We start from the raw sequence: 72,089 nt of genomic DNA on the forward strand, positions 1-72,089 counted from the left end.
ACAGATGGCGCCAAATGATGTAGCGCGATCCGGTCACTCCTACCTGGCACTCGTGTGGCTCCTAAGATGTACCTGAGACGAGAGGAAAGAGGAAGAACTCCCGGGGGGTTTCCCGGCGGGAACGCTCCGATGCTTAAGTTAGTATTGTGTGCAAGAAGCAAAAGAAAAACGAAGGCTAAGAGTGCCGGTTGCGCAGATGATTCGAAGATACCTTGTTCCTTGAGAATAAGTCCCTTATAACTGAATTCCATTGCTTCAGGCCCTCTGACTTCTGATAGGGCAGGTATAACCGCCACTGTCAGTCTGCCACAACCGTCGTTGCAGGGTACGTGCCTGTCAGGTGCGGGACACCTTTCTAAAGGTGGCAGACGCGGCGCTATCTGACGAGGAACATGTCTGCTGTCCACAAATTTGTCGGGTACGATGGTCGAGCAGGAAGCCCTCCTGTGGTATACCGAACTACCCTCCCGCGAATTACCCTGAGTCGGGCTGTCCTTTGAGCGACGGGCTGCCTGTAGCCAGTTATGCCGAGCTAACTGACCCGAGGTGTCTATGCCTCGGGGTGTCCAGAGATGGATCGGTGTGTTCTTGCCTGAGAATGGCTCGAGGTCCATTGGGAGGAGCTCGGGCCTTAAGAGAGGTTAGGGCGCCCCGAACTCGGGATGCCCCGAAGTGCCTTAACCCCGGGGAGGAGGTGCGGGTAAGGCGGCTTCCGGCAAATAGTTTTCCTGCCAAGTTGCCGAGCTGAACTCGGTGGGACTTTCCCTCCAAGTTGTGTTCACGCTCGTTGCGCTGTGATGCTGAGTCACTGTTTCAGCAAGGTCACGCCCACGTGTACCCATACTGCAAGGTCGGGCCAAATCACCCTCCATAAAAACTCTTCTTTTCTACCCAAAAAAAATGAGATATTTCTCAACTACTTATTTATATTTTCTAAAAAGAAATGTTAATGATACTGAAAAAAAATGATAGTCAAAAACACTTTAGCTTTGACCAGTCAAAATCCACTCATTAATTTTGATAAATAACACCTAACTAGTTATCACATTTACGATATTAATTGAATGGTCACAAGTTTTTAAGATATCTGTATCTGGTATTATGGTCGAATCAGCGAAGCTGACAAAATTAGTAAAATAATTCATTCTCTTATTGAATATCATGAATTTGCATCCGCCCGATCAAATACGAAAAGGCAACAATTTAACCAAAATGTAGATGTACACTAACAGATGGAGGATAAATTCCATCACAATCACAAGAATTTGTGTGATGATGATTACAGCAGATCTCAGTTCGAAAATCATCGTCCAGTTCCTTCTCTTTACGTGCAGCCAAATACAACCCAGGACAAAGATGTAAGTGAATAGGATTATTAATTTGCCTATAAAAGATTATGAGTGTGTGTTATGCTAAATCATTATCACCTAAGCATTGTTGAAATTTGTTCAAAATTCAAATGGTGCACATGCAATGATCCTTTTCACGTCCACTCTTTTTTTTTCTTTGTCACAAAGGCAGTGATTACGATTCCACGCTGCATAGTACAAACCCTTTGGGACCACGAGCTTGACTCTTGCACTCGAATTTCATGGTCCTTTTGTGTTACAGCATCACTATCAGCTAATTAGCCAAGACTAGGCTCTAAGTCTCACTAATGAATGGTTTAAGATAACCACTAACAATCTAATTAAGTTGGAAACTCGAATCTAACAACAAAACACTTTGTTATATTTGTTTAAAAGGCTCTTTAGTTGGGGGGGGGGGGGGGGGTTCCTTTATGCTGGTTGGCAAACGTGGAGAATTTTTCCTCTATGTAATGCTGGATACCGTTCACTTTAGTAGTTTTTTTCTTATATATTCTGTTTGAATGGGTTTTTGTAGGGCTGCCGATAGGTGTGCAACTTGGTTGGGCTCTGATTGAGTTTTTGTCAAATTCTGAATAGGCCTTGGCCTTGTGTAGCATACTAATCTGTGCCAACCGGAATGGCATCCCTATCTGCCAATGGGTCTCCATTATGTGTCCCCATTGTAATTGGGCTAAGATCACCTTGGTTGTATGGTTGTGTTTGGTATTATTGTTGTTTGAGTGTTTTTATTAGAAATTTTATGGTCCGTTTGGTTGCTAAGAAAGGAAGAGATGTGGAATGGGATGAAAAGAGATTTTTTTTCTTAACTCTCTGTCGCCTGTGTTTGGTTGCTAAGACCAATTTGTTCAAGGGAGAAGAAATAGAAGTTATCGGTTAATTTGATCTTACGGTGAGATTACAGGCTTTGATACGAGTTGCGACCTTGATAGCAGCAAGGAGGTGATCCTCCTCCTCCATGCGCTTCTGCATCCAAAATTTGGCAATCTCCTGCTTCGTCATGCTCTGAACAGTATTCTCTGCTCGTCTAATCAGGACCCAGTACCTCAGCTATGTTCATGGCGGTGGTGGCAGCGGTGGCAGTGGTGGTGGAGGATGGCTGATCAAATTTTTCTTCAAGATGGTCTCATTCGCTGCTTCCATTTGCTTCATCTTTTGAACTTCGCTCGCTTACTTCTGCGACCCTGTGACTCCAATCTTCTTGTGTTAATTTGTTATGGATTTGGTTAGTTTTGGAAAGAGAATGAATCGATGAGAAAACATTTGCGATGCTAGATCTGGAAGAGGCAAACGTTGGAAGCCAGATCTGGAGCTCCAACGTTAAAATGAACACAAATGGCTATCGATCGATATGGAAGAATGACACCTTCAATGGTAGATCAGCCATTTCTAGCAATGAAAATTGGTCTGGATGACCAGGGATGGAGGTAGACAACGGTAAGATTTGAAGGGGGAGCTCATTCAATGAAAGAAGACAAAAATGGTTAAAAAATGAATGCAAATCACGGGAAAAACCCAAATATGAGCTTACCTTCGAAAAAGATTATTGGAGACAGCATCTGAAAAGAAGATGACACTCAGTTGATTCCCTTGATAAAATTTTCTCACTCAGTTTCCTTTCTTAGTGGGGTCGCACCTATTTGGTGAGACCCTACGTTCCAAAAATTGAGAAGTGTGTTCTCGTCGCTTCTCACCATTTCGCCCAAAACAAACCTAGGAAAATAGGAATCTTTGAAGAATATTCCTATTTTCCTATCCTATTCGCACAAACCAAACAAACCATTAGAATTAATCAATACAAATTTTTTAAAAATTGTTTTGTTGCATTACATCAGATAACCATTTCCATTAAAAAAATGTGTGAATTGGATTGGTGTTGGCCTTTATAATAAAAACATCATACTTGGCATTTCAAGAAGCGGCAATGGTACATGCATTTAATAGTAAAAATTGGATTTTTTATATGTAAACAATAGCCTATTTTATCAAATACTTGTATTGACAAACCAAACATTTATAGTAGAAGCAACAATGATAGCAACCACAACCTATATGCATAATTGTATATAGCTATATAAGTGTATATTGACATACTACAAAGATACCCAATGTCTAATCTTTTATTTTCTCATGATATACTTGATAGCCCAAATGTGTGAATTTAACAAATATGTAGGCTTATTCTCAAATTGCAGGATAAAAGTATAATTTGCCAATTATAATGATCTTATTGGGTTAGACCGAATAGTTCTCATTGTTAGTTTAGAATTGGTTTTGCACATTTAGTTATCTGGTCTACCCTAATCGAGACCCGACCCAACCCATTGACATCTCTATCTGTTTAAGTGGGTCTCTATCAGAACATGGCTAAGCATGGGGACATGATAGATAGAGGTGAAATGTGGGTCGTGTTCGGCCGGCATAGTCCATTTTATGGGTTGCTTGCACTGTAGCAGGTTGTGCTTGCATGGCCTGAAATCCCTCAAAAGGGAAGCTTGACATGCCTACGACACAAGCCTAGGCGGGCTTGTGCCATGCCGAGCTGTGTCGTGGGCCTAGGTTGGGTTAGGCCATAGGCTCGATCCTTTATTTGCTAAGTAAAAAGGACAAATATTTTGGAAAAAATAAAAAAGTACCAAAAAAAACACTTAATAAAATGCAAATTGTCAAATAGAAAGCAAATTAAAAATAATATTCCAAAATTTTATTTCATTTCAATTTAATGTATACAATTAATCATATATGAAGTTGATGTAGCGCGATTCGGTCACTCCTAACTGGCGCTCACGTGGCTCCTAGAAGATACCTGAGAAAAAGGAAATTCCCAGAGGGAGTTACCCGGCGGGAACACTCCGATGATTAAGTTAGTACTTGGTAGGAGAAGCAAGGAGGAAGATGAAGAATAAGAGTGAGATAGCGCGCGTACCGTACCTCAATCCCCTTGATACTGAACTCCTTATAGCAGAAATCTGTTACCTCTCCCCGTCAGCTTCTGACATGGCGGGTATAACCGTCGCTGCCAACCTGCCGCAGCCGTTATTGGCAGGGCTGAGGTGGCACGCGCGGGGCTGTCACCGCTGGGTACGTGTCTGTCAGGTGTAGGACACCTTCTAAAGGTGGCAGGCACGACGCTGCCTGACGAGGGACACGACTGCTGTCACCAGATTTGTCTGGTACGACGGTCGGGCAAGAGATTTTCCTGCCTTCCCTCATGCGGCTCGCCGAGCTGCCACCAACTGGGGTGCTTCGGGGCAGATGGGTCCCTGCCTTGAAGCACCGAGGTGCTCCTTCCCAGGTGGGTAAAAGCTTGGCGTCCCTTAGGGGAGAGCTTGGGCTCTCCGAGCTAGGCGGGGGACTGACTCGCCGAGGTATTAGCCCTCGGCAAGTTGACTGTCTGTGACTTGGCGCTTCCTCCGTGCTGAGTTGGGATCGTGCGGCAAGGCTGGACTGTTCACCAAGCCAGGTCATGCGCATGTGTCCTGGGTTCATGGGGTTGAGCCAAATTGTCCTCCATCAGAAGTAATAAAATTAAATTAGAAAAAATACAATGGAATTGGAATAAAGTAATATAATAAAATTGGAAAAATACAATAGAATTGAAAAAATCACAAATAAATTTTAAATATAAAAATAAAAAACAAATTTTACAATAATTTTAAAAATATTATATAACTATTGAATACTTAAAAAATATTGACTTTAGTATTTTATACTTCTTTTCAACTTCATGTTCCACATCCTCCATCTCTTTGATGGTCTTGATTTGCCTCATTTGCATCTGGTGAACCATCAGTTGAAGTGTCATGTCCTTTTTGTTTTGCAATCTATCTTTTGCATCCAACCAATTCTTCAAATATGTGCACATCTTTAGGCTTTTGTCATTCATGCAACTTATCTTGTCGTTCAATACCTTGGTACTTACACTAAAACAAGACTTCAATGAAACTGTAAACACCATAAAGGTTAATAGTTCAGGTGCTATGATAGCAAGTATTGGATGATTCTTTCCATGTTTTTCCTCACTAGGTTAAAATATCAAAATTATGTAATTCCTTAGAGGTGAGGAAATTTGTTAAATTAATGTGTAAATAAAAATGAAGTCCAATAAATGAACTTGTTGATAAAGTAGCAAGTGATCATTGCCTTTTATTTATTAATGACCAAGCTTTATCTATTTCACTAGTAAAACAAGTAGTTTCAGTAGTAGAGGTTGTACAAGCTCTCTTGTGTCCTAATATTTGTGATTCATATATACTATACATTTCAAATAAATAAGTTTTTAATTGCGGTTTTTATTGTTTAGTCCACCCAACAAATCTTAGCTCCACCTTACAGTTGGAGTAAGTGCCACCTAGGAATTGATGCCAAAACATGAGCAGGTATTGGTGTTATAGGTGGGGGTATTTGAAACTTTGAATTGTTGTAGGTTTACAGTGGAATTTAGAATTCTGAGGTGGAGTGCAATATAGTTTTTACTTTTTAATTTTATTTTCTGTTGTTTCAATATCAATTCCTGTATTACTATAATAAGATTCAAGTAAAACATGTATACCATCTTGTTTAATCTTAGGATCTAATATTGTAGCTAACCAATATAAAGGAGGAAATATTTTTTAATTTAATTTCCATTGCATCAATAATACTTTTAAATTTTAAATCATTTTTATATTTTACAAACTTTAATATACATATTACATAATACAATTTCTAACTTTAGAAATATGAGATGAAATAATATTTAAAACTTCTTGTACACATAGATTTAAAATGTGACATGTACATCTAATATGGAATATTTTTTCCATTTAAAATTAGTTTTAATTGAGATTTTAAAATATTTAGGCTGAATAACTACTAGCATTATCAAAACTAATATAGGGAACCTTATTTTCAATATCATATGTAAAGTATTTAAAATACTAGCATCAATTGTTGCACTAATATGTGGCTATTCAAGTCTTGTAAAACTTAAAATTCTTTTTTGTTTGGTAAAAGCCATGATTCATAAATAAAATGCCCCATGATAATTATATTTGAATGTCCAAATATCATATGTAAATGAAATTTTAGAATTAAGACTTGCCAAAGTAGAAATAAAGTTTTATTTATATGAACAAAAAATTGTAAAGCATATACTCTAATAGTATTTTTTTTTATTTTTTATTTTTTAAATTGGAGATTTATAGATTGTTGTAAAAATCTTTCAAGCCTAGGGTATTTAGCTAATATAAAGGGTTGTTCAACTTGTACAATATATTTTGCTAGTTCTTGCTTCATTTTCTTTGTAAATATTCAAAACTACCAAAAAGTTCAAACGCAATTTATGATTGTTTTTCATTATTCTTTCTCAAATGGCTGGTGATGTGTCTAGCCAAATGGCTAGTACCACCTTTTACATTTTACTTAAATAACTCATTTTCCTTTTTCCTCAATATTTTTTATATTAAACAATTTTGCACTTAGCTGGTCTTTCTCTTACCACCCCTAGCAGTAACACTTGAGCAAGCCTTCTCTTTGTTGGAACTTGAACAAAACCAAGAATTAGGGACTAAGAAGTAAGAGGCTAAGAGAGTATGTGAGTATGTGAGTATATGAGAGTGTGAGGATCAGTGTAATGAGAATAAGGGTGGGTAAGAGTATTTATAGGAGTTGGAACTAATTTAATTGGCCAAATACCTTTAAAATTAGCTATTTTATAGTTGTTGGAAAGGGTATTTTGGTATTTCAAAAAGGTATTTTTCACTTTATCAAGATGCCCCCATATTAACTGTTATATAGCAATTGAGGGGGCAATGAAATTAATTTTCCTCCATTCAGAGTAAAAAATACACAAATACCCCAAACTAGCTATTTATAGCCATTAGGGGATATTTATGTAAAAAACTCTCCAAAGAAGTAAAAATTAGTTGTTGTTGGGAGTCCCGTACAGCTATATTATTCAAGCGGGCTGGCACATGCCGGATTCGTGTCAAGCCGGGCTGACATATGGGCCATGGATTATGCCAACATGGCCCACTCTTTCGTGTCATGCATGCCTGTCGGCCTACCGGCCTCAAAACCTAAGCCCGACACGGCATAGGGTATGAACCGAACCTGGCCCAACCCGATTACCATGGTGAGCGAGCCATTCCTAGCACGGCCCATGTTGTGTTGGGCCGTGGCGGCCCGAGGTAGACAAGCCTAAAGCCTCCATGCCGACCATTCGTAGGATTTGAAAGAGGGCTTCATTTTTGTAGTCTCTGAATTCCATGCACAAATGATTGTCTACAACATGTGGCGCATTTGAAAAAGGTAAAGGTTGGCGGGTCCTACCTATAACGATTCTCCCATCATCAAAAGAAGAGTTTGGACCATATTCAAACCAGTCATAGGAAGCAAAAATAGCTACCCATCAATGCTGAAAAGGGTTGTGATTTCATGAGGGCATGTGAAAGACCCCTCTAAAAGCTCCTTTTATGGAACCATTTTCCTTTCTTAAACTTGTAATTGGGCTTTCTGGATTACTTTTTTTAAGAAGGAAGAGTGCAGGCCCCATGGAGGAGGATGGCAGTTCACATTGCAATCAAATGATTTCATGGCAGTTCACATTACTTTTTTTTTTTTTTTTTTACTTAATGTTAGGAATTGAAAGCCCTTTCTGCTATGTTGTGGGGAACTTCAAAGTTCAAAGCCTGCAGCTTGTGGGGCCAACATGGATGTTTCAGACCATCTACACGCTTAGTTTTCTTATCCATGCCTCAATTAGTACATAGCAAATTCATTTATTTAATATTTATCCTCTTTTCTTATTTGAGGATTCATATTGGGGCCTTTCTTGTGGGGTTAGTGCTTGGTTGGCTTAAGTGAGAGAAAGGGGAAATTGGCAAAGTATTTGAAAAGTTGGATCATAAAGAAGTTCTATTAACTAGGGGTGATCATGAGCCGGATCGGGCTTAGTGCCTATGAAAAGAACTATAGTCTGGGCCATCCGGTCCACGATGAATTTGGATCAAATGTCGTTAAATATATTATATTTAATATATAATATTTTATAAGGAATCATATAACATGTAAAAAAAGGGCAGCCCAATGCTCAAGGCTCCCATTAATGCATGGTTTGGTAGATTTACCCTTGCACATATAGAGAGGCTATTTTCAAGATATGAACCTGGTCACCCAAGTCGTAATGGAGCAATCCAACTGTTACATCAAGGCTCACCTTCTTAAAGGGAGATCAGTGCACAAGGCTCCCACCAATGTGGGTCTAGAGAGGGTAGATGTATGCAGCCTTACCCCTGCATATACATAAAGACTGTTTCCAAGATTTAAACCCTAATCATATTGGTTGCAATACATATATTGCATATAACATGTAATATATGTATAAAATATATGTTTTGATTTATATAAATCTATTTTGTATATATAAAGTAAGGTTGTCCACATCACCATGCCTCTCCTTGCTCCAAACCTCCTTCCTAATTTTCTATTTTTTTTTAATTCCATATAATTGCCCATTAAACCAATAAGAAAACAACATAAACTAAATTATCCCTGACAACCAATAGATAAAGAAAGAGGGGTTTTGCTTTGCTAATGTCTAGCTAAGTGGCACCACTATCCTCCACTTCCTCTTAAATTATCTCTAATTCTTATTTATCTCTTAAATTACCTCTAATTCCTATTTATCTCCTAAATTATCTATAAATAAGTAGGGAATTTCTCTCTTTAAGTTATCTCTAATTCCTATTTTTCCTATCCTTAACTTTTTATCTATATCTATCTAAAGAAAGTTTGAATTAAAAAAATAAGAATTATTTAAATATTATAACGAAATTATATATTAACTTTAAAATATTTATTAAAAACACAAAAAATAATTATAACAGATTTAATAATATTCATATTATTAATAAAAATTTAACATTAAAAATAAAATATTTTTAAATATTTCAACAAATAAATATCATAATAACAATACATAAAAATATCTAAATAATTATATAACAAAATATTTAATACTACAAAATAAATTTAAAATAAATAAATTCAAATAACAAAAATTTGTAAATATTTTACATATTCAAATAACTAAATATTTAATATAAATATATTTTAAATAGTTAAAATAATGAAATTATGTAATAAATTTAAAATTTTCTTGAAAGTAGAAAGTTAATTATAACAGATTTCATAACATTCAAATTAATAATAATTTAATATCTTACAAAATTAATAGCAAAATTATGTAATAATAATATAAATTATAATCTTACGAATTGTTAAATTCAATAAATAATTAATATTTAAAAAAATGAAGAATGATATCATTTAAATAACTAAATAATATTGTAAATAACTGATTTCACTTATATCAATTAATAATTCTATAAACTAATTTAAAAAATTTAATATTTATTAATAATAATTTTAAAATCTTAATCTATATTAATTATATATATATATATGTACTAAAAGTAATATATATTGTAATTTCAGTAGTTATTTTTTTGTAATAAATATATTTCCAATATTTATGTATAAATGTTTTCTTGTTTTGTTATTTAATAGAAAATTTTCAATGATTATTGGAGATTAAACTATTGTTATTTAACTTTTTAAATTTAATTTATTGTAATTATTGTTCTTATTGTATGAATTTATTTTTAGTAATTTTGTATTTCTATTATAATTTATTGATTAATATTTATTATAAATTAACTATTATTTGAGATTACACTATTTATTGGATAATTTAATATATTTTTAGTATTTATTATATTTTGTAATTATTTTATTTTTTATATTTTCATTTTAAAATTATTTTCAATAATTGTGTATTTTTGCTATAAATTTTAAATAATTATTGGAGATTAAACTATTGTTTGTTAGAGATTACATTACTAATTTAGCTAAAATTATGAGTGTTCATGGGTTGGTTCAGTTTGGTTGCAGTCTCTCTAGATAACCAAATCAACATGGTCAGGTTGGGGAGTTGGTCACCCGAAATTGACTAACCATTAGTGAAAACTGGCCAACTTGGATTGTATTGGTTTGATCAAATTTTTGTTTGGTCGGGTCGGTTAAAGGATTTGATCTTAAAAAATAAATTTAAACTTAAAAAATATAGTTGTATTATTAAAAAATAAATTGAAAAATTAAATTTATGATATAAAATGTTTTAGACTAAGAAACATGGGACTTTTGCCACTTTCCTATCAAAAATTATACTTAAAATATAAAATATTAATATATATATACTATGGTCAGGTCAATTCGATTTTGGTCGGTTTACAAATGGCTAAACCGAAACTGATCCAACTTGGTTCGCTTAGGAAATTGTTGAACCAAAGCAGATTGAAAATACTAGAACATTGACCAAGTCTAGTCGAGTTGGGTTGGGTTGGTCGGTTTGATGAACAATCCTAGTTGAAATTAATTATTGTTATTTTTGTATTATAAAAAAGTATTAAAAGTAGTATATAAAATATAAATAATTATTAATTATTTAAAAAATTAAAATATAAAACAATTGTATACTTTGGGTTCGACAATGATATTGAAAAGATATGATATTTGAAAAACTTCTAACTAGTTAATTGGAATCATAAATGTGGTAGCCAATCAAATATTATTTATCAAAATTCATGGGCGGGTTTTGATTGGTCAAAATTATTTTGATACCATGTTTTTCTTGCATCTAGATTTTCCCATATACTCTTATGTGTTTTTATTGTTTAACTTTTGCTTAACAAATTAAGTCGTACATTGTATAGACTTAATTTTACCATATATATATATATATAATAATTGAGGTAACTGATGGAAAACCTCTTCCAACCAAAATATGGAAAAAAAAGTCTGCTTGATTGGATGCCTTGAACCATCCAAAACAAAGATCATCACCGAAGGATACAATCCTTATATAAGGATACAATCTTTTTATATAAGGATACAATCCTTATATAAAAAGATATATGCAATTACCTTGCTGGTTTTGGTGTTAACATATAATTGAACCCTTTGAATTAGTAAAACCATTTCTATATTTTACACCATTTATGTATCCGTCCTCTTAAAGTCGTAATTGTTTTTGCAATAACAATAAAAGAAGCAGTTGTAAATGCTCATTGTTTTGGAGAAATTGGTATAAAAAGAGACAAATTTACTAGGTCTCACAATTAAGCTGTTTTTTATAATAGAAAATAAGGGTGCATATGGTTTAAAAGAAAAGGTAGGGAAAGGCAACCCTACAGATTCCCTACTACTACTCAGATTAGAGATTTCTGAAGGACAGTCCCCGACCCAATTATGAAATGGCCTAAGATAGATAGTACATCAGGCATCACATGATTGTCCTCTTTTTATCCAAGTTTCAAAGTATCCACATATATCGTACTATATTCTATGATATTTATCAATTTTTTTTACCTGAAAAAGTATTCAATACTAAGAACTAGGACATATGGCCATGTTCAATGCTTAATATCATATGCTGACCATGTTCAAAGTTTAATACTTGAAACAATTCTTATGAGGGAATATCCCTTTTTGCATCGTACAAATCACCATGTATTATTGAACTTATCTTCATGGCGATTGGATTCAATTTGATAACAGTGGGAGACCAAAGATAGAAAAGGGTGAAGAAACTCTAGCTTCAAGCAGGATGTGCCGATGTGGGTGGGGTCAACATTTGCCATGTGGGTCCCATCGAGATCTATTGTGCTCACAAGATGCCCAAAAGAAGAGAAAAGTTTTATTCTGATTGGTCGATCTTTTGAAAAGGAATTTTGATCCGACAAGCTGGTTACCTTGTGTAAGGAGTAAGGAGCATAAGATCAGAATGCATGGAACCGACCATATGGCTATCTCACATTTTCTTGGCAATTGGCATTATTAATTCAGTGCACAACAACAACCCCCTCAGACGAGGATTCCCCTATTCTATTGAGCCATCGCCAATTCGCCATTATGGCATCATCTCTAACCTACCAAGACATAAACACATGGTCCGAACTGATCCTAGTCCCTAACCTACGTGCATGTTCTGAGGGAAGTGAATTGTCTTGTTAATATTGGTCATTGGGCTGCTGTCTCTAATTTTCCTTTTTCTGATGTTAAGTTAGATTTAATTTGTTATTTTGATGGTTGGGGCCTTGTGCGTCGGAGTGTTTTTTCTTTTTGTGGCTGTGTTTCTTTTCCTGGTTGTAATTTCTTTCTCAATTAAAAAAAAAAAAAAACTGATCCTTGTTTTGTTAAGAGATTTAGCAGGAATTACAAAATTGTTTAATGGGGCATATTAATACATTTTTCAACAAATTTTTCATATAAGAAAGGGGTCATTTAGTAGAACACCCCTAGTTTCACAGATTTACTTAAATCTATCGTATAGTTTTCATTTTACTAAAACTCCTCTATAGTTTGCAACCTATTTACTTAATCGATCTTTCACTAATAAGTGCTTGTTTTGCCATTTGAAAATAGTAACATGATCATCTAAATTGAATGTAAAATGTTCAAAGACATGGGCCATGATTATTTATTCCAAAATTACACCTAACAATTTTTCGTATAGAAAGCAAAATTGACCAAATAGAGTAGTTGTTTGTATTTTACTAAGGGCAAAAATGATATTTTCATTTTATTATTTTTTGATTAAATTTATTCAAATAGACATTAGGGTCAAAACTGTCATTTTCCACTATCATCAAATGCAAGTAAATTAAGTAAATCATTTGCAAACTATATATAGGTGGTGTTTTAGTAAAAGGGTCTACTTTAATAAATTCATAAAACTATAGGGGATGTTTTAGTAAATGACCCTACACTACCACTTGTCATCATTAATTCTAACTATAGTTGGAAAAATTTTCTATAAAGATTTTTTGTTTCTAAGGTTGTGTTTGATTGCAATGCAAACAAACTTGTACTGGTGCAAAACTATGGCAGTGCAAATGATTTGAGTGTAAATTCTGGCCTATTCTTGTTTCAAATTTTAGCTTATTTTGTTTGACTGCCGTACAAATGAAGTAAATAAAGACATGAATCAGAATAAAGTAAAACCTAAAACAAAGTTAAACCAGAATTTGCATTTTTTTTTCCATTTGCACTCCCATGCATTTGTACATTAAAATAAAACTACACTACAACCAATTGCAACCTAAATGTTCTATTGGTGGTAGCTTAGTAGTAGTGGAGCTTTGAGATCAAATCTTGCTATCTTATGGGCCTTATAGGTAGATTTCAGATGAGCTCCCCCATAAGGTGCAACCCACATATATGAAGAAACATCTCCACATGATAAGTACAAAAAATATTTCCAATTCACACTGAGTTGTGCTTGTGGGTCAAGCCCCGTGATGAATATGTCTGAACTCTTATAGGTATGGCCTAATGGGGGATGAAGGTGGCGCTTGATAAATCTGAAATTTCATATCTGAAAATTTAAAAAGGTATTTTTTGTCTAAAATTTAAAAGAAACATATGTGCTTTTCTACTTTTAAGAGGTTCTGAATCCATAAGTTTGTTTTTATTAGATCAACCCTTTACCATATGAAATTTATTGATTTTACTATTTTACCCCTAGAACATACTATTTGAAAATGTTGAGTTCAATTTGCATTATCTCATAAAAAATAAATTTCAACCTCAAAATAACATTGGAACAATATAAATAAAAAATAATAAATTAATAAATGAAATGATTAAAGTTAAGAAAATAATTAATGACTATAAAAATATTAAAATAATTAATAATTAATAATTTACATAAATAAAATTTTAAATATTTTTTTAAAATTAATGAAATAATTAAAAATTACTAGTTAATAAAAATAATTAATAATTATTAATGTTTAATAAAAATAATAAAATAATATTATTACTACTCACCGAATCGCTGTTGCAACTTGTAGTGGTGGTGGGTAGAAGATAGGAGGGGGAGAGAGAGAGAGAGGGAATTACTGCCGTTGCAATTTGCAATGCAGTGGTGGGAATATAGGAGAGAGAGAGAGATTGTGTGTGCAGCGGCGGTAGTGGCAGTGGAACTTCTTTATAGTGAGGGTTTGATTCAAATTACATCAAGGACAAAAACATATAATATTAAAATTTCTTTGAGGGCATTTATATCTTTTATGCACCTCTAAATTTCGTTTGAGCGCATTAAGTAGAATCTCCACCTCTTAGAAATTAAGATCTGAAGTCCAATTTCAGATTTATAATAAAAAGGCATACCAAATGAAGATGGTGTCTGAAAAACAATACTTTCAAATTTAGACATTTTAAAAGAGCAATCAAAACCCACCGAAATCTTACGAATGCACATGAAAACCACAAATCATACCATGAAGAGCTTAAAGTTCTTTTCTGAGCTGATAAACAAATAACCTACAATTCTAACGTCTTCTTTCTCAGAGTGATGCTAACAACTACAACGTCATCTGCAACTTACCGAAAAGGCGAAAACACACAATTTAGATAGAGTGATGCCAAGTGACCTTCTCAACTACTGATCGTTAACTTACCACGAGCCTAAATCACAAAATCTAAGCTATTACTAAATCCTGAACCAGAAGATTGTAGAAAGTCTTACGTGTGAAGATATGTGGGGCCTCACTACTCCCTGTTTCTTGTAGCGTTCTCCGTAACCACAAGGTCACACTGACCCGACCTGAGAATAAATTAGTAGAACTTGTGGTTGAAAACAATGACGTAAGCGTATTGCTTTGAAACGAAAATGAAAGGAAGACGAAGACAGTATTATATATGGTCTAGAAACTAATATGTGGACCGCGAATGATCATGAATCCTAAGATGTGGTCGGTGGTCCCACTAATTGGATGGTTCGATCTGGGTACAGGCTGGTCATCGACCTCTCTTACTAGAATCTCAACCTTGGTTTCTTCTATCATTTTGAGGTTTTCCACACCGATTTCTCACATTCCACTACTTTTTTTTCTCCCTTCACTCTCACTCAACACAGGCTATTATTCCCTTCTTTCTTTAATTTTGAAAAATACACATCAACTCCCACCTTAATATCTTATATAGGGATTATCGTGTATTAATCAATGCCTCATTTGATTCATGGGAATAAGGGTCTGGAACTGGAATGGGAATGGACCATTCTAATTTTAACAGTTTTATTATGCGGAATGGAAATCCCATTTTCATTCTTGAAGGAATAATATACTCTCATTTCTTTTTCTTCTTTGGAAATAAAATCTCATTTCAACTGATTTCAATTTCTTTTCTAATTTTTGTTATAAGAATTTGGATTATGAAGAATTTCAATTCTGATTCTGATATTTATTCAGATTTTAATTTTGATTATGAACCAAATGGATCTTAAATTTTAATACCTGCAGCAAAATTAAGACAAAGTATCTCCTCATAGTGTAGATGGACGAGAGTCATCTATATTGACTGTCACGGGACCCACTTGAGAAGACACAATATTCTAGATGTATGGTCTACGGTCCCAATGGTAAGCCATACAAAACGAATAAATTTACATGCTCAGCATTTATTACTTTTTAACGATAAACGATGTTTTTATGTTAAACAACATTTCTAGCTTGCATCAAAACAAGCATTTTTTGGGCAATATACAAAAAAGAAAATTAAAAAAAAAATTTAATTCACATGTGTTATTAGACAAATTTTCTTTCTCGTTTCTTTCTTATAGACTTATACTTTCCTTCCTGAAAATTCTTTCATTTATTTCTAAATTATTGGATTTTATTTTAATGTTTGTTTTCTACTCCTTTTAATATTATTATGTGTTAAAAAAAATTTAAAAACTCACAAGCGGTTGTACGTCATTTATCAAAAAGTGGACGCGCCCAAATCAATCCCCTTAATTGATTTATATTCAACATAAAACCATCGTCAACCCCAGGGAGCTTACTGTAATCTTGTGATTTTATCTTGCGAAAGTGTTTATTATTATTATTTTTATATTATTTTTTTTATTAATAATAAAGCTATAAAACTAAAATCTACGACCTCTAGTATCTCAGCTCATTTCGAGTTTGTTGTTCGCTTCGCTTCTCCCCTGCTGTGGCTCGACGATCTCCCTTGTTGATGGATTTCCTTTTTATCGGAAATCTGAATCAAAGCTGCTTTTTCACCGTCTTCTCCGTTGTTCTTCGCTTATCTTGATCCAATTAATTTATATAAATTCAGGGATTTCTCTTTTGAAAAAAAACTTATACAAGCTACATTGAGATGCTGGCTGCTGGTTTGAGATCATCGACTCTTTTCATCGTCTGAAGCTCGGTTTTCCCGCTAGTTATATCCGAAGAATTTAGGGGTTTGCACCCCACTTCGATCTGGAACCCTCTGTTTCTAGCTACATTTAGCGGCAAATTTTGCCACTCCCACCTACTTCTCTTTAATTCTTAATTTTCTTGTTATTGTCTCCTTGTAGTGGGATAATTAGGGTTTTTCCTTCTCCATTTCCGATTTGGAAGCATCTTGTTTCAGCTGGGCAATTAGTTGCGCCATCTCTTTCTCGCAACATATGATCTTTGATTACTGTACCTGCAAGATTAGGTCTTCTGCTTTCTTTAGATCTCAGACTCAGTGACTTTTCGCTGATACACATTCCTATCAATCTCAGTATCTCTGTTTTTAACTTAATCTGTTGCAAAGTCGGGATTTCTCTTGTCTACTTTTTGTTCTTAATTACGAACGATCTGAAGATTCTAGCTTCTTACTGGTTCTTATTCAATCTCGATTCCTTGAATTTGTAATATGTGTTATTTTATTTCCGACTTTGCAATATTTTGAGGACTTTGAGCTTTGCTTGCTAAGATGCAGCCTGATCAGCGAAAGAAGGTAAGGATATTTTTATTTGTTTATTTAACTATCGTTCTTCCCTGCCTTCTATTTGTTTCTTTGTATACATACATTAGAGATGGAATTACATTGTTTTAATTCAACTTCAGTTCTCCTCCAAATACTGATTGGATAGTATTGTTTTTTCCTCACTTCCTCTATGCTTCTTAACCCCTCTCTTCTTTTCTTATTGTGTGTTTTAAGGTTTGTCGATTCAGTAATTTTCTGCATTTCTTTGTGGCATCCTTTTTTTTTCTCTTTTAATGGATAGAGGATGTGCCATAAACTGTTTTGTGTTGCTGCCAAAATTTGCAACAAGGGTGAATTGGAAATTTGCTGAAGACCTCTGGAATGTCACCTTGCTGAGAGTGAGAGGGTATCACCTCGGCTAGGGAGATCTTAGCTGTTGAAGGGTTACCTCTACTCATAAAGGAACGTCAGAGGCCCCGGGGTGAAATCTTAGGGTCATTTTCTTACTTATTTGTTATTAATTTCTGTTAAGCCTGCAATTTTTTTCTGTTATTTAATTGGATGAAACAATTCTTGGATGACATCATTGGAAATGATCAACATTGACTTCACATGAGGTTTACTTTTCTATGTGAAAATCAATCTCAGCTATAAGTGAAAATTTTTTCTCATGTAGCGCCAGTAAGGAGAAGCGTTCTATTACAAGTTGAAGGGATTAGAAGAGCCAGAGGCAGCCAAAAAGGACATGGGTTGAAGTAGTAAGAATTGATTTGAGGGCCCATAGTATGGGTATATCAATGAATAGAACTGAATGACAGAACATGATTCGTGTAGTTGTTCTCATATAGTCATATAATTGGGACAAGGCTTAGACGACAGCAACAATGATAATGATGATGACATAAGCCAAATCTGCCAACTATTTGAAGTGTGAAGTTCCATGTTGACAACTGATTTAGATAATAATATCATCAGGATATATCACTTTTGCATCAACTGAATTACAATAATTCATTTTCTTTTGAGATGAAATGAATATTTAAATTTCATTTGATAATTTTATCTTAACGTTTACATGGTATTCACAGAACTGTTTTTTTGTGATGTTCTTTATTGCTTCCAGTTTAGGATTTGAAATAATTTCGTTGGTATATAACCGTGTTAGTTTCACAGGCCTATGGTGGTGATTCATTTTCTTATGTTATTTTGTATGTCATCAAATTAGGATGATACTGATGCATGGCCAGTGTCTTGTAATTTGGTGGTGCAGGCATCTGTTGAAGTAGATTTTTTTACAGAGTATGGTGAGGGGAGCAGATACAGAATAGAAGAAGTAATAGGTAAAGGGAGCTATGGTGTTGTTTGCTCTGCATATGATACATATACTGGGGAGAAAGTTGCAATTAAGAAAATCAATGATATCTTTGAGCATGTCTCTGATGCTACACGCATACTTCGTGAGATTAAGCTTCTTAGACTCCTACGTCATCCCGATATTGTGGAAATCAAGCACATCCTGTTGCCTCCTTCAAGAAGAGAGTTCAAGGACATATATGTTGTTTTTGAGCTGATGGAATCTGATCTGCACCAGGTTATTAAAGCAAATGATGATTTGACACCAGAACATTATCAGTTCTTTCTTTATCAGCTTCTTCGAGGCTTGAAATACATACACACAGGTTATTTAGAGCCATCAATTTGTTCATCAGCTCAGTTATTTTGAACTAAGCTTATCCCTTTTGAAAATGGCATGATAACTTCCTTTTTTTCCCCTTTTTTAATTAAGTGAATTTTAACTTGTTTTACCTTTTTCTTATATTTTGCTTCAATTATTTTGCAGCAAATGTCTTTCACCGAGATTTAAAACCTAAAAACATCTTAGCAAATGCTGACTGCAAACTTAAGATTTGTGATTTTGGTCTTGCAAGAGTTGCCTTCAATGATACTCCCACTGCCATATTTTGGACAGTAAGTTCCTTGCTAATAAAATGTAATTTGCATTATACAGTTTTCTTCTTGGTGCTCAGCTTATTGCTGCTGTGCTAAAGTTGCTAGTGTTGTGACATAAATTTTAATGGCCATAAATCCATGTGCTTACAGGACTATGTTGCAACAAGATGGTATAGGGCTCCAGAATTGTGTGGATCATTTTTCTCAAAGGTGCATGAACTTATTGTCATGATACTTATTTTGGTTATGCTCATCTTATTGTCATGATACTTATTTTGGTTGAACTGCCATTATGATTTATTAATGTCTTCGCATCATTAGTTTTGTCTATTATTTTTATTTATGGGGGAATTTTGAAGGGCTTCATGCACCATATATTTTTCATTTTTAACACATCTGCTACCTTTGGTTTTGTCAGCATATGCCCTTGATGTGCTTAACATGTAAAGCCTTCATGCTCATATCACTTCATTATTCTGTGGTATCTCACTACATCCATCCTTCTTGTTTTTTTCCCTCTGAGTATATAGTCTCCTGAAAACTGTCAGTGTTGTACCTATGAGGAAAAGGTTGGTGTCTCATCTTAGCTAAGTTTGGTTTAGGGGCAAAACATACGGCGGCGTGTATAACCCCTGTCCCTCCTTTTTTTCTTTTCATCTATTTGCTCTTGTATTATCCCCTTCCTTTTTATTTTCTTCCTCAGCATCACTTGTTTATAGACTTAAAAAGAAACAACACACAGACACAGTAATATTTTGTGAATAGACCTAATACAGTTGCATTGATGTGGACATGAGAAACAGAATTTAATTTCCAGGAGTTCAACTCTAGGATTCATGGTGACCAGGGTTCAATTCTTCGAAACAGCTTCCTTGTATGTGCAGGGGTAAGGCTGTGTACACCTGTTCCTCCCCAGACCCGCATTGGCTGGAGCCTCATTCACTGGGCTGCCCTTTTTTTATGGATCATTTACTACAATACTCCCTATAGTTTCATGAATTTACTAAAACCTACCCTATAGCCCTATAGTTTGTGTTTTACTAAAACATGCCCTATAGTTTGTAATCAATTTACTTAATTGACCTTCCATTAGATGAAAGTGGAAAATGACAATTTTAACACTAACATCCATTCAAATAAATTTAATCAAAGATTAGTGGTACTTTTGGAATAAACAACCATGGATCCATACCCTTGAACATTTTCCACTCAGTTTAGGGGTGCTTTTGGAATAAACAGCCATGGGTCCATGCCCTTAAACATTTTCTACTTAGTTTAGGTGATCATGTTACTATTTTCATATGGCAAAACAAATAGTTCTTAATGAAAGGTCGATTAAGTAAATAGATTGCAAACTATAAGGGGTGTTTTAGTAAAATGTAGACTATAGGGCAGGTTTAAGTAAATATGTGAAACTGTAGGAAATGTTCTAATAAATGACCTTTTTTTTATCAAGCATTATGATTTTTAATATTATTCTTAAAATTCATATAACCATGTAAATATGACAATTTAAACTTCAATTTACAATTGACAAGTTAAACTCGCAGTCTTTGCCTATTTACCACGCAACTACACTAGTTGTTTTTCATCCTTTCCTCATTTCAATAGTAATTGGAAAAGATCCATTAAACAATGGATAATGGGTTATGTATATAAAAATACAAATACTAGGGTCCTATTAGATAGTTTAAAATGGTTGGACTGCTGTTACATAGAGGTATTTTAAAGTGTGGATTCATAACTTTGGAGATTTGATGCAGTGAGAATATTGGTAAATCTACCTAAGTTCAAGTTGCACTGTAGCCGAGTCTGACTCAGATACAAATCGACTTATGGACATACATTTGATTTTGATTCATGTTTTCCCTTCAAAGGTGGGTTGTCTATGTAACACCTAGAAAAACAATTTGTCTTGATCTCAAGCAAATTAGGTCTTAGAGTGTTGCCGGTTGAAGCCAGTGTTTTAAAAGCACAAGGGCCAATTTGTGCTTGAGGCACAAGGCAAGGTGCTCACCTTTTTGAAGCAAGGTGCAAAAATACAAAAAATGCTAAAAAATAAAAAAATGTCAGATAATTCAAAAAATACTGAAAATTAAACATAATATTAATAAAATATAAACTTAAAATTTAAAATAAATGTTTTGAAAAACCTATTATCTAAGATTAAAATACATAAACATAACATGTAAAGCGTATTCAAATGAAAATTTAAAAATAAAAGCAAACATATAAAGCATTTTCAAGCATATAAAACCCACAATCTCTTTTTTTCCCTCAATTGTATTACTTCAAATAGCTAATGTGATGTAAAACATATTGCACTCTTGATCTTATGAGTTGCCTTTGTACCACGCCCCTCGTGGCAAGCCCGAACAAGTCCATGTTAGGGTCTTTAGTTCTTATTTCTTACATAAAAAATAATGATTTTATAACTTAATTGCCTTTTAAGAAGATATTTTATTGGAATGAATGAATGAACAACATTAGCAAATAGGATTTAATGGGGGATGGTGTTCGGTGCTTGAAAGAAGGGATTTTGATGGGAGAACATTTTTGATGGGGAGGACTGAATTTGTTCTTTAGGAGTAGTTAATGGGGGATGGTGTTCAGTGCTTGACAGAAGGGATCTTGATTAGTTTGTTTTGTAGTTAGCTTTTAGTTTTTGGCTGGAAGAATTGCTTTTAGCTTGTTTGAGAGGTGTTGTTATCTTAGCACCTGTTAAGTGGTTGTAATCAGTTTTCCTTTTTTATTTTTAAATAAAAAATTTCTTTTACTATCAAAAAACGTTTTGGGATACTTAGCAAAATAAAAAACAAGTTTTGGGATTGGGAAGGTTAATTCTTCATTTTAATGTTTTAAGGAAGGTTTCAGTGAGGGCTGTTTTCTTTTGATTTGGATATTGGTTTTGGGGCTTGTGAATTGGGTTTTAGTGTATACCAAAATTGCGTCGTGAGTCTGGTTTTGAGGGATGATTTTATTATTGGATGGTGGGGATTTTGGTTTGTAATGTTTTGCCTTGTTTCTTTTCTGTTTTGGGTGATTTCTCATCACCTGACGATGTAAGCTGTTATTTTGATTTTAATGCATTTCTTTTTTATTTATTAACAAAAAAAGCATTGGGTCTAAATTCTAAAAAGCCCACAGAATTGAGTAGGGAAATGGGGGTGGGATAGTTAGTATAGCAGATGTTAGGATGAATATGTAACTGGTCCAAACTAACCTAGTGGTATCTTAAAGTGCACAAGTTGTATGGAGCAGTATCTTGCCAAGGGTCTATTATTAAGGTTTTTCTTTGTAGAGATGTGGGTTGAGGAGCTAAAGTTTTTTGCTAACCTCATGGCAGTCAGAATGACAAAAGTTGGAGTGATGTAGGATTGAATAAGGAGTGTCCTGTAATAGTCCCTAAGAATCAGAATTGTGTACTGAAGGAGACAAACTTTGTATTTAGGTAATGACAGGGAAATTGTGATGTGCAAAAGAATATGCACAAATAAATTAAGAAAATAAGATGCACAAGGGTGCAACTGCAATCCAAGAACTCAGGGATCAAAATTTAAGGAAAGTTGGTAAATGAACTAGAACTAAAAGAAATAAATAAGGAAGTAAAATGAAGAGAAAAAGAAACTACAATGAAATACATGTAAGAAGTTTATTTGGGGTAGTTACCCTTTAGAGTAATGGTTTCATGTAGTGGTCAGGTTCCAATTGGAGCTGTGGAGAGCATGGTTCAAAATTTCAATACAATATGCCCTGTATCGGGTGCATCTTATCGTATCAGGAGCTGTCCGAAACCTCAAATAAGGGATGTTTTGGACTTTGACTATTTTCAGGGGGTAGACATGCTTAAAACCGACCCCCTGATGCAATTTTGAAAAATAAACTTAAAATAACAAAGTTTAAAGTAGCAAAACACCTGATATGCCTGTTCGTGCGTATCGGGTGTATCAATACTTTAAACCATGGTGGAGAGAAGCAATGCAACTAAAAGTTTCTGTAACATACGAGTATATTTATGAGAAAAGGTAAGGGAAAATCTTTATTCCAAAAGGCACAGTTCCTTTCTACCACTACATTATGAACCTTAAATAAACTTACTTCTCTAATTGAAGGAACCTGAAACGTGCTCAGCTAACTATATCATCTACATGTAACAGGCTTCTTCAATGACACTTCCTTTTTCAGTACTCATCAATACATTTTATGGGCATTTTGATGGTGACATTTTGGCTGTTGAGAAAATTTTGATGTACTTGCTCTGTATTTCAACTTAAATTATACTGAAAACTGAAACCTATTCTTTAGGCTCGATTTGGAAATAGTACAAATACAAATATGTACAGTGCGAATACATATAAAATAATACAAAATACAGGGTTTTGCACTGTACATATTTTGTATTTGTACTCCTTCCAAACTGAGCCTAGATTCAAATAAGGACTTAAAATTTATAAACTGAAATAGATATCAGTAAACAACTCTTCAGAAACAAAATAGAAAGCCTGGGGTGGTACTTTGACTTAAACTAAGTATAATCAACTTTATAATTCCTGTTGTGTCATCAAAGGGCTCTCTATTCAAAAGAGATTGTCTAAAGGATTTTTAAGTGACAAAGAAAAGTAGAAGCTAGTCTAAAAAAACTTAAGCAGCACAAGAGAAACTATTATTTAGAATTTATAGCTGGAAGACAGATCAAATAACCAAAATAATGGAAACCCATAATCTTTCTGTATTTTGCCTATATTTCTATCAAGCCATGTGTTAATTGGTGTCCTTGAAATTGTAGATAGTCAAATAACCTTTTGAATAGTACAAAGCAACAGTGAGTTATCTTTTCTGATTAGTGACAAGATCAGTAATTTATTAATGAACAATAATGATTTAATGGCAAGTACAAAGTACATGCACCCCTAACCCCTAGCCAAAACAACTCCTTTAATTGACCACTTCAAACCAATGGAAATACAAAACAAAAAGTAATAGAATATTAATATCAATTACCCAAAAATATAGAAGAGGGGAGCTATTAGCTAACCCAGAATAGTCATCCCCTAATGCAATGAGTTTCTTTTCATTCTGGCTAGGAAATCAGCAAGGAGCTAGTTGATCTTGGATCCATTTGAACAAGCTTCTTATCCTGAACGCTAGTAATCTAGACTCCCTTATAAAGTGACTTGATGGCTGAGATCCATCTGAAGGTGAGAGCATCCATCTTTCCATCCTCTCACTAGCTGAGTCTCCCATCATCTCTTCTTTCTTCATATTCATTAGTGGTATGACTTTTTTTTGATAAACGAAGAATTTATTAGAGAAAGAAATTAGAAGCAACTTTTACAGGAGACACTTGGAGAGGCACGAGCTGCAACCTTTTCAACCCTTCAAACACTTTAAAAGAAGAAAAAGGTTACAGCTGAGCCCAATACGAATGTTCCCTCGTTGCCCCTTGCTTGGCTAAACAGTCAGCCAATATGAATGTTCTCACCAAGCATTTGAATCTTTTAAGTTCATTTCTGAAGCACCAAACTACAGTCTCTGGATTCTGTAACCACCCCACGACCACCTCAGAATCACCTTCTATTAGTAGCTTCTCCACTCCTATCTGTACAGAAAACTGTACCCCTTGTAGTTTAGCTAAAAGTTCTGCCCTCGTGGAGTCCCCCTCACCTAAAGGACCTGAAAAGAGAAGAGCCACAGAACCACTTCCATTCCTTATAACCCCTCCCATCCCAGAAGGGCCTGGGTTGGCCAGGCTACTCCTATCAAAATTTAATTTCAGGAAGCCTTTAGGTGGGGGTACCCTGCTCATGTGCATCTTTGTCTTCAAAGAGGAACTGCTTGCCACTTCTGCTCAATGCCTCTACAGATCATTAAAAGAAAACTGCTGAAATAACTCTGAAGATTTTAGCCACACTATAGCCCTATACAGGATACGATCCTCAAATCTTGTTGGCTTCGCACCTTCTCTTGGAATATTCTGGCATTCTTTTCTTCCCACATTGTCCAAAGCAGTGCTGCTCATGCACTCCACATTATTCTTTCTCTTCGATGGCACGGAGCAAAGGTAGAAGGGTCAAAAAGTAAGCTTACATCTGCTGGCCTATTCCACCTGCATTCAAAAATCAAGAAGAGCCAATCCCACAGATTTGCTGTAGCAGTACAGGAAATTAGCAAATGGTTGCAGTCCTCACCATGGAATCTGCAAAGGGTACACCAATTGGGTGAAATGTCTTCTCCTTTGTAGATTATCCAAGGTGTTTACTTTCCCATAAAACACTTTCCAACAGAAAGCCAAGACCTTAGGGGGGACAGGTTTGCACCAAACCTCCTTAAAAGGGAAAGGAGGAGCAAACACTGGACGACAAAGGGCTTTGAGGAAGGAAGCACAAGAAAAACTACCCGAGGGCACAAGAGTCCAAAACCTTTTATCTGATTCTGTCGTGTCAAAACAAACTTTTTCAAGGGTTCTCAAAATGCAAGTAAGACTCACAATCTCCTCATCCCTTAGACCTCGTCGGAACCCAAAGTCCCAAACTAGAGTCAACGGAGAATCAAAAGGGTAGCAAATAGAAGAAATAGGCTCTTTCTTATACCAGGAGATAGTGTATAAAGGTGGAAAGAGGTCCTTCGAGGGAGCCTCTTCAACCCAAATATCTGCCCAAAAGAGAATTGAGCTACCAATACACACATCATACCTAAGAAAATTGTTGAGTTGAGGGAGGACACCGTGACTTGCCTTCTGAGGTGTTGCCAAAGTTGCCCGCCGAGAGACCCCAACATCCCATCTGCTCTCCGAGTGACCATGAATACTTCCTATCACTTCAACCCACAATCTTTCTCTCTCTAATGGCCATCTCCATAGCCATTTTCCCAACAAGCCGTATTCTTTTGCATCAGATTCCCTATTCCTAGACCTCCCTCTTCTTTATTCCTACATACCACCTCCCACTTCACCAGATGATCCTTCCTACTTTCCCTCGGTTCCCAAAGGAAGTCCCTCATCAACTTTTCTATCTTCTTAGCTTCTCTAGAGGGAATCCTAAAGACTGACAAGAAATAAGTTAGTAGGTTAGACAAAGTGACCTAATTAGGGTAATCCTACCCCTCAAAGAGATATAATTCTTTTTGCAAGAAGCCAATCTCTTCTTAAAATTCTCCAAAACTGGGCACCAAAAGCTACTCTCCCTAAGGTTTTCCCCTAAAGGAAGTCCTAGGTAGGTCATGGGCAAGGTGGCTATAGAACACTCCAAGCACCTTATAATTGCCTCCACCTCTCTATTATCCAAATTTATCCCTGCCACACTGCTCTTTTCAAGGTTGACTCTCAAATTATACATACTTCCAAACCTTTGCACCAAAAACTTTAGATTCCTAACTTCTCCAGGTCCCCTCCTTCACCAAAGACTAAGATATCATCTGCAAATTGAAGATGGGTAACTGACACTCCAGACCTGCCTACTTTCCAACCATTTTTTAAATTCTCCCTATCAGCCTTTGAGATCATTCTACTTAGCACATCAACTAACAAGGTGAAAAGGAAGGGCGAGAGAGGGTCTCCTCGCCTTTAGTCCCCTACATGTTGGAAAAAATCCTTTACCACTCCATTAATCAAAATAGAGAAGTGATCGGAGCTCACACAGCCAAAAATCCACTAACACCACCTTTCTCCAAAACCACACTTCCTTGAAACTTGTAAAAGGAATTGCCAATTGACCAAATCATAGGCCTTTTCCAAATCAAGCTTGCAAACGAATCCCTTCTTTTTGGATCTTCTCATTTCTCCCGGGCATTCATTAGCTACTAAGATTTGGTTTGTAATTTGCTTCCCTTGTACAAATGCCCCTTGATATTTGCTTATTAGGGAAGGAAGAACCTCTTAAATCCTCAATGACAACCCCTTAGTTAAGATTTTGTAGATACTAGTCACCAAGTTTATTGGTCTAAAATCCTTTGGGGATAGCATCAATCTTCTTAGGGACTAAGGCCAAGAAAGTAGCATTGACTCTTGGGCTTACTATATGATTGTTTGCGAACTCTCTAAACACCTCACAAAGATCTTCTTTCAAGATCTCCCAGCAATCTTGATAGAAGGCCATTGTAAAACCATCTAGGCTTGGCACCTTAGACCTATCCATAAAAAACATTGCCCTTCTAATCTCATCTTCTTTTTTTTTTTTTTTTGATCAATAACAAATTCATTAAATTCATTGAAACAACATAAGAATAATTACAACAAGGAAGACAAACACTCTTATCTTCCAAATATAATGTAAGCCCTCAAGAAAAGCAAAAAAAAGGAAAGGAAAGAACAGTTAAATTACAACTTGGGCCCAAAACATTGATTCCCTTTCTAACCCTTGTTTAGCTAATCCATCAGCTACAGAATTAACTGATCTTTTAACCCAACTCATCTTGACTTCCATCTCCCGCACCAGCCACTTGAATTTCCTCCTCTCATTGCTGTAGTTCCATAAACCACTGTTGTCTTTATTCAGCCACACTATCACCACCTCCAAGTCACCTTCAATTATGAGTTTTCTGATATTCATCTCCTTAGCTTTCGGGACTCCTTCCAATAACTACCAAGATCTCAGCTCTAAGGGAGTCACCCACTCCAATTGGGCCTGAGAACAGGGCAGAAATTATCCCATTCTAATCTCATCTTCTTCAAAACTTCTTTCCAACCAGCAAGCTTTTTGATGTATCAGATTTAAAAGCTCCTGGTTGTGAGCTTTTTCTTAATTAGTTTTAATAAAATTTGTTTGGTGCTGATAAAAAAAAAAAACAGCAATCTCCTGTTGCCACCTAAGATACAATGCCTCCTGAAATATATCTGGCTTTGCCTACCAATCTCAATGACTTGTTAGAGATCACTATTTTCTAGAAAAAAAACACTAGTCTGTAATGTTTACCATTTATAGGAATTGCTAAATTGTTGTCTAGATTTTTATTCACAAGTTTGCATTTTGAGTCCCATGGTACATGAAGCAACTCATTGTTTTTACTTTCTCCATATATTATAGAAGGTTCTTATTTCTTCTCTGCGAATGTTGCAGTATACACCAGCAATTGTTAGCATGAAATTTTGGAGCATTGGATGCATCTTCTCTGAAATTTTAACAGGAAAGCCTCTCTTTCCTGGAAAGAATGTAGTTCACCAGTTGGACTTGATGACTGATCTATTAGGAACACCTTCTGCTGAAGCTATTGCAAGGGTCAGTTTCCTGTCATATAACTTGTCCTAGTAAGGATGCAGATGTAATTTTTAATTTATTTAGTGTTAACATACCATCTTATCCCGATTTATGCAACCATTGATCTTGTCTTTTGCATGTATAGGTACGTAATGAGAAGGCCCGCAGATATTTAAGTAGCATGCGCAAGAAAAAGCCTATACCTTTCTCCCAAAAATTCCCAAATGCAGATCCCCTTGCTCTTCGTTTATTGGAAAGGATGTTAGCATTTGAACCAAAGGACCGACCTACCGCTGAGGAGGTACTGTAGAAAACTTCTTTTGTCTGTTTCAAATGTGTAACTTATGCTCTTTCTAACAGAGGAAAGTTGTTCCACAAGATGTCAGGCTTTGGCAGATCCCTATTTTAGGGGCTTGGCCAAGGTCGAGAGGGAACCTTCTGCTCAACCAGTAACTAAGATGGAGTTTGAGTTTGAGAGGAGGAGGATAACAAAGGAGGATGTACGGGAGCTCATTTACAGGGAGATTCTTGAATACCATCCAAAGATGTTGAAAGAGTTTTTGGAGGGAACAGAATCAACTGGCTTTATGTATCCAAGGTATCGATAACACAAAACTCTAAACCTAGACATTGGACGTTAGAGATCCAGACATGCTAAGCCAGTCCAATGAAATTCATGCCATTAACATATTCCCATATTTTCTACATTTTTTTTTTGATGAATGTGTACATATACTTTTGCTTAAATATTTGTTTCTGAGGTGGATTCTTTTGGATAATTAGTTTCCTGAGTTTGATATCTGTCTGTTCCCTATTTCTCAGCAAAATTAAAAAAAAAGGCCATTACCCAATGTTGGTTCCAGCTATCTGGGGTCTTGGGAGGGGTAGATTGACTAATGACAATGACCTAACCTAGATTCTCAGTAATAACATGAATCTAAAAAATCTGAAGCTTCTTTAAATAAAATCTTAACAGATAAAAGAAGAAAATCTAGATCTCTATTGCAAAGGGTTGCACAAGTGGCAAAATTCAATTAATGAAGTCAGACCATGGACCAGATGTCAACTTCATTTCAGTGAATATATCAAGCTCAAGGCCAGCCTAATGTGGGCTATGCTCTGATATCCTTTGGGAACCATGGCCTTTCTCCACCTGTACTCATGCATGATGAGGCTCTAATCATTGACGATATAAATATTAATGAGAATGACAAATTCCCTTAATCATGAAGCCTTAAACCCTCAAACCAAATGATAGTATAAAAGGCCATTGTTGGTTCCAGCCATCTGGGGCCTTGGGAGGGGTGGACTGGATATGGACCAAAGCTCTCTCTCTCTCTCTCTCTCTTCTCTTCTCTTCTCTTCTCTTCTCTTCTCTTCTCTTCTCTCTCTCTGAAAAAATTAACCACTCTTCGACTCAAACCCATGTTCTCAAACTTCTGAACTCGAGATTTTACCATTGCACACCAGCTCAAATAATGTAATTCTCATTTAATAATTCATTAAAACTAATTATACAAGCCAAATTCTTGAGTTAATTTTTTAAGGTAAACTGTGAAGTTTCGTTAAAGAGAGGGGGGAGGGATGTAGGAATAGAAAAAGATGATGAATAGAATGGGGGAAAAAAAGCATTCCCTTACACTGTGCAAGCTAATAACATAAACAAGAAGCTCCTATTGGTAACACCAACTCATTATGCAGACTTCCCAACTAACCTTTGACCTAGCGAGACTATCAGCTATCAAAGGTCCTTAGGAGTCCATCTTGTTCTCAAAAATCAAATTTGAATCTGGGGTTGTTTCATATAACACTAAGCTGAGACTTGTGGCATTTAAATTTAAATTTCCTGTGCATATACTCAAACAATAAAAAGCTTGAATTACACAATTGAAGCAGGAAAATTTATGTTTCTGTTCAACCATTAATTTTGAGCCTTTCTGAACAGATCGAAGATGCAATTATAGGACTGCAATAAACCATTTTACTGTTGAAATTTTTAGAGCGTAGCTTAATCTCCATTCCCATATGACTTGACTTTGTTACTGTTCTTGTTACTATTATTTACAGTGCTGTTGAACAATTTAAGAAGCAGTTTGCATACCTTGAGGAGCATTATGGAAATGGTGCAGCAGTTGCTCCCCCTGAGAGGCAACATGCATCATTACCCAGGTACTCTAACTCGGATCATGTCATTCTCCTCTCCATCTGTTTGTTAGGGTATCATACATAGTACTGATGGAACTTTTATGGATGCAGACCATGTGTATTGTACTCAAACAACACAGCACACAGTTCATCAGAAGTCACTGATGATCTCTCCAAATGTTGCATTAAGGAGATTGAGAAGCCACAACCAGACAGGGGTTTTGGTATTCCTACAACTAAGGTTCCCCTCCAAGTACCTCAGAGACTCCAAGGTGAGTTTAATTCTTTCACTTATCTTGGCCACAAGTAGTCTTACTGGACTAGAACCAATTCTTTCTTCGTGTTCTGTTCTATTTTACCCTTTTCCCTTTCCATGTTCATCTTTTCTGGAGGTTTGGCTTGATATTTTCCAGGTAATGATTAGGTGGTTGGTTGCCTTAGTCTCTGCAGTCTTCTTGTTATTATATTTATGACAAAATAACAGTGTAATTATGTATTTATTGCTTTTCGTGGTTCTGTAAATTGTGTCCACAAAATAGAAAGCACAACATTTTGATTTTTAAATTTGATGTAGGTTGACCTTTAGCTGAGCTAATGTTATGATTGTTATCAAAGTGCCGGCTGGTCAATGACTAGTTTTGAGGGCCAGACCAACTGCATCACTTACTATTCAGTCAATAATCATGATGAACCAATCCTAGACTAGGTTGACTACTCAACTAATGACCAATCAACCTAGTCAACCACAAAATCATTTTAAAGCTTTATTTATTTGCTTGCATCTCTAGTTATTTGAAATATATGTTTGCATTTTGTTGTTTTCATGTTGTTGCTTTAAATATTTGTGATAGAACATGTTTTGATGATGGTGTATAAAATTGGAAAAAAGCACAAAATATGGCATCAGAGGAATTGCTTTTTTCTTCTATTCTGTGGTGTGCTCATTCAGGTGGGTGGATGAGTTCCCTGCTTAGTTGTTTGTCTGAGTCAACAAAATCTCTGACAATTCTGCCCTTTTAAAGGGTAGGAAAGCAACTAGAAATGTGATGGCTCCAACACTCCGCTAATAGATACCAAGTTCACCGGTGTCTTGGTTGCCAGCTGGAACATGTTATCCAACTTATCCTAGGCCTGACAGAGATATCCTCACTAAGAAAGATTATAATGATGCATCTTTTAAGGTTTGAATGTATTTTATAGGATACCATGTTATCATAGTAACTTACCTTGGTGTTTGTTTTTTTCACCCTTCTTTTGTATTTCTGCCTTGTGGCCTTTTTGGCCTCTACTTTCTTCTTTAGGCTCTGACTCCTGAATTCTTCTCTCTTTTCCTAGACAAATCCTGGGCCAGGTATTCAACTCAAACTCAACAAAGCGTTGTCCAAACCATATCGGTGGACTACAAATCTGGAAAACAGAATTACTGATAAAAAGAGCATTATAAATGAATAAACCAAGTTGGATCTTTGTTGCCTCCAACTGATCTGATAATGGTAGCACAAATATGATAAACATATTTGTAACCAGTGTTTTGTTACAGGTACAACTGCAAAGCCTGGGAAGGTTGTGGGCTCAGTATTGCATTATAATAACTGTGGAACAGCAGCAACAGAAGCTCTTGAACAGCGAAGGATAGTCAGAAACCCTGCTGTCTCAAGTCAGTATGCTCCCGGATGTTCATATCCAAGAAGGAACCCCAGCTGTAAAAACGAGAGTGGAGAAGGTGAGGGGCTTGAAGGATCAAACTCCGTGCAGCCAAAACCTCAGTTCATTGCAAGAAAAGTTGCTGCAGCTCAGGGTGGACCTGGGGGTCACTGGTACTGATACCACGAAGGGTCTTCACTCTTCAGTGGTTATAAAAAATACGTTTATTACTCAACATTGAGAGTAAATCAGATTACCACCATGCATATTCCTTGTCCATCAGTTACCGTTGTCAATTTGAACTTCCTAGAGATGGAATGGAGTTTTCCATGAATTCAATTGGTCATATCTCAGCAGCAGAGCTTGAATGGTGTTGACTATCCTCCCTGACCGTTGGGTAGTAGAAATGGGGGTTGTTAGTTTAGTCGGGTTACATTTCTAATGTGAAGTAGATAAGAGGTATGGGTGGATAGGCCACGGCCTTGTTAATGTGAAAGGCAAAGGATAGATTTAAAGTTCATAACGGAGGATAAAGGAAGGGAGAAGATCTATTGTTATAGGATAAATCTATGACGCTGGAAAGGTATGATACTGGAATAACTTAGACCAATCAACCACCCCACCTCACCCTTATTGTGAATTTTGATGAATAGCACCTGATTGGTTACCTCTTTCATGATACTGGTTATAGGTTTTTCTGGTATCATGTCATTCCAGTATCATAGTTGAACCCGTTATGTCATCTTTTTATGACTTTTAGTTCTTCAGTGTATGATACATGATTCTCTTCTCGATATCATTGTTTGTATGTCTGCATATGTAAAAATGTGCTTGGACAAGGTTCCAAGAGCTTCAGTGAAAAACAAGTTTGGAAAACGATGGTTTTGGAGGTTATAGATGAGAGTACACACCATATATGCTACAATATCATTACAATTCAGGAGGGAAGGGCTAGATGGTGTTTTATTACCTTGTAAGAAAAGATCCGGAGGTCTATCTCGCATTTGGGGCCCCAGAAAACTCTGTATTGGGCTACCAACATTTTATGTAAAGAAAGCAAGGTAGCAACAAGCCACCTGTAGGTGTTGTAGTTAATTTTGCTTTAAAGAAATGATGTCAGATGGAGGAATGATTATGCTAGCAAGAGAATGGAACAAGCGTCAGAATGTCTAGTTTTAAACTGCTTTATATTGCATCTGCCTTCAAACTTTTATCATGCAAGTGTTCAAAAAGTTCAAACATCTCTCGACTCTCGTAACGCTTCCGATGGCTTTCACTCTAAAAATATTCAATTCAAACTACGAAAATCGAATCGTCTTTATCAGTGTCGCGTTTCTTTACAAAATGCAAATAAGGTTATAACACGGTATTTAACGCGCGCCATTTACATGTACAAGAATCAATTCATTCATGTAGTAGCTGCTAATTGAGATTCGAGCCCATTCATGCGCAGTGCGAGGAGTCTTTACACAGCCACGTCAATCAAGCAAACTTTTCCCCAAGGAAACCACCCTTCACATTACAAGACATACATTAATTTTACATTTTCTTACAAAATGGAAAAGGTGAGAAGAATTGAAAATTGCCTTTTGTAATCCTTCTCGAAAGCTCTTCTAGTTCATTTCGATCTCTTCCCTGCTGCTTAAGCCGATACTTCTATATTCTCTGTTTCACCCGCCTCCCGTTGACATCACTGCCATCAAGAACGGCTTCATTCCCGTGCCTGCAGACAATAACAGAGTGCTCACCAACTCTAGCTACATACTCTAGGAGCTCAGTCAGGACAGAGGGACAGCTTTCCTTCAAATATTCAAACCCATCTGTTTGCATCACAGCTGCAATAGACAATGCAAAAACTCTTCATCTCACTACCGTGTCACAAGAAAAAAAAATTAGGAAAACCTAAGGCAATTACATCTTTATTGAAACTTAAGTTTTTACAATTACGCTCGCATGATACTGCTAGAGCTTGTAGTTTTTGCCTCAAAGAAAATATCGGTAGGACACTGCAACCAACTAGGACACACGTGCATTAATATAACTATTTCTTTTTTTTTTGATAATTCATACTATTTCTTTTAGGTTCTGTCCTTTTCCGTAAAAGGAAATAAAACCACTGAAATTCAACTATATTTCTACTTCTTTCACAGCAGAACAGGGTTTTCAGTTTTAGTAACAATACACAACCAGCCCTATAGAGCATGTCACATGCATGACAAAGAGAACATGGGGAAAGTGCCCAAAATTGAAATATAGAGCACCTTTTTACAAGTGTCCATGTGGATACATACAGGAGCCAGATCTTCACATTACTAGACTGCAAATGGGGCAAGAACCTTTTTTGTACCTTCCATGTCACCCAAACAGCCATTTTGTTCAGCACTGCTAGAATTACATTAATCAGACAATTTAAATGGAGGACCATCTCAAAATCTGTTGGTAATAATAGTCATTAAATACTAACCATGTCCTTTCTATTCCTGGAGGGTAAACCTAGCACCTGGCTAACCAATTTAGCATGCAAATTCAAATCTTCATGTAATAAACTCAAAACATCATTACAGTTGTAAATTACCTCTGCCATTACATATAGCACACTTGGGAAATTTTGAAGTTAAATAGTATAAAAGTGAATAAATCATGTTTACCTTTTAGGTTTTCAGGCAGAGCAACAAATTTGAGACACACAGCTTTAAGTTGGAAGCAGTGGTGCTGCTCTGCCAAGGCTAATGTAGTTGCCACAGTATTGATGGCAACATCCTCACAAAGCTTAGCCTCACAGAGCAATCTGAGCCTCTCAAGTCCATATCGGTCTGCTGCTGCAAGCATATGCTGCCCCATCAGTGTGGAAGCCCCTTTCGAGTTCAAACCAGTGAGTTCTTGCATGTCTGGTAGGTCATCCCAATATATGAAATGGAGTAAGGCCTGTAAAATGCACATCCACGAAAAAGAGAACAAGTCAAACACTTGCCATGACTGGCTTTCAATAAATTAAGGAACCAACCAGACTTCCAACACTACGCATCCCTACCATCTAACCACCCCCTCCTGAAAAAATAGACATAATTACTAGCCCTGAAAGAAGAATCAAAACTAGATGATCTTAACAATAATTATCATACCTGTAACATTTTTAGTTATCTAAATAAGAACCTAGTAGAAGAAAGGGCTAGAAGGAAGTTTTTCCTAGATTTGCTTTCAATCGTTTCGTTCTTTCCTTTCTCTGGAGTAGTTTACCTTCACAAGTTACACAAGGAAGGAAATCACGACCATTGGTTCCTCCTTGTCATCAGATGAAGTTCAAATAATAACTCATTTAACACTGTTCTAGATCGGTAGATCCAACTTTAAGTTTGACACTATTCTAGAGCCAATCACATTGAGTTTGGTCAGATAAGAGGGAATAGGAAGAGTTTTGGATATTAGGGTAACATATAGTGGCTTTGGAAGAATTCAAGTAATTGGTTTGAGCTGGGTATATATCTGCATCTATACCAACAATAACCTCAACAACTCTGTGATTCCAGTCTTGAGTTGCTCCATGAATCAGGAGTCAAGTATTGCCTTTTCCATTATGGGTTTCATCCCCCCAAGTAAGCAAAGGACTGAATTTATATGGTCACTATAAGACTATATGGAAAAACAAATGATATAGATATAGAATATGATGTTAACCAACAATAGTACAAACTTGACCAAGTTGAGGCTAGACTTGATACAACCATGGTAGCTCGCAACTGATGGCAGAAGCAAGAGGATAGGCACCACTGGTGTAAGATCTGTGAGTGAGAGCGGCACCTTAGGAGAAGAATTCAGCTATAGACTGGTGGATATGTAACGATCCTCTATGGCACCACAATTACTCACCTAAAAAAAATAACCAACTCAGCCAACTTCCCTATAGGCCTCTACAACATGATAAGCAACATTCCTCAACAGATAAAACAATGATTTCCAATAGAAATGCCTACATCACAAGGAAATGAGGTGAAAAATAAAGTAACATTCTGCACTGCTGAGATAATTGAAGGTGAAGAATATTAACTTGGAAACAATCACGTGATTTTTTTTCCTTTTTAATTCTTCAACAATATGAATTTTGTACCCTACCACATCAAAAAGGACAACTGGATCTTTCAGGAAAAAAATCTCTGTACATGATATATGGGTAATGTGAAAAATGCAAAACTAGTTACTTTGTCAAGATGAACAAAGTGATCAAATGTTGAAACAAGAAACATGAAGCAGAAAATAGAGAGATTTCTAAGTGATTAAATGTCCATTTTTGTTTTTCAGAGAGAAAATAAATTAGATAAAAGGCACGGTGCTAGAGGTCACCTAGCTTGTAAAAAGAATACTGCTGAAAGATGAATTTTGTATTATATTAGCACATAACCTGCTAACAGTAGAATGTATCATAATGGTGTACATTTTATTGTTCTTTTCTTATTCCTGTTTTAGCTCCTCTTAAAGGTATCTCATCAATTCTTCATAAAGTCTACAAACAAAAGCAAATAAATAATCAGCATGAGAGGAGCTTTTTAACCAACTGAATTGTGAATTGTATTTCAAAGCTTTCTATAATTCATATTGCACCACCCAAATGTATCCAGTAAAAAACTGATATTTTGTCCACTCAAGAGCCATTTATGGTGGTTTCTTCCCCTCAACATGGGAACATGAAGTTACAGGGACCCAAATCATTTATGGGTTCTCTGGTCCCAGATTCCCAGTTCCAGGCCTCTGTCCCCTGGCATGAATGTGATAATATAGAACAGTTTTGCAATTCTGTATATGGAAACCAAACAATTGAAATGTCGCTAACATTAATATTTATCTCACAAAGGCTAATATTGTGGAAGACGAAAAAAAGGGTGATATTGTGAAATAAACTCTAAGCATGATAACAATCATGAGAGCAAATTCTCCAATACATGCATCGGAGATAACAGGAAGGGGAGAAAATAGGGGTGCAGCCATAGTTTTCAAGGTGCCAAGGTGAGGCTAGGAAACAGGGGAGCACCTTGTAACCTAGTTGCCTAAGCAGCACCTAGGTGGATGGACTTCTTTAAATAAAACCTTGAATCCTAGGGTAATTCCCTAGGCTCCATAGAAACAACCAACCATCTTTTACTAGTAATTTTCTCTAACCTTGATAAAAATGTAAAAATATCATATCAAAACGTTGAAAATCATCATGTTCATAAGAAGAAAAAGAAGAAAGAAGAGAACTCAAAAAAATATAGGGGCACAGCCCTTGTTTTGGTCCTAAGAAAAGAAAAGAAAAAAGGTGGAAGAAGAATGTGTTAACTGGACAAAACTTTAATTTCTTCCTTGCTTATCGGTTGAAGTTTTAAAGTCTTTGAGGGTTCAGGACAACATACACCAACATATGTGTTGATTGAACCCTAACACATAAAAATTAATAAAAGTGCACAAATGTAATATGCTTGTTTTTTTCTAAAGGTGACCTACTCTGCAACTTCTGTGTTTTCTTAATTAGCAGCCAAGAAATTTACATCCAGACAAATTAAGCAAATGTACTTAAGATGTCACAAAGTTGCACAATAAGAAGTAAATAAACTTGTAGTAGGAAAAAAAGAAGTAAATGAACAACCTTAAAAACTGGTGCCTCCATGTCTTGAACCTTTATACATTCAGTATTTCGATCCTTCATTGGGCCAAAAAGTTGAGCCCTAAAGACAGGTGAGCGGGCTGCAAGCACCAATTTGTGAGCAGCAAAAATCTCCCCATCAACTTCAAAGTTCACATCAGTTCCCTTTCCACTTTCCAAGAGTTGCCCAAAGTGCTGCCCTATATTGGAGGTTGGCACTGTAATCAAGTAAAATTTTGGTCCCTCTGTGTGTGACCCAACAACACCAACGCTACAATGAACAGAGAGACAATCATCTTTAAGGTAGTCGGATGTCTCTAGAGCTGTTCTTTTGAAGAACCGTTTATAGCCCCTGCAAAGTCAAATAATTACACCTGTAAATATGTCTCTAGAGCTGTTCTTTTGGGAATGAACTTGGAGTGCAAGACTATACCCCAAATATTAAGTAGCATGGTCATCTATGTTATAGGTAAAAAAAAAATATATAACAAAAGTTTGCGCGTTAATATGTTATCTTATATCATTTCATGAATGTTATCCTCCACGCTAGAATTAGGAGAAAGGGGGGAAGGAATGATAAGATTTGTATTGCACCATAGGTTAAGAAAATTAAATTTCCATGTGAAACTGCTGCAGACTGCAGTATAAAATTGACAGAGTTTCTGTCCGACTTTTAAGTCGCATGATTTCTAGAAAATTAAGGTTCTGGAGCAGGCCAATTGTTGGTTCTCTGCCTTTTGTCTTAACATGGATTTATCTGCAGACCAAACAATTAAGCAACCCATTTTCAGTGAGATGAGTGATCTATCATTGTCATCCTTCATATGGTTTCAATTTTAAGTGCTCAAACTCAGAATAGCAGATCATGCACCGCCTACAAACTTTGGTGCTCAAAAATCCAAAATAAACAACGAAGAAAATTAGGAATAAATGAAACACAAGAAAATGGAAAAAAAATGAATATCGGAAATCCAAAATTAAAACATTTTGTTGATAATTCCTTCCAGAAATTTATAGAAGTCGTGGGGTAATGCAAGAAGAAAACTACAAATATTTGACCAGAAGGATCAAAAGTGAAGTCTATAAGGTTGCAGACATTTCCATATCTCTAGAATCTAAAATAAGGGGGAAAGAAGAATCTGAAACCCTAGCGACGATCAATTGGCATTGAAGACCCAAAAAACCAACAGCAGGTCCAAAATTTCCCGAACTTACCACATGCTTCCTCGGTATTTCAGAGTGTACGGTCCGCTCTCCAATGTCCTCCCAAAATGGCTGTGCACCTTATGCCTTTCCTTGCCACTCTGGTCCAAAAGCGTCATTTCGAAAAGGGCTCTGACATCCGTTCCCTCGCTTGCAAGCGCGATGAACAGAGACACATACGCAGCGTTGTCCTCGATGCTCTTGCCGTCTGGATAGAAATAGATCGCCCATGCATACCCACCAACCCAGAAGATGTCGGACGCGATATACTTGCCAATCCCTAGACCTTTCGAAAGAGAGTAACCGGTGATCTTGAATTGGTGAGAACCGTTAATTGTCTCTGTGGTAGAGGTGGATGTGGTGAGGGAAGGAGAAGAGGAAGAAGAGTCTCTGGAGGTTCCTCTGCAGATCCTACCCATGCTCATCCAACAAGGGAGATGAAATCCCTCAGAATCAAGACAGAATTGGAATTCTTATAAATGAATTAGGTTCTTAGGGTTTTCCTTGTCCCCGCAGGATTTCAAATTGGAGGGTGGTTCCGATCAACAATTTGCAGGGGTTCTGGGCAAGAATTAAACTGATGAATTGGACTGGTTGGGACTACGAATTAGGGTTGGGTTGCTAAATTTCTTCCGCTTCGCGATGCTTGGGGTATTTATTGGCGACGATTTCTTCCGCTCCGCGAGATCCAAAAATGAGCTTCTAGGGTTCCGTTTTCTAATATATAAGAAAGAATGTGAATGAATGTGTAGGAAGGGTGTCCGAGGCATGGAAATTGGGATCTTCTTGGATGCAGCGCTGACGGTTGTTGTCGTTTCTCAGTTCAACGCACGGGTGTGGGTTTTAAGCCTTTGTTTTAGTTTTCTGAAAATCGATCTAAAATTAGGGCTCGTTTGGCGCGCCTTATTGTTTTAGCTCTAATCGTCAAAAGAAACATTAAGCTTTTGACTTAAATCTAGACAGTCCGAAGACAATTTGGCAGACATGTATCTGCCCACCTCTTTCTTTGCAAGATTAAAATACGAAAGACGTGGGAAGTTCCATTTTTATTTGAGGTTTTATGAAATCAGTCCGAAATGGGTTTTTCGCATTTTTTCAACGCACCATCTTTTAACGGCTAAATCTTTCGTGAGCCAAATGGAAATAGACCGAAAATCGATCTTCCCAACTTGTAAACAATCGAAAGACCATACAGAAAGGCACACCAAATGGGCCCTTATTCATTCTTTTAAGTTCGTGTTACTAAACGAACCAGGATTTTTGGACTCCATTGTTAGGTAATAATGGCAAAGGGCAATGGCTGGTTGGTTGGGATCGTGACTTTGATTTGAGTGGACATGGGCTATGTTGGTGATGTTGCATGATCTGACTGCTCCCTACTGGAGGATGATATGGCTTCCAGTCGAATGGCGAGCTAAGTAAATCTGCAAAATAAGATTAGAGAACCAGGGGTGGCTAAGCCTGGTGAGGTCACTCCGATGCTTAAGTTAGTAAGCTATTGCGAGCTGAAATAGCTTTGAGAATGTAGAGAGCTAGAGAGCTAGAGAGCAGAGAAATCACGTGTACCTTATGCCATTGGGGTTGGAGCCTTTATATAGTTGAGTATTCGTGGGGCACAAGAAAGAGTTCCGGGATATCCGAGATGTGGAGATGGAGTTTGCTCCGCTTCTGAAGGAACAACATACAGGTAGGGCTTATCTCGTTCCTCCTCCGATTCCGGAGGAGTGAGGATAAGTGCTTATCATGATCCTCGAAAAGGTCAGGGTCTGTTAACTTATTGTGATCTCGAGGGATTCGGGAGTCGTCGGAGAGATCTCTGGAGTCGGTTACGTGTCGATTCGAGTTGTTGGTCCTGAACTGGTAATTCAGCCTTTTAGTTCCGAACTGGCTTGAATACCGAGGTGCCTCAATGCCGAGGTGAGACTTGCATCGAGGTGGCTTTGCTCCAAGGTGATCCTTAAGCCGTGGCCTTTGTGCCGAGGTGACTGAATATGCAAGCTCCATTGTTGTGAACTAAACTTGTCAGGCTGAGTTGTTATCTCTCGGTCAGGTCGTGTCCACGTGTCCCCTTTTTACTAGTCGGGCCAAATCACCCTTCATCAATTGCCCCCCACTCCCCGAGCCAGGGGTCCCGACCCGGTGCAGGGAGTTCATGATGAGTTCAGATGGATTTGGCCCGAGGTCCAGGTGGCTTGTCGGGCGAATCATTGGTCAGACCTGTTCGCCACCCGTTTCAACCAGGAATAACCCAGGTTGCATCTAGTCTACGCGTGGACGCCACACGATCTATAAACTTCGCGGACGTCAAAACACGCACTAAACCGATTTCAACCTCGGGGGTCGTGCAACCGCTTTTCCTAGGAGCCATTGGATCACTTCAATCTCGACCGTTGATTCTCGGACACAGTGGCTATAAATAGGGGGCCCGAGACTCATTTGCTTTGCCACAAATTCGCTAGCCTTCGATCAGAGGTTGCGTTCAAGTTCCTTAGCTCGGTCTCTTCAGTTCGGTGTCTTCCCGAGGTCATCTTCCTTCAGTTTGGTCTCTCTTTGGTGAGTCTTCCCCAGCTTTCCTTTTCGATTCCATGTCTTTTCCATATCTAGCTTTAGTTTCGACAGTCTTTTAGATGGGAGCGGTGGATCCGCTAGGGCCGAGGTAGGTACCTCGGCTTAGGTCGTAGATCGCCATACCGAAGAAGCTACTTCGGGTCAAGATGCGGTCCGCGATCCTCCTGAGGTGGAATCACCCCGGGAGGCGCAAGAGGCCTCAGGTGATCTGGCATCCACCTCGCATCGAGGTCGGCATCCAGATAACTTTGGCTCGTCGACAATGACGATGGACAGGCTCCTGTCTCTAGTAGCTCGATATAGGCTTCCGAGCAACTTAGTCTATAGTATTCCCCTAGGTAACTTTCCTTGGGAGCATGATCACAATGAGATCATGATCTTCGAAGAGCAGCTCGTAGCTGGTCTTCGTCTTCCACTTCACCCCTTGACTGTCGAAGTCATAAAACTTTTTAACATTATCATAGATCAGCTGCACCCAAACTCCATTCGTAATGTAGTAGGAACCATCTCCCTCTTCCACGACTATAACCTTCCTCTTGACCTTGATATCTTTTCTTCCATTCTCTCAATAAAGAAGAACTTCTCATGTGTTCTGATCGAACACAGGCGAACTTACTACCTATCCCCTCGTCCGAGCTACAAACTCTTGCACGAGCTCCCAAACAAGGTCCCGGCCTAGAAAAGGCGTTACTTCGTGGTCCGTGACACTGAGGGGTGGCCTTTCCCGACCCACTGGAGGGCGGCCATCCAAGATCCCGGTGTCAGGCTGGACCTGAAGATAAGGGAAGCGCTCTGACCTTGGGCGGAGCTCGGTCTGAAGTTCGTGGACTATGTGACCGAAGATAAGCTCGTGCAGGCTGGTCTGAGTCCTGGTAGGTCGTCACTTGTTGTGTTGTCTTTGTTTTATTTCGGTGTTGTTTCTAATTGTTTGCTTTTTGTTGCAGTAACTATGAAGATCCCTGCGACCGAACTCTTCGGTAGCATGAAGAAGGGAAAGAAGAAGCGAGCTTCCAAAAGAGCTCGTATTGAGTCTCCGCAGGCTGTCGTTCTAGAGCCCGAGTAGCCCTTATCCGTCGAGCAACCTCCGATAATCGATCTGGTCGAGGAGGAATCTGGGAAGGTCTCCCCGCCCCGCACACCCGAGGAGTCAACGTCTTTGGAGCCCGCCCATGCAGTTGTCGCTTCTTCAAGCAGCGATGAAGTAGCTCGGAGCATTCTGACTCCGAAATATAGCCTTCTCAAGAGCCAGTATACGCCAAGGAGGTTGCTAGCTGGGCTGAGCTGCTGGTCGCTCAGCTCGGAGCACGAGCGGCTACCCATTGTATGGTGGTAAGTTCTGTCTTGACTTCTTCAATTTTGTACTTTAACTTCTCTTATACTAACTCTTGTTCGCTTCTCTTGGCAGGTGAACTCCACTATACTTGCCCTGACTTATCAGTCCGAAGTGCACCTGAAGCGAGCTCTTGCAACTGAGTCTTCTTCTCGTGAGGCTCACGCTGAGCTAAATTTGGCCCGCAACGAAGTTAACTGATTAAAGAAGGATGCGTGGGATAAAAAGGAGTTGATAACACTGCTAATGTCCGAGAAGGAGGAGCTCGCGGGGTAGAAAGTGACACTGAAGAGGGAGGTGGAGAACCTTGAGGCCCAAGTAAAGGAGCGGATTGAGCTACTCCTTCAAGCTGTAGAGGAGGCCAAAGTCAAGGCCATCGAGGAATACAAGGCCTCGGAGGAGTACCGGAGGAAAATGGTCGAGGTGGGGACGGAGAGCTACCGCAAAGGCTTCAAGCTTAGTAGGTGCCTAACCCGACGTGAATTCCCTCAGCTTGACCTTAGCACCATTACTACTTTGAGGGTCACAGAGGAAATGGCTGCCAAAGCTGCTGAAGATTTGGACTCTGAAGCGGAAAGCGACAGCGAGCTGCTCGGTGACATCGAGGAGACCGGTGCTGATGACTGTTTGGACCTTCTTGCTGAACCCTCGGAAAAGGGCGAAGAGCACCGAGATGAATAGAGGCTTCTTTATCTCCTATATTGTATACCCCATGCCTCCAAGCTCGGTCTATAGTGAATTTCTTTTTTCCTCTTGTACTCGAAGTTTTATATCAATGAAATACACATTTTGACTTATCTTTGTTAAAAAATGTTCCAAGTGTAAATAATTCCTGAACTGACGAATTAAACCAAGTAGGAGTAGTAATGTGTAGGTTACCTCGAACTGTAAAGCTACCGAGCTGGACTACAAGTAGGGATAACCGAAATAAAATTTTTCCAACTGTAGGTTACCTCGAACTGCCGAGCTAACGAGCTAGACTAGGAGTAGGGGTAACTTCGCATAATGTATGCCGAAGTGAGCGGACATTATAGGGTATATACCCGACCTGTCTACGCATGGGTTACTCGCTTAGATGTCGGTTGTCCCTTAGAGCTAGTGGGTCCAACCTGTTATTACATGCCAAACTGGGAAGACGTCAGAGGGTTTATACCCGAACTGTCTATGCCTTAGACATGAGGGCTGATTTGCCTATACCGAAGAGGCGACTAGGACTTGTTTGTAGTGCCGAGGTCATATGTCAGCTCGGCATTATGGCCCTTGGGCTTATGGGAGTGACTAATAGTCCTCTCCCTAGTTCGGTGATCACAAATAGTATCTTCTTAGGTTGCCGACGTTCCACACTCGAGGTATTTGTTTCCCTTCTAAGGTTTCAAGTTCGTACGTACCTTCCCCAAATACCCGTCTTACTCAGAACGGACCTTCCCAGTTCGGTCCGAGCTTACCAACATCGAGCTCAGGTGCCATAACCTTCCGAATAACTAGGTCGCCGACACGGAAGTGTCGCTTCTTGACCCGGGCATTATAGTATCGAGCTACTTTCTGCTGGTAAGCTGCAGTCCGAATGTATGCTAGGTTTCGTACTTCTTCCACCAGGTCTAGGTTAGTACGAAGCTCGTCATTGTTTTTCTCCTCGTCGTAGGCCTCCAAGCATAGCGTAGGCACCTCGATCTCTGCTAGGATCACTGCTTTCGTGTCGTAAGTGAGATTGAAGGGAGTCTTACCCATGGCAGTCTTGATAGTGGTTTGGTAGGTCCATAGCACACTGGGCAGTTCGTCCACCCACAGTCCTTTTGCTCAAGCTAAACGAGCTTTCAGTCCATGGAGTATGGCTATGTTGGTGACTTTTGCTTGCCTGTTTGCCTGGGGGTGTGCCACCGAGGTGAAGTTTTGCTGTATTCCCATCTCGACACACTAATTCTAAAACTTGATGTCCTCGAATTGCTTTTCGTTGTCGGAGATGAGTACCCGAGGTAGCCCGAAGCGACATACTATATTCCTCTAAAAGTTTTGTATGTTGCGGGCCGTGATCATCGCTAGGGTTTCGCTTCCACCCACTTCGTAATATAGTCCACTGCTACGACTAGAAATTTCCTCTGTCCTGCCGCAGGCGGGAATAGGCCAAGTATGTTGATTCCCCACTGTGCGAAGGGCCATGGGCTGGTGAGGTATTTGAAGTCGGCAGCAGGTCGGTGGTGGATGTTGGCGTGCCTCTAACATTTGTCGCACTTCTTGACGAGCTCGAATGCGTCTGCCTTCATTGTGGACCAGTAATAACATTGTCGTAATGCCTTCTGGGCGAGAACTCTGCTCCCCAAGTGTTCACCGCACAAGCCTTCATGGGTATCGCGGAGGACTAGCTCAGCCTCGGAGGGTCGCAAGCAGTGCAAGTAAGGGAGAGTGAAAGATCTCCTATACAGTTGTTCGTCTATGATGATGTACTTAGCCGACAGGCGCTCTACCCTTTGGGCCGCATTGCATTATGTAGGGAGGGTCCCATGAAGCAGGTAACTCACGAGCGGGTCGATCCATCTCGGCTCTGCTTGTGCTACAGGAGCGACCTCTACTGCCCCCCTGAGAATGCTGGGCCGAGGTAAGTCCTCTATGAACACGGTCTGCATGGTGTTGATGCTTGTGCTAGCTAACCGGGACAAGGCGTCGGCCTCTGCATTCTCGGATCTCGGGATCTGCCTGATGAAGTAGGAGATGAAGCCACGCAGTATCTCCCTGACCTTGGACAAATAAGCAGCCATGGTGGTGTCGCGGGCTTCTTACTCGCCGCTGATTTGGTTGACCACGAGCTGGGAGTCACTGCATATGATAAGGTGTTTACCCTTTACTTCCTTCGCTAAAGTGAGCCCGTCAACTAGTGCTTCGTACTCTGCTTCGTTGTTCGATGCTGCGAACCCGAACCGGAGTGTGTATTCCAGCTTCACCCCGCTTGGACCATACAGAATTATTCCCACGCCACTTCCTTGTTAGTTGGACGAGCCGTCAACATGGAGAATCTAGGGCCCCTCGTCCCAGGTCGGACCTGCTCTAACCGGGATTGGTGTCGCACTGGTTGAAGTCTCCTCCGTGTGCTCGAGCTTGTCCAGTTCGAGGATTGCGGTGCTGAACGTACATTCTGCCACGAAATCGTCTAGGGCTTGGGATTTAATTGTTGTTCGAGGTTCGTACCGGATATCGTACTCGCTGAGTTCGATGGCCCATTTCGTCAATCTGCTAGACACCTCGAGCTTGAGCAAGATCCGTCTCAGAGGCTTGTTGGTGAGGACGACGACGGTGTGGGCTTGGAAGTATGGACGAAGTTTCCGAGCTGCTATGACTAGCGCGTACGCTAGCTTCTCGATCTCTGGATACCTTGTTTCAGCGTTCTACAAAACCTTGCTAACATAGTAGATGGGTCGTTGGACCCGATCTACCGCTTTTATCAGTACCGAGATGACCACCTCATCCCTCGCGGAGAGGTACAACTTTAAAATATCCCCTTCCTCAGGTCGGGTTAAAACCGAAATACTAGGTAAGTATCTTTTTAGCTTGTCGAAGCCGAGCTGACACTCCACGGTCCACTCGAAGTCTTTACTTTTTTTTATAGCCTTAAAGAAAGGTAGGCTGCGATCTGCCTACTTGGACATAAAACGGCTCAGAGTGGTTATGTGGTCATTCAACCTTTGAACCTCTTTTAGTTTGCGAGGTGGTCTCATATCTAAGATGACCTTTATCTTTTCCGGGTTGGCTTCGATGCCACGTCGGTTGACTATGTAACCCAAGAATTTACCCGATGTGACCCCGAAGACGCATTTGTTGGGATTTAACTTCATGTTGTACTTTCGTAAAATTTCAAAAACATTTTGTAAATCATTTAATAAAAAATTTGAAAATTGGGTCTTAATGACCATATCATCTACATAACATTCAACTTTATTGCCGATTAACGGCTCAAAAATCCTGTTTACAAGTCTTTGAAAGGTTGCGCCGACATTTTTTAGTCCGAAGGGCATAACCTTATAGCAGTACAGTTCGAGCTTGGTTATAAAGGCCATTTTTTCTTCATCGGTGGGGTCCATCCTGATCTGGTTGTAACCCGAGTATGCATCCAAAAAGCTCAGCAACTCATGCCTTGAGGTCGCATCCACTAGGCGGTCGATCTTGGGCAGCGAGAAACAATCTTTTGGCCAGGCTCTATTCAGGTCGGTATAATTGACGCACATGCGCCATTTACCGTTGGCCTTTTTTACCAGAATTGGGTTGACTACCCAACTCGGGTAATGAACCTCCCTGATGAAGTCTACCGCTAAGAGCTTCCCGACCTCTTCATTGACTATCTTCCAGCACTTCGGGGCGAGGTTGCGTCTTTTTGTCTAACGGGCCAGACTAAGGGATCAGTATTTAGTTTGTGAGTTAGAACTTTAGAATCTATTCCGAGCATTTCTATCGCGGATCAAGCAAATACATCTAAATTCTTAATTAAAAACTTACCAGCTGAGAGCGAAGTGGTTCCTCGGTCGAAGCGCTGATCTGGAGGGTCTTAGTTGGATCATTAGTCAAGACCAGGATGTGAATCGTCTCCTCTATTGGTGTAGCTCGCTCCTCGGCATACTCTGTAGGTCGCTCGAGCTCGACGTCAGCCGCTAGTTTGGCTTTCCCCTTGAGGGCGACTACGTAGCATTTGTGAGATTTGAGCTAATCTCCTCGCGCAACCCCTACTCCGTAGTCCGTAGGGAACTTCATTGCCAGGTAGTAGGTGGATACTACTGCACATAGGGCGTGCGTAATGGGCCGACCTACTATGGCATTATAGGGAGATGGGGTTACAACTACGAGAAACGTGTGCTCGAACCTCACTATGTTTGACCATGTGCCGAGCTCCACAGGTACTGAAACTCGCCCTAGGGGTCAGACTTCTTCGCCGCTGAAGCCTACCAGGGGGTGTATCCGTTGGCTTAAGGTCGCTTTCCTAGAGCTGGAGCTTGTCGAAGACGTCCTTGAACAGAATGTCGGCCGAGCTACCTGAGTCAACTAGGACGCGCTTGACTTCGAAATCGTTAAGCCTCAACTTTATCACTAGGGTGTCATCATGGGAATACTGGATCCCGTGCGCATCATCATCCGTGGAGTAGATCGGCTCTTCAATTCTAGGTCGCTTTGGCGGGTTTTGCTCCCCGCTTTCTAATTCATGAACTGAAGTTTGACCTACTGCCGAAGTGCAGCCTACGATGATGGATCTGCCAGTAACCATAATGATCACTCTGCGTATCGGTCTCTCCTCGGGCAGTTGCCGTGGCGGCTGCTCGTTCTGTCTATTACTGGACTCGGGAGCATTTCTTCTCTGATCCCTCTGCCAGTCTGCTTGGTTTGTTTCTTCTCTTTGTATAAATTTTTTCAGATACCCGCGACGGATGAGCTCTTCGATCTCGTTGCGAAGGTTCCTACAGTTCTCTATACTGTGTCTGTGGTCTTTATGAAAGTGACAGTAAACGTTCCTGTTCTTGGTGGCGGGATCTCCCCTCAACCTAGGAGGCCACTTGACAAAGGAGGCGTCTTTGATAGCCATTAGGATTTCTCCTCGCTTAGCATTGAGGGGTGTATAGTTCGTCCATTCTATAGAAGGGGTTCTGGAGCGCTAACCTGACTTGCGAGATTGCGAAGGAGATCGGCTCCCAGACTTGTTTCCTCCCCTGGTTGGGGACTTGCTCTTTCTTCTCTTATTCCCGTCATTACTTGTGTTGTCACATCTTTTTCTCTTCTCTACTGGATTATCGGTCCTCTGATTCATCTCTTCCTCGGTTCCGATGAATTGGTCGGCGAGCTTTAGGAATTTGGTGATATCTTTCGGCTTGTTGGCTACCGCATGCCATTTGAATTCCCTATGAGTTATGCCCTTCTTTGTTGTCGCGAGTCTCACTGCTGGGTCTAGGTTGGGGGTTTGCAGACATGTGTCGTTGAAGCACTTGATGTAGCTTCTGATGGACTCCCTTCTCTCTGAACTACATTAAGGAGACTCTCTTGGGACCTCGGACACTTCTTGCTGGTGATGAAATGTGAGGTGAACAACTCCACGAACTGCGCCCAACTCTTGATTGATCCTGGTGCGAGGTTCCGGTACCATGTGCGAGCTACTCCTTTGAATGTGGTGGAGAAAACTACACACATGCAGGACTCGTTAGCCCCAGCTAGGTGCATCTGGGACTAGAAGGAGTCCACGTGATCATTAGGATCAAAAGATCCGTCATACTTGTCGAGGGGAGGCATCTTGAAGTCCTTAGGCATTGGGGTCGCCAAGAGCTCGGGAGACAGAGGGGACGACTCGAAGAGTAGAGGGGCGGTCTTTGTGGCTATCGAGCTCGCCTCTTCTTTACCTTTAACCAGTTCCTGTTGGTTTGGCCTCGCGAGCTGGCTATTCTAAGCTGAAGTTCGGCATGCCTTGCGACGCCTTCGTTGCTGCTAACCTCTGTATGGTTTGGTACTGCTCTGCTGCGAGGTAGCTCTTGATTCCTTGGGTTTTGATGTTGACTGTCGCGGATAGAAGGGCCTTGGCTTGAGTTCACGGCCAGCACCCCGAACCGGTTACCTGCGAGGGATCCACCTTCCTTATGCGAATGCCGAGGAAGAGTAGCTCTATTGGGCTGTGTCTCTCCGGACCTGTTTCCGATATTGCCTTGTGAGGCGGGCGGAGTGATCTGTCCGTCTCTCCTGCCGTGAGGTGAGACTTGGCTCCCAAGAAGGAGTGGGACCTGGGAAGTCTCCTCGCCTCGGTGGGGAGATCCAATGTTTTGCACATGAGGTCGGTTCTGCTGAGTTGCTGGGTGCTGGGGTGGAACCAGCTGCTGGCTTTGCGGTAGTGGAGGGAACTGCTGCTGGTAGTACTGGTAAAACACTTGTTGCTGGTATTGTTGGAACCGGTGGACCTGTTGCATTTGGACCTGAATGGCCCGCACGTAGTGTACCAGGCCATCGAACTGGGACTTCCCGACTTCAGGGGGATCACCAGACGATTCAGCGAAGGTTGCGCCCACGACTGGAGGGAGCGGGGCGTTTACCTGTAGCGCTTTGTGGCACGGTCAATGTTGGGATCCCAGCCGCAGTGAGCGGTATGGTGAACTGACCAATGCACATTGATGGCAACTGAGATTGCCCCCCAGAGACGTTCATTTCAGTGCTCTGTTGATTGTGGAGAAGGCTTTTTGTAGCGTTTCCCATAGACGGCACCAATTGATGTTGCGCGATCTGACTGCTCCCTGCTAGAGGATGATCCGGCTTCCAGTCGGATGGCGAGCTAAGTAAATATGCAAAATAAGATCTGAGAACCCGGGGTGGGTAGCCCGGCGAGGTCGCTCCGATGCTTAAGTTAGTAAGCTGTTGCGAGCTGAAATAGCTTTGAGAATGTTGAGAGCTAGAGAGCTAGAGAGCAGAGAAATCACGCATACCTCATGCCATCGGGGTTGGAGCCTTTATATAGTTGAGTATTTGTGGGGCACACGAAAGAGTTCCTGGATAATCCAGGATGTGGAGATGGAGTTCGCTCCGCTTCCGAAGGAACAACATACAGGTAGGGCTTATCTCGTTCCTCCTCCGATTCCGGCAGAGTGAGGATAAGTGCTTATCATGATCCCCAGAAAGGTCGAGGTCTGTTAACTTATCGTGATCTCGAGGGATTCGGGAGTAGTTGGAGAGACTTCTGGAGTCGGTTATGTGTCGATTCGAGTTGGTGGTTATGAACTGGTACTTCGGCCTTTTAGTTCTGAACTGGCTTGAGTATCGAGGTGCCTCGATGCCAAGGTGAGATCTGCATCGAGGTGGCTTTGCTTTGAGGTGATCCTTAAGTCGTGGCCTTTGTGCCGAAGTGACTAAATACGCGAGCTCCATTGTTGCGAACTGAAATTGTCAGGCTGAGTTGTCATCTCTTGGTTAGGTTGTGTCCACGTGTCCCCTTTTTACTAGGTTTGGCTAAATCACCCTTCATCATTTGGAATTAAAGCTGTTTCATGATAACTATTTTTTGAGAAAATGGTGTTCCATTGATTTATGCTGTTTTCTCAAAGGTTGAGATTATTGCTATCCATGTTGCTGCCATTTAGGTATTTTTCAATGCCACATCATCCTATCGTTTCTAATAAAACTAAAAAGTTGAGAAACCACTAAAATGAGATCAAATCAGTCCCCCACAAGGTTTCCCACCCCCACCCCCACCCCCAACGTCTTAAAGCATATTCCCGCCATGTATTGAGAATATCTTCCAATGATGAAATCATCATTTCTGGTATCATCATCGGGAGATGTTCCTAATACACAACAAGGATGTGCTGTGGTACGTTGTGGAGGGTAATTTTGTGGGAGGCTGACGCCAAATACCACTTTTTAAACCGCATCGATGCCAAATACCACCATAAAAAACATATTGACCTCACACCAACCTCAAATGTTCCCAATATACAATGAGAAGCATCGTGAGGTTGGTGCAAGGAGCATCCTACGAGGAACAGATCCAAACTCATGGTAATGTAATTCTATTCCAAACACTGTTGATAGGAATCGGGATCTCTTGCTAACAAAAATCAGTATCCTTCCAAAGGGTTCCAACATGATGAGTGTTCATGCATGATGCATCACAATGTCACATACACGGTGGGTCCCTCTATTGAGATTTCACTTCATAGATGATGTGCGGACAAGATCATATTAAAATGGTGGCTAAACCTGAATAAGTGTGTCTTTGGTGTCACCTCAGGTAAATTTCTGGGATACATCGTAAACCGGTGTGGCATTGAAGCCAACCCGGACAAAATAAAGGCCATCTTAGATATGAAACTACCCCGAAAAATGAAGGAGGTTTAAAGGCAGAATGACCAAATATCCGCCCTGAGCCGCTTCTTGTCCAAGTCAGCAGATCGCTGCCTACCTTTCTTTAAAGCAATTAAAAGCAAAGGGTTTGAATGGACCCAAGATTGTCAGCTTGCGTTTGATGAGCACAAAAAGTACCCCGCTAGCATACCGATCTTAACCCGGCCCGAAGAGGGCGATGTTTTAGAGCTGTACCTCTCGGCAAGTGACGAAGTGGTCAGCTCGGTACTAATAAAAGAAGTAGATCGGGTCCAACGACCTATCTACTATGTTAGTAAAGTGTTGCAGGGAGCAGAGACAAGATATCCAGAGATAGAAAAACTGACGTATGCACTGGTTATTGCAGCCCGAAAGCTCCATCCATATTTTTAATTTCATATTGTTATCGTCTTCACCAACAAACCTCTGAGGAAGTCCTACTCAAGCCCGAGGTCTCTGGTCAATTGACGAAGTGGGCTATTGAGCTCAGCGAGTACGACCTCCAATACAAGCCACAAACTGCTATCAAGGCCCAAGCATTAGTAGACTTTGTTGTAGAGTGCACTTTCAGCTCCGAAGTCCCCAGGCCGGTTGAGCACGAGGCCCCCAGCTCGGGTGAGCCCGGAGCTCCTAGGCTGGTTGAGTCCGAGCACCGTGAGGTAGCAGCCAGTGCGGCATCTCTCCTAGTTAGGCTAAGCGCGAACTGGGATGAGGAGCCCTGAATCCTTCACGTAGATGGCTCCTCGAACCAGCTGGGCAGCGGAGCCGGAATATTTCTGCACGGCCCAAGTAGCACAAAATTGGAGTACGCATTGCGCTTCGAGTTTGCGGCATCCAACAATGAGGCAGAGTAAAAAGCGTTGATAGCCGGGCTAGCTCTAGCCAAAGAAGTGAAAGCCAAACATATCATCATCTGCAGCGACTCCCAGCTCGTGGTCAACCAAGTCATAGGCGAATTCGAAGCTCGCGAACCGACTATGATTACCTACTTAGCCAAAGTAAGATAGGCCCTGCTCAACTTCCAGTCACACTTTATCAGGCAAGTCCCGAGGTCTGAGAACGCTGAGGCCGACGCCCTGTCCCGGTTAGCCAGCACCAGTGAGAACACCATGAGAACCGTGTACAAAGAGAACCTGCCTCGGCCTAGCATTTTCGAGGGGGCAGAGGAGGTCGCTCCTGTCGTCCAAGCAGAGCTGAGCTGGATTGACCCACTCGTGAGCTTCTTGCTATGTGGGACCCTCCCTGCAGATCGCAATGCCGCCATAAGGGTAGAGCGTCAAGCGGCCAAATTCGTCATGATAGACGAACGATTGTACCGAAGATCCTACACGCTCCCTACCTGTGCTGCTTGCGATCTTTCGAAGCCAAGCTCGTACTTCGTGACACTCATGAGGGCCAGTGCGGCGAACACTTGGGGGGCAGGGCCCTCGCCCCAAAAGCACTACGACAGGGATACTACTGGCCAACAATGAAAGCAAACGCTATTGAGCTCGTCAGAAAGTGTGACAAGTGCCAGAATATGCCAATATCCACCATTAACCCGCTGTCGATCTCAAGTATCTTACCAGCCCGTGGCCTTTCACAGTAGATTATTTCCACTGCGACAGGCCAGCAGAAGTTCCTAGTGGTAGTAGTAGATTATTTCACTAAGTGGGTAGAAGCCGAACCTCTTGTAACGATCACAGCCCGAAACGTCCAGAACATCTTTTGGAAGAACATAGTGTGCTGCTTCGCGTTACCTCGGGTATTGATTTCTGATAACTGTAAGCAGTTCGAGGACATCAAATTCCAGAACTGGTGCCAAGACATGGTGATCCGACAGAACTTCACTTCTGTCGCACACCCTCAAGCAAACGGTCAAGCAGAAGTCACGAACAGAGCTATCCTCCACGGACTGAAGGCACGGTTAGACCGAGCTAAAGGGCTATGGGCGGACGAGCTACCTAGCGTTTTATGGGCTCACCAAACCATAGAGAAGACCGCCACAGGAGAGACTCCCTTCAACCTCACCTACGGCACTGAGGCAGTCATCCCAACTGAAATCGAGGTTCCCTCGCTACGACTGTAAGCATATGACGACAAGGCAAATGAAGACGAGCTATGTACCAACCTCGACCTACTCGACGAGGTAAGGGACCTCACATATATGAGGACTGCAACTTACCAGCAAAGAGTAGCTCGGTACTATAACGCCAGGGTCAAGAAGCGGAACCTCCGCGTCGGTGACCTGGTCCTTCGAAAAGTTATGGTACCTGAGCCCGACGTTGGCAAGCTTGGACCGAATTGGGAAGGACCCTACCGAGTGAAACAGGTACTTGGGGAAGGAACATACGAGCTCGAAACCCTTGAAAGGAAACAAGTACCTCGGGCATGGAATATTGTCAACTTAAGGCAATATTACCTGTAACTACTGAGTAGACCACAAGTCACTCTCAGAGCCTAAGGGCCAGAAAGCCGAGCTAACACAACCTCGGCGCAACAAGACCCAGTCGCCTCTACGGCATGGGAAAACTACTGAGTGGACCATGAGTCACTCCCAAAGCCTAAGGGCCAAAATGCCGAGCTAACACGACCTCGGCGCAGTAAGACCTAGTCGCCTCCATGGCATGGGCAAACTTCAAGGGCAAACTATAAGTCACCCCCTCAGCCTAAGGGCTAAAACACCGAGCTAACTAAGACCTCAGCATCAAGAAAGACTTAGCCACTTCAGTGGTGAAGGTAAAATATGAAGTATCAGAGGCGTAAGCAGCTCGGGTCTGAACCCTACGAAGCATAGCTCGTCTCAGTACATTGGTTGGACCAAGTAAGGAACAATCTACAAACAAACAGTTCAGGCATACATAGTAATCGCTTCATGGTATGCTATAAAGGTGCCCCCAAACACTAAGGGATAGCTCGGGATAACGATTACCAAAAAATCCTACTTCGGGTATGCAGCTCTAATAGATTGAGTGATGAGATCACTTTGGCAAAAAATAAAAGAGCACACAATACTTAGAAGAAAAAGAGAAATTTCATTGCCATTCCGAAAAAAAAAACCGAGCTAGACAACTCGAGAAAGTTCAACAAGAGATAAAAAAGGGTACAATCGCCCAAGAAGATCTTTTCAAGATTGAGTTCTGGCACCCGGGAGCCACCAGTAATCAGAAGAACAGAAAAGCAGAGCCACCAGCCTCAGGGGTCCACCTCCTCCACCTCGTCCTCGTCCTCGTCCTCCGGGGAGTCAGGCTCTTCCTCCTCCGCCTGGTTCGCCGTCTAGGGAGGCAGGCCCTTCATTGTGATGCCATCAAGGTTAAGCCCAGAGAATTTCTTTTGGACCAACTAGCGGTATGAGCTCGAGCCATACTCCACTTGGAGGTCGTGATACTCCTGGGAGTCCTTGAAGTCCCAGACTGCCTTCTCCCGCTCGGCCTCCACCACGGTGTCGAAGTTCCGAGTTTGGTCCAGAAGTGTGGACTCCAACTCCCGAACCTATTGGCGAAGAAGCTCCCTCTCCGCTGCCACCCTCGACGACTCCTCCCTGTAGCGCGCACTCTCCTTGGAAAGCCTGGTGATCTGCGCCTCCTGGTCACGGACGAGTAGCTCCTGGGCCTCTCTCCCCTTGCGAGTGTGAAGGAGCTCGCCCCGGGTCCAGTCAAGCTCACCCTGGAGCTTGTGAATGATGACCCTCTGATTGCGAGCGTCGCCGAAGTGGATGTTCGTCTGGAGGGCCATGGCGTGGATGGCGGAGTTCACCTGCCAACAAGAGACTAAGGTCAGAAGACAACAAAAGGAAGCAAAAAACAAGAAGAGGGGAAGGACCACTTACCACCATACAACGAGAGGCGGTGAGCTCCCTGGGCTCCATCTCCCCCCACTTAGCGATCTCCTCATTGTAGATTGCCCTTTGGCTCTTCTGCCTGGCCACAACGTAATCATTAACACCCTCCCAGTTCCCCACCGGGAGCCGCAAGTAGGGAAATGGATGGGAAGGACCAGGGGGAACCACCCCTTGTTGCGGGAGCTCTTCCTCCTTGAGGCTACCTCCGCCAGCACCTCCTTCAGATGGAGGCAGTGGGACTTCAGGCGGTGGAGAAGTAAAGTCTGGCTCAACAGACTCGAACTTAGTACCCCAGAGGTGGGAGTCCGGTTAGGACGCGACCTCTTCACCTTGCGCTTTTGGTTGCTCAAAGAAGGCGAAGTGCGTTAACACTAGACATGATGGCTGCTAAAAAACCACAAGGTATTAGTCCAGTAAAATAAAGAAAAACAAACAAAGCATACGTATACACATGATATTTTTACAAGGCACTATGCGACCTAAAAAGGCAACCTACTCGGACTCAGGCCAACCTGCGCGAGCTTCTCCTCGGTCAAGTAGTCCAAACAGAGGAAGCCTACTGATGCCCAGGACAACATCGTTTTCTGAATTTTAGGGTCCAACTTGGCCCCGGGGTCTTGGATGGCGCCCCTCCAAGAAGTTGGGAAGGGCCACCCCTCGGGGTTATGGACCACAAAATAGTCTCGCTTCCAGGCAGTAATCTTGTTCGGTAGCTCGTACAGGAGCATATAGCCACGGCGGGGAGAGAGGTAGTAAAAACGCCTTTCCGGAGGAGCTCCGGGAGTGGCATTCTTTATGCAAAGAATAGAAGCAAAAATATCAAGGTCAAGGGGAAGACAATGCTCATTGCACAAAGAAATGGTCCCAACCATGTTCCGGATGGCATTGGGATGGAGATGGTCGACGATGACGTTGAAATGGTTTAACACCTCCACTATTAGGGGGTGCAGGGGAAGACGCAGGCCAGCCTCGAGATGTTCCTGGAAAATCACTATATCGTTGGGATCATGTTCCCAGGGAAAGTTACCAGTGGGGATGGTCCTCGGGAAGGTGAAAGTAACGGATTAGAGACATGAGTCTCTCCACCGTCATGGAGGAGGGGCCGAAGGTGTCGGACTCCCTCCCCCGAGAAGTAGAGGCCACATCATCGGAGGTCTCCCGAGCCTCCGGAACCTGCTCCCAAGCTCCCCCTGAGCTTGAGGGGGTGTTGTTGTCCTGGTTACCGTCCTGGGAATAAGCATGGTACAGATACCCAGACATGATTGACAGAATGATTAAGACTCACTGAGAAAAAACGAAACGGTGTGACGGAAGAGCTCGGGTAGACTAGATGGATGTGCGACCTCAGAATTCGAAGACAGCAAGATAGTATGAAAGAAAATGAGGCCTAGGGGGCCCTCCTATTTATAATCACTATGCCTCCGAATCAATGACCCTGATTGAGGCAGATCTGACAGTTCACAGTCAAGCTGACCGCACGCCTTCTGAAGCCGAAATGTGACTGGCTGCACGTCTCCCATGATTGAGGTAATGGCGGTTGCACGACATCCGGAGTTAAGAGCCGCTTCAGCGCGTTTTTTGGTATTTGAAAAGTCAGAAATCCCCTGATTCCCATGCACACATTTAATACAAGCAGTCAATCAAGTTTGAACTTCGGTCAAATCAACCCGTCACACTTCATGAACTCTTCACGCTAAGGTAGCACTCTTAGCCCGAGGAGTGGGGGGCAATTGATGGAGGATGATTTGACCCGACCCATTGAGACAATGATACGTGGACCTGACTCCACACGAGCAACAACTCAACACCACAGCCTGACTGCAACTAAGTAACAAGCCTGTAGAACAACTCGCTACGTCATAGCTCACTGTAGGGGGAGCTCGCTACAATGCGAGATCCAGGTCCTCCGAGCTACTGAGAAGGGAATACTCCAAGACTATTTCAGCTCGCGAGCTAGGGTAACCAGCTCGCTCCAACACTTAGGTAGAAGAACTGCCCCAAAGACAATCTTGATGAGGGCCACCTCGAAGTATCCCTAGGAGCTCGCTACAAAGTAGCTCGCGACTAGGCAACGCGACGCTCTCAGGAAGCTTCTATCTGACAAGACCGTACCCATCAGACTGCACCATGTCTCTCGACTGACGGTGCAGTCCCTGCCCATTTGACAGTCTGCACCCACGTCTCTCGACAGATGGTGGCGTGCCTGTCCTTTCGGGACGTGTCACTCATTCAAGCGGGTAGTACATTGTAACGATCACCTGCGTAGCCCTGGCAGGTAACGACTGCGATAGGAGCCCGGTGGCGGTTACTCCCGATTTGACAAGAACGCCCCTATAAAAGCCTTATAATCAAAGGGGAAATGACACTCCCTCGGATTTTCATCTGAACTTGAATTATCTTACTTGCTCACGAGCTAATCTTGAGACACAGTGATCTAGCGCGACCTACACTCTTAGCCTTTTCACTCTTTTCTTTCTCCCCAATATTCTAACTTAAGCTTCGGAGTATTCCCGCCGGGCAAATCCCCCGATAATCCTTCACCTTCATCTTCTCAGGTGTCGTCCGTTGCCACCAAGGAGCCAGTCAACAGCCAGCTAGGAGTGCCCGGATCGTGCCGCGTCAATGTGTGTCCGAGATCACCGGCCCGTCTAACACGGAGTTAGCTCCACACCCGAAGATGGACTTCGAGTAAGCTGATAAGGCTTATCTAGGTCTGTCTGAATCGGGCGGGTGAAGATAAGATCCGTTGATGCATGCCATGACCCCGAGGAGATCGAAGACAACTAGATTGCTTCTAGAAGGAGGCTACGTGGCACCTCAACAGGTTGGTGGATGTAGTGAGTTACTCGGGCCTCGGTCTAGTTGGGTGACCCAAGGTGCCCGAGGTGACTAGGATCATTAAGGTGTCCGAGGTCGCTGAAGTGTCAGCATATCATATCGTCGCTCCATGTGTCATCACATCATTGGATAGGCCAAATTATCCCTCATCAGTTAGCATGTCGTCTTTTTAGAAGTTGAAAAAAATTAGTAAAACCTAATGGATTTTCATCTAATATCCAATGAAAATGCCACGATAACAGTGATAATTCCTAAATTAATCCTGATAGCTACATCCACATAACTACCATTTTTCTCCCTTTGAAATTAACTTGGGTCGAATCGAGACCAAAAGGTCCTCCAGAATTGATGTGAAACAGAATGCAAGTTTGATTATTTTCTTATTAAAGGATTTTCCCTTTTTATTTCCTTCAGTTATTTTTTCTGTAAGAACAAAGTTTCAAACAGAGGATTTGAATCTAAGGCTCAATTTGGAAAGAATACAAATACAAATATATACAGTATAAATACATACAAAATATAAGATTTTGAGCTCTCCATATAGCTTTTTGACTACAAGCCTGAAAAATATAAGCAACAACAATATTTTGGAGAAGATAATAAATGGCAACAAGAGGAACTTGGTGAACTGCAATGACAGAGGTAGCAGGGGTGGAACCGAAGGTGATTGGGGAAAGAAAGAAGACGGAGAGAGAGAGACAGATTCGAGATGGAATGAATCTATCTTGAAATGGGTGGGCAAGATAATAGATAAAACGATACTTAACTTTTCCTAAAGTCTGGACTGATGTTAAATTCTCGACTCCGTTAACTCTTGGCTTCAAGCGAACGAGGGACGTGCTCTAATTTTATTGGGTGGGACAGAATATTTTGTCCCTTGTTTGATAAAATGACTCATAGGATGGTGAGTTCAACATATTTGAAAATATTATAAACTAGAAAATTTCAGATTTAGCATATTCGAAAAATAGCAAAACTGAAAAGTGCATCTTTCGAAAAAACTATTAAATCATTTCTGTATAGGTCTTTCTTAATCTTTTCATGGAAAAATTGATAAATATTAAACCATGTTTTTTATTTCCATCAGAAGGTCAATTCTGAAATTATAAAAAAAAGGTAAAATACAAAAGTCTTTTCTGAAGTTTCTGACAATAATTAAAATCTCTCCTTTAATTTCATTTTAACAAATACCTCCCCTTAATTTTTAAAAAATTCAATAAAATCCTCCCTTCCGTCATTAACCCAGACTGAAAACGTTAAGGCTGATGTATCAAAATTTCCAAATACCTATTCTGTCCTTATATAAATTATTTTACATACAATTTTACTGTGACATCAATCTCCCATCCCTAAACCCCATGACTCAGCTTAAACCGTTATGCTCTGGTTGCTTCAGCTTGCTAAGAGAATATCCAGGGTTGGAGAAGGAAGGAAAAAGCAATGGCTGATCCCGAATTGTAAGTTAACAGACAAAGAAGAATGTAGTAGTTAATGGCACAACATGGCATTGAAAATTAGCAGAACTCGAAGCAGTAGAGGAGAAGCCAAAAGAGAAGCAGATGGAAAGAGACCAAAGGTTGCATAATCCTGCATCTGATTGTCTGTACAAGAAATAAATCTCATCGAATATCAAAATAAAAAAAAGAAATCTCACTCATCTGATTGTCTGTTTCTGTACCCCACCTTTTTCTTTGTTCGATAGACGCATTCCAAACCCTAATAAAGGTTGCATAATCCTGCATAGAATATTAGAATCTACTCGCTCTATCAATTGCTTTGGGACGTCGTTGCAGCTGGAAGACGGCACTCTCAGTTCTCTCTCACTTTGGTCTTCTTTCTCTATTACCGTCGTTACTTTAATTTCAGTCATTGAAATCAATCGTTTTTTCTCCACAACACTCCATGGTATACCATATAAAGAAAATTTCAGTCACCTTAGGACGTCGCTGCAACTGGAAGACGACACTCCAGCGGCCTACCCTCACTGCAGCTACAGTGCTGACTTGTTTCTCCTCAAATATGTTAGAAACACTCCTTTAGTAGTCTCTATGCCTGTTACGCCGGCCACCTGAAAATAGGCTTCAACCGCCGAAACCCAATGCAAGTTTGCCAATATTGTTTACTTCAAAGTGGGAAGGTGGGTTCTCTTGATAGAATAATAATAGAGGCGTGCAAGTTTGCACCTATATAATAGAGCTAAATAAAGGTACCATGTACTGAAACATATTTAATTATAATGGAGTAACGAGGATGGAACACTAGACCATTTGGTTAAAATGGCTCTAATACCATTTCAAAGAATCATTCAACCAAAAATCTTAAGCTATTAGCTAGGTGAGGTCGTTTAATAAGTTGATATTCTCTAACCAAAAAAAAAGGAGGCAGATAAATCTTTAGCCGACCTTAAGCAATTCAGGATAAAAAAAAAAAGACAAATATTAAGAGCAGCCCTGTTCAAATTAGTCAAGAAACCAATTAAAGAGTAATTATCTCCTTTAACAACCACCTTAGTTCAGTCAAGAGATTTTACCAGCTGTAAACCTTCAAAGGTGGCTAACACTTCATCAATATTCATTTTGATTTCATGGTTGAAAATGCATATACATGTTCTTATGGCCAATGTTAATCAAACCAATTGAGCAAAGAGTTTAGATTGGTTACATGATCTCCATGATCTTATGGCATGGCCAATCTAAATTGTCCATTAAGTTAGAAGAAGACAAAATGGATTGGCACATATTTTTGTGTCACACTATTTAACTCTCTTCACAAAGTCTGTGGTAGCGGGGTTCGAATCCGCATTTTAGCTGGGACAAATCAGCCACTATACCAACTGAGTTATCCCCATTTGGTGAATTGGCTGGCCACATATCTAATATATATATTAAAGGAAGGTTTTTAGGTTACAATCCCTACCATTCAGTTAGGTGGCTTTTTTAAATTTAGACATATGGTATTTTCTGAAAAGTTGTTGTTGAAGCCTACAGCCCACTATCATCATTTAGATAAGTAGCTTTTTCATTTTCTAAAAAGCTAGACACGTGGCAATTTCAGAGAAATTCCTACTAAAGCCCATAACCCACTACAAGACTATAATCCCCCACCATTCAGACACATAGTCTTCTCATTTTTTTTCTGGAAAGCTAGACACGTGGCATTTTCTGAAAAGTTGCTACTAAAGCCCACAACCCACTACCCCCATTTTCAATCCATTCCTAAAAAAATGCAAAAAATGCAAAGTGGTTATCCACAACCACTTCTGCCTATGTTCTATCAGTCTCAGTTAACCATTAACCCTCTACCTATCATAACAAAAGAAAATTATCTATATTCTACTCATTATTGAAAAACTATTTTGTAAAATAAATATTTCTTAAAATTTTAATAAATATTTAAAACATTGATAAATATAAATTTAACATTATTGATTCCATAATTTAAATTTAAAATTACTGATTCCCTATACTTAGTATGGGGTCATTCGCTAGCTAAATCTTAAAGCTTAGATCATCTCTATATCCTTGTATTTGTGGTTCTACAAATAACATTAGCTGATCATTTTCTTAATCTTATAAAGTTATGTATGAAATTCATGGTATTAAACAAAACAAAATGGTGAAACAAGATTAATGTAAATCAATCACATATATTTAGAATTAGACTTGGGTGATGATGAGGGGGATGATTGTAAAAGAATTTGGTGTCCAGTTTGTAAGACCGTCTGAAATCTTCTAATCATGGTTTGCGAATTGCCATTGACTCGGATGGTCAGATCAAACGATTTAGGAACCATCTATGCAACCCGTTTCGTTTTACCCTAAATATAGTCTCTGATAAAAAACTATTGAATCAATTAACGACCCATTGACCTGGATAATCGAATCGTTGATCCGTTCAGTGGTTTTTGGCCGATTTTTATTTTTAATTTTTATTGTCAAAATAGACTATCCATTCGAATCGAACAATCAAACTGTTGACTCAAAAACTGATAGTGAAAACGGTTCCTGATGTTGTGCGATCTCGCTGCTCCCTACTGGAGGTGATCTGTCTTCCAGGCGGACGACGGACTAAGTTGATATGCAAGAAGATCAGAGAACCCAGGGTTGCTAGCCCGGCGAGGTCACTCCGATGCTTAAGTCAGTATACTTGTTGCATGCTGAAATATCTTAAGAATGCAGAGAGCTAGAGAGCATAGAAATCACGCGTACCTTGAACCTCCGGGGGTGGAGCCTTTATATAGTCGAGTCTTCGAGGGTTTCGCGGATTAGTTCTGGGATCTTCTTCACGATAGGACCCGTTTCCGCATTAGTTGAAAGATAATGCTGCCAACCGAGCGGGTTTCGCATATTGGTTGGGGAGATAATGCTAGTTATTACGCGGCATGATCCCGTGAGGCCCGGGATCCATTGGAGGGGTTTTCGGGATCACCACGTAGTGGCATGTCGGTATCCTCGAGCTGATGTCTTTAAGTCCCGAACTGGGTTGAGTTCCGAAGTGTTTTGGCATCGAGGTGTTCTTGTTGCGATCTCGTCTCGAGGTGGCCTTGTCCCGAGGTCACTTTAGCTCAGGATGGTTGGGTACCCGAGCTCGATCTACTGCGAACTGGTCATGATAAGCTGAGTTGTCATCTCTTGATCAGGTCGTGTTCATGTGTCCCCTCTTTACTAGGTCGGGCCAAATCACCCTTCATCAATTGCCCCCACTCCCCGAGCTAGGGGTCCCGACCCGGTGCGGGGAGTTCATGATGAGACAAGTGTATTTGGCATGAGGTCCAGGCGACTTGTCGGACGAATCGCTAGTCGAACCTGTTCGGCTATCCAGCCAAACCAGGAATAACCCAGGTCGCGTCTAGTTCACGCGCGGACGTCATGCAATCTACAAACTCTACGGACGTCAAAAATGCTTTAAACTGATTTCAACCTCGGGGGTCACGTAGCCGGTTTTCCTAGGAGCCATTGGATTGCCTCGATCTTGGCCATTGATTTTCGGACATACCGGCTATAAATATGGGGCCGGAGACTCATTTGCTTTGCCACAAATTCGCAAATCTTCATTCTGAGGTTGCGTTCAAGCTTCTTAGCTCGGTTTCTCCAGTCCGGTGTCTTCTTTCAGTCCGATCTTTCTTTGGTGAGTCTTCCCTAGCTCTCCTTTTTTGATTGTCTTTTCTTCGCAATGCCTAGTTTTCGTTTAGATAGTCTTTTAGATGAGAGCGGTGAATCCGCTGGGGCCGAGGTGGGTACCTCGGCTCAGGTCGTAGGTTGCCTTACTGAAGAAGCTACTTCGGGTCAAGAAGCGGTCCGCGGTCCTCCTGAGGTGGAATCACCTCAGGAGGCGCGAGAGGCCTCTCGTGGTCTGGCGTCCACCTCGCACCGAGGTTGGAAGCTAGATAACTTTGGCCCATCGATGATGACAGCAGACAAGCTCCAAGCCTTAGTAGCTCGGTATAGGCTTCCGAGTGATCTTGTCTATAGTCTTCCGATAGGTAACTTTCCCTAGGAGCATGATCATCATGAGATCGTGATCTTCGAGGAACAGCTCACGACTGGTCTTCGTCTTCCATTTCACCCCCCTGATCGTCTAAGTCATTAAACTCTTCAACATCACTATAGATCAGTTGCACCCGAACTCCATCCGCAACATAGTAGGAACCATCTCGCTCTTCCATGACTATAACCTGCCCCTTTACCTTGACATTTTTTCTTCAATCCTTTCAATAAAGAAGAATTCCTCCTGTGTTCTACCCGAGCACAAGCGGACTTACTACTTGTCCCCACATCCGCGCGCCCGAGGAGGCATCTTCGGAGCCCGCCCCTGTGGCTGTCACTTCTTCGGGCAGCGAGAGGGTAGTTCGAAGCATCCTAACGCTGAGGTAGAGCCTCCTCAAGAGCAAGAGCGCGGTATATGCCGAGGAGGTCGCCAACTGGGCCGAGTTGTCAGTCACTCAGCTCGGAGCTCGAGCGGCTACTCACTGTATGGTGATAAGTTGTCTTTACTTCTTCAATTCTGTACTTGAAAACTTTTCTTGTACTAACTGCTATTCTTCTCTTGGCAGGTGAACTCTGCTGTGCACGCTCTGACATACCAGTCCGAATTGCACTTAAAGCGAGCTATTGCAGCTGAGTCCTCATCTCGTGAAGCTCATGCCGAGCTAAATCTGGCCCGTAACGAAATCAACCGGTTGAAGAACGATGCACAGGCTCAGAAGGAGTTGATATCACTGCCAATGTCAAAGAAGGAGGAGCTCGCGAGGGAGAAAGTGGCGCTGAAGCAGGAGGTGGAGAACCTCGAGGCCCATGTCAAGGAGCGAACTGAAATACTCATCCAAGCAGTGGAGGAGGCCAAGGCCAAATCCGTCGAGGAATACAAGACCTCAGAGGAGTACGGAGAGCTGATCAAGGCGAGGATGAAAGGCTATCGTAAGGGCTTTAAGCTTAGCAGGTGGCTGACCCGATGTGAATTTCCGCAGTTCGATCTAAGCGCCATCACCACCTCAAGGGTCACAGATGAGATGGCTGTCGAAGCTGCCAAAGATCCAAACTCTGAGGCAGAAAGTGACAGTGAGCTGCTCATCGACGTCGAAGAGACTGGTGCTAACGAGAGGGTGAACCTTCCTGTCGAAGCCTCAGGCGAAGAGTGCCCAGACGAATAGACTTCCATATTGTATACCCCGGGCCTGCGAGCTCGGTCTATAGTAGAATATTTTTTTTGTAACGAACTCCTCATATTAATGATATACACTTGTCTTTTTGTTAAATGTTCCAAGTGCAAATAACTCCCGAACTAGCGAACTAACCAAATAGGTATAGGTTACCCCGAACCATCGAGGTACCGAGCTGGACTACCAGTAGGGGTAACTTTGCATGATGTACGCCAAGGTGCATGGACATTGTAGGGCATATACCCGACCTGTCTGCGCGCGGACTACTTGGTAATGTTAGTTGCCCCTTTGCTGGGGTTCAACTTTTTCATTATATGCCGAAGTGGGCTAGACATCGTAGGGTTTATACCCGAGCTGTCTATACCTTAGGCATGAGCAGGTGAGTTGCCTATGCTGAAGAGGCAATTAGGTCTTGTCTGCCCATGCTGAGGAGGCGACTGGGACTTGTATGCCCATGCCGAGGAGGCGACTGGGACTTATGTGGTGCCGAGGTCTTTTGTCAACTCGGTTCCTTAGCCCTTAGGCCTTGGGAGCGACTCGCAGTCCACTCTCCTTACCCTTGGTTTTGCCCATGCCGAAGAGGCGACTGGGTCTTATGTGCCCATGCCGAGGAGGCAACTGGCACTTATCGTAGTGTCGAGGTCTTTTATCAGCTCGACACTTTAGTCCTTGGACTTGTAGGAGTGACTCGCAGTCCTCTCTCCAGTTCGGCGATCACAAGTAGTATCGTCTCAGGTTGCCGATGTTCTACGCTCGAGGTACTTGTTTTCCTTCCAAGGTCTCAAGCTCGTATGTACCTTCCCCGAGTACCTGTTATACTCAGTACGGACCTTCCTAGTTCGGTCTGAGCTTACCGACACCGGGCTCAGGTACCATAACTTTCCTAAGAGCTTGGTCACCGACATGGAAGTGCCGTTTCTTGACCCGAGCGTTATAGTACCGAGCCACCCTTTGCTAGTAGGCTGCAGTCCGAATGTATGCCAGGTCCCGTACTTCTTCCACCAGGTTGAGGTTAGTACGGAGCTCGTCGTGGTTTGTTTCCTCATAGGCTTCCTAGCGTAGCATAAGCACCTCGATCTCTACTGGGATCACTGCTTCTGTGTCGTAGGTGAGGTTGAAAGAGGTCTCACCTGTGGCAGTCCTAATGGTAGTTTGATAGGCCCATAAGACACTGGGCATCTCGTCTACCCACAATCGTTTAGCTCAGGCTAAGTGAGCCTTCAGTCCACGGATTATGGCTCTGTTCATGACTTTTGCTTGCCCGTTTTCTTGAGGGTGTGCCACCGAGGTGAATTTCTATTGTATCCCCATCTCAGCACACCAATTCTGGAACTTGATGTCCTCGACCTGCTTTCCGTTGTCGGAGATAAGTACTCGAGGTAGCCCAAAGCGACATACTATATTCCTTCAAAACAAATTTTGTATTTGCGGGTTGTGATTATTGTTAGGGTTCCGCATCCACCCACTTTGTGAAGTAATCCACTGCTACCACCAAGAATCTCCTCTGTCCTATCGCTGGCGGGAAAGAGTCAAGAATGTCAATTCCCCACTGTGCGAAGGGCCACAAGCTGGTGAGATATTTGAGGTCGGCAACAGGCCGGTGGTGGATGTTGGCATGCCTTTGACACTTATCGCACTTATTGACAAGCTCAAGTGTGTCTGTCTTCATTGTGGGCCAGTAGTACCCCTATCGCAACGCTTTCTGGGTGAGAGCCCTGTCCCCCAAGTGTTCGCCACACAAGCCTTCATGAGTGTCACGGAGAACGAGCTCGGCCTTTGAGGGTCGCAAGCAGCACAAGTAGGGGAGCGTGAAAGATCTCCGGTACAGTTGTCTGTCTATAATGACGTACTTTGCTGACTAACACTCTACCCTTCGGGCCGCATTGTGAACTGTAGGGAGGGTCCCGTGAAGCAGATAGCTCGCGAGTGGGTCAATCCAGCTCAGCTCTGCTTGTACTACAAGAACGACCTCTCCTGCCCCCTGAGAATGCTAGGCCGAGGCAAGTCCTCTATTTACACGGTCCTCATTGTGTTACTGCTTGTGCTGGTTAACCGGGACAAGGCGTCGACCTCAGCGTTCTCGGATCTCGGGATCTGCCTGAGGAAATAAGATAGGAAGTCGCGTAGAACTTCCCTGACCTTGGCCAAATAAGCAGCCATGATGTGGTCGCGGGCTTCATACTCGCCGTTGATCTGGTTGACCATAAGCTGGGAGTCGTTGTAGATGATGAGGTGTTTAGCTTTCACTTCCTTTGCTAAGGTGAGCCCGACTATCAATGCTTCGTATTCTGCTTCGTTGTTAGATGCTGCGAACCTGAACCGAAGTGCGTACTCCAACTTCACCCCGCTTGGACCGTACAGAATAATGTCTGCTCCACTTCCTTGTTGATTGAATGAGCCGTCGACGTGGAGGATCCAAGGCTCCTCGTCCCAGGTCGGACTTGATTGGACCAGGATTGGTGCTGTGTTTGTTGAAGCTTCCTCCGTGTGCCCGAGCTCAGTCAGTTCAGGGACTGTGGTGGCGAATGTACATTCTGCAATGAAGTCATCTAAGGCTTGGGCCTTAATCGCCGTCTGAGGTTCATACCAAATGTCATACTCGCTGAGTTCAATGGCCCATTTTGTCAGTCTACCAGACACCTCGGGCTTGAGTAGGATTTGGCTCAGAGGTTTGTTGGTGAGGACGACGATGGTGTGGGCTTGGAAGTAAGGACGAAGCTTCCGAGCTGTTGTGACTAGTGCGTATGCCAACTTCTCGATCTTTGGGTACCTTGTTTCAACATCCTGCAAAACCTTGCTGACATAGTAGATAGGTCGTTGGACCCGATCTACTTCCTTTATCAATATCGATCTGACTACCTCATCACTCATGGAGAGATACAACTTTAAAATATCTCCCTCCTCGGGTCGGGTTAGAACCGGGATGCTAACTAGGTATTTTTTCAGCTTGTCGAAGGCGAGCTGACATTTTGCATTCCATTCGAAGTCCTTGCTTTTCTTTATGGCCTTAAAGAAAGGCATTCAACGATTTGCTGACTTGGACATGAAGCGGCTCAAAACAGCTATCCTACCATTCAGTCTCTGAACCTCCTTTATTTTGTGAGGTGGCTTCATATCTAGGATGACCTTTATTTTCTCGGGGTTGGCTTCAATGCCACATCGGTTGACTATGTAGCCCAGGAATTTACCCGAGGTGACACCGTAGACGCACTTGTTAGTATTTAGTTTCATGTTATACTTGTGCAAGATTTCAAAAACACTTTGCAAATCATTCAATAAAAAATTTGAAAACTGGGTCTTTATGACCATATCATCTACATAACATTCAACCTTATTGCCAATTAACGGTTCAAAAATTCTATTTACAAGTCTTTGAAAGGTCGCCTTGGCATTTTTTAGTCCAAAGGGCATAACCTTATAACAATACAGGCCGAGCTCAGTTATGAAGGCCACTTTTTCTTCATCGGCAGGGTCCATCTTAATCTGGTTGTATCCCGAGTATGCGCCCAGAAAGCTCAACAACTCATGCCCTGAGGTCACGTCCACTAGCCGGTCGATCTTAGGGAGTGGGAAACAATCTTTTGGGCAGGCTCGATTCAGGTCGGTATAATCGACGCACATGCGCCATTTACCATTGCCTTTTTTACCAGAACTGGGTTAGCTACCCAGCTCGGGTAATGGACCTCCCTGATGAAATCGACCGCTAAGAGTTTCCCGACCTCATCGTCGACTATCCTCCAACTTTTCGGGGTGAGGTTGCGTTTTTTTTCTATCTAGCGGGCTTGACTAAAGGATCAGTATTTAACTTGTGAGTTAGGATCTTGGAATCTATGCCGGGTATTTCTGTCGTAGACCATGCAAATACATCTAAATTTTTAATTAAAAAGCTTACCAATTGAGAATGGAGTGGTTCCTCGATCGAAGCACTGATCTAGAGAGTTCTGGCTGGATCTTCTTTTGAGACCGTGATGTGGACCGTCTCTTCTGTTGGCGTCGCTCGCTCCTCGGGATACTCCACAAGTTGCTCGAGCTCGATATCAGCCGCTAGCTTGGCTTTCCCCTTGAGAGTGACAACGTAGCATTTGCGAGCCTCGAGCTGGTCGCCTCACACAACCCCTACTCCATAGTTCGTCGGGAACTTCATGACCAAGTAGTAGGTGGACACTACCGCACGTAATGCGTGGGTAATAGGCCAACCTACAATGGCATTGTATGGGGAGGGAGTCGCGACCATTAGGAATGTGTGCTCAAACCTTGCAATGTTGGGCCACGTGCCGACCTCTACAGGTACTGAGACTCGCCATAGCGATCTGACCTCTTTGCCGCTGAAGTCTACCAAGGGTGTATCTGTTGACTTGAGATCGCTTTCTTGGAGCTGGAACTTGTCGTAGGTGTCCTTGAACATAATGCCAGCCGAACTGTTTGAATCCACTAGGACACGCTTCACTTCGAAGTCATTCAGTCTCATCTTTATCACCAGGGCATCGTCATGGGGGTACTGGATCCCACGTGCTTCATCTTCTATGAAGTAAATGGGATATTCGAGCCTGGGTCGCTTCGATGGATTCTGCTCTTCATGCTCTAGTTCGTGAACTGAAGCTTTACTCGCCGCTGAGGTGCAGCCCGCGATGATGGACCCGCCAGTAATCATGTTGATTACTCCGCGGATCGGTCTTTCTTCTGGTAGCTGCCTCTGTGACTGCTCATTTTGCCTGCTATTGGACTCAAGAGCATTTCATCTTTGCTCCTCCTTCCGATCTACTTGGTTTTTATTTTCTTTTTGTATGAAATTTTTTAGATATCCGCGACGAATGAGTTCTTCGATCTCGTCGCGGAGGTTTCTACAATTTTCGGTACTATGACCGTGATCTTTGTGAAAGTGACAATACACGTTCTTGTTTCTAGTGGTGGGGTCCCCCCTTAATCGAGGTGGCCACTTGACGTAGGAGGAGTCTTTGATTGCCATAAGGATTTCTCCTCGCTTCGCGTTGAGAGGTGTGTAGCTCGTTCGTTCAACTGGCGGAGTTCGGGAACGCTGACCTGACCTGTGAGACTGTGAAGGAGATCGACTCCCGGATATGTTTCCTCCCTTAGTCGGGGACTTGCTCTTTCTTCGCTTGCTGCCACCGTTACCTGCGCTGTCACCTTCTTTTTTCTTTTTTTCTGCTGGATTCTCAGTCTTTTGGTTCATCTCTTCCTCGGTCCCGATGAACTAATCGGCGAGCTTGAGGAATTTCGTGATGTCCTTCGGCTTATTGGCCACCACATGCCACTTAAATTCTCTGTGTGTTATACCTTTCTTCGCCGCCATGAGCCTCACTACTGGATCTAGATCGGGGATCTGCAAGCAGGTGTCGTTAAAGCGTTTGATATAGCTTCTAATTGACTCCCCTTCTCTCTGAACTATGTTTAGGAGGCTTTCTTGGGACCTCGGACACTTCTTGTTGGTGATGAAGTGCGAGGTGAACAACTCTACGAACTGCGCCCAACTTCTGATCGTCTCTGGTGTGAGGTTCCTGTACCACATGCGTGCTACTCCTTTAAATGCTGTGGAGAAGGCTACGCACATGCAGGACTCCTCAGCCCCAGCTAGGTGCATCTAGGACTGGAGGGAGTCTACATGTTCATTTGGATCGAAGGATCCGTTGTACTTGTCCAGAGGAGGCATTTTAAAATCTTTTGGCATAGAGGCCGCTAGGAGCTCAGAGGATAGAGGAGACGACCCGGACAGGAGAGGAGCAGTCTTTGTGGCTACTGAGCTCGCCTCCTCTTTACTTTTCACTTGTTCTGGTTGGCTAGGAATGACGAGCTGGCTACGAGCTATAGTTCATTGTGCCTTGCGACACTTTTGTTGCTGCTTCTTGACCGGCTCCACATTAGTGCTGTTGACTTCTGTATGATCTGGTACCGTTCTGGCGCGGAGTGGCTCTGGGTGTTGAGCCTGGCTACCATGGATGAATGGGCCTTGTTTTGAGTCCTCGGCCAGGGGCCCGAACCGGTTGCTTGCGAGCGAGCCCTCTTGATGATAAGGCCGAGGTAACGTGGCCTTGACGGGCGGAGTATCTCCCGATCCGTTCAAGTTGCCCTGAGAAGCGGGCATGGTGACTTGTTTGTCCCTCCTACTGCGGGATGAGACCTAACTCCCAAGAGGAAGTGGGACTTGGGAGGTCTCGCCTCAGCGGGGAGAGCGATTCTGCTAACGACAGCGGGATTGATTCTACTGCGCTGCCTGGTGCCGAGGTGGAATCGACTGTGGATTCTGCTGTAGCGAAGGGAACTGCTGCTGGTATTGTTGCTGATAAAAGTGATGGAAGACTTGTTGCTGATAGTGCTAGAACTGCTGGACCTGTTGCATTTGGACCTGGATGGCCTGAACGCAGTGTACCAGGTCGTCAAGTTGGGATTGCCCGACTCCAGGGGGAACCACAGAGGGTTCTGCGAATGTCGCGCTGACTACAGGAGGGAGTGGTGTGTTCACTTGTGAAATCCCTTGGGGCATGGTCAGCATTGGGACCCCAGCCGCAGTAAGCAGTATAGTAAACTGGCCTATGCAAACAGACGGGATTTGAGACTGCCCCCCGGAGACGTTCGCCTCGTTGTTTTGTCCAGCGTTGCTAGAAGAAGCCATGGATTTGATTTTGTTATTGATGGTGGAGAAAGGCTTTTTGTAGTGTTTCCCACAGACGGCGCCATATGATGCTGTGCGATCTCGCTGCTTCCTGCTAGAGTTGATCTAGCTTCTAGGCGGACGACAGACTAAATTGATCTACAAGAAGATCAGAGAACCCGGGGTTGCTAGCCCGACGAGGTCGCTCCAATGCTTAAGTCAGTATACTTGTTGCGAGCTGAAATAGCTTAAGAATGCAGAGAGCTAGAGAGCATAGAAATCACGCATACCTTGAACCTCTAGGGGTGGAGCCTTTATATAGTCAAGTCCTCACAGGTTTCGCGGATCAATTCCGGGATTTTCGTCATGATAGGACTCGTTTCCGCGTTAGTCGGAAGATAATGCTGCCAACCGATAAGGTTCCTCACTTCCGCTCGAATCGGTCGGAGAGATAATGCTAGCTGTTATGCGGCGTGATCCCATGAGGCCCGGGATCTGTTGGAGGGGTTTTCGGGATCACCACATAGTGACATGTCAGT

General features: G+C 41.4%; 2 protein-coding genes across 9 annotated transcripts; one reads left to right on the forward strand and one right to left on the reverse strand.

Moving 5' to 3' along the window:
- The first annotated feature begins 16,228 nt into the window (after positions 1-16,228).
- On the forward strand, positions 16,229-32,981 carry LOC104596408 (mitogen-activated protein kinase 16-like). Of its 4 annotated transcripts, XM_010257556.3 has the most exons (11): positions 16,231-17,189; positions 18,430-18,838; positions 19,000-19,127; positions 19,260-19,319; positions 28,163-28,321; positions 28,446-28,601; positions 28,687-28,898; positions 30,368-30,469; positions 30,557-30,717; positions 31,781-31,796; positions 31,986-32,179. In XM_010257556.3, exons 1-11 carry the CDS (start codon positions 17,166-17,168, stop codon positions 32,032-32,034), a joined length of 1,476 nt encoding a protein of 491 aa, XP_010255858.2. In that variant the 5' UTR covers positions 16,231-17,165; the 3' UTR covers positions 32,035-32,179. The 4 variants fall into 4 exon arrangements, with proteins under 4 accessions (XP_010255857.2, XP_010255858.2, XP_019053170.2 ...); XM_010257555.3 differs by lacking the exon at positions 31,781-31,796 and having other exon boundaries at positions 16,229-17,189; positions 31,986-32,981; XM_019197625.2 differs by having other exon boundaries at positions 31,781-32,127.
- A 379-nt stretch (positions 32,982-33,360) lies between these two features.
- Positions 33,361-39,724, reverse strand: LOC104596410 (BTB/POZ and MATH domain-containing protein 1). Of its 5 annotated transcripts, none has more exons than XR_016080664.1 (5): positions 38,919-39,714; positions 37,707-38,055; positions 34,738-35,014; positions 33,676-33,812; positions 33,361-33,601 (listed from the first exon to the last, which is right to left on the reverse strand). XR_016080664.1 is itself a non-coding variant. In XM_010257557.3 (4 exons), the coding sequence occupies exons 1-4, from the start codon at positions 39,329-39,331 to the stop codon at positions 33,746-33,748; spliced, it is 1,218 nt and encodes a 405-aa protein (XP_010255859.1). In that variant the 5' UTR covers positions 39,332-39,724; the 3' UTR covers positions 33,361-33,745. The 5 variants fall into 5 exon arrangements, 3 of the variants coding, with proteins under 3 accessions (XP_010255859.1, XP_010255860.1, XP_088751414.1); XR_735039.3 differs by having other exon boundaries at positions 33,676-33,924; XM_010257557.3 differs by having other exon boundaries at positions 33,361-33,924; positions 38,919-39,724.
- Positions 39,725-72,089: the final 32,365 nt, after the last annotated feature.

Source organism: Nelumbo nucifera, chromosome 1 (genome assembly GCF_055504915.1).
Source record: "Nelumbo nucifera cultivar China Antique chromosome 1, China Antique-T2T, whole genome shotgun sequence".
In the NCBI taxonomy this organism is placed as follows: Eukaryota; Viridiplantae; Streptophyta; class Magnoliopsida; order Proteales; family Nelumbonaceae; genus Nelumbo; species Nelumbo nucifera.

Bases quoted from the DNA above. Each gene is read 5' to 3' on its own strand.
- LOC104596408 (XM_010257555.3), top strand. From the start codon at position 17,166: ATGCAGCCTGATCAGCGAAAGAAG. The intron at 28,322-28,445 runs GTCAGTTTCCTG...TTGCATGTATAG, and splicing joins CTGCTGAAGCTATTGCAAGG to GTACGTAATGAGAAGGCCCG. The intron at 30,718-31,985 runs GTGAGTTTAATT...GTTTTGTTACAG, and splicing joins AGTACCTCAGAGACTCCAAG to GTACAACTGCAAAGCCTGGG.
- LOC104596410 (XM_088895288.1), bottom strand. From the start codon at position 39,331: ATGAGCATGGGTAGGATCTGCAGAGGAACCTCCAGAGACTCTTCTTCC. The intron at 35,015-37,706 runs GTTGTTCATTTA...TGCATTTTACAG, and splicing joins TGGAGGCACCAGTTTTTAAG to GCCTTACTCCATTTCATATA. The intron at 34,472-34,737 runs GTAAACATGATT...TAATTCTAGCAG, and splicing joins TCTGCCTGAAAACCTAAAAG to TGCTGAACAAAATGGCTGTT.